Source organism: Heloderma suspectum, chromosome 7, assembly GCF_057233095.1.
Source record: "Heloderma suspectum isolate Gila_16-S chromosome 7, 16-S_ref, whole genome shotgun sequence".
Taxonomy (NCBI): Eukaryota; Metazoa; Chordata; class Lepidosauria; order Squamata; family Helodermatidae; genus Heloderma; species Heloderma suspectum.
The window spans coordinates 68,144,316-68,216,404 of NC_139464.1; the positions used below are offsets into that span (position 1 = coordinate 68,144,316).

Below are 72,089 nucleotides of genomic sequence, written 5' to 3' on the forward strand. Positions count from 1 at the left end.
TTGTACAGGTAAGGCAAGCTATGAGAAGTTCACTCCAATCTGGTTTTGTTTCTGAGCTATAGCTCTATCACATTTTGCTCTGTGTTTGTTCAGTATAACATGTCTTTTGATGTTTGGCAATGTTTTTAGAACTCATGGAAGAAATCTGTTGAGTCAATAAGTTTCCTGGCAAGGTTTCAGGGTACTGGGAGCTGAAATAAAGATGTTGTTCCAGCAGCCTTCCCTGCCTAGGGCTGAAGGTTATAAGTTGGAGCTTCCAGAGCCCCACCCAGGACTCAGCTGCAGCACATCAAAGGCTTCTGGAAAAGTCATTCTTGTGAGGAGGACCCTACTCATGAAGAGTCCTTTACATTGCAGATGGGCACTTCTTCTCACAGGGTGGGTGGTGGTGGTTCTGGTCTGCCTCTGGTCTGCCTAGCTCACTCCCGGGAGCTAGGGGGTCATTTATCCTCTGTCTCAGAGGTGGAGTTCCCTTCTTCTTTCTGCTCATCCTTTGTCTCAGCTCATTCCTCATAAAGACAGTTGACTTAGGGCATCTCTATACCAAACTAAAATCCTGCATTTAAAATTGGGCTTTCTGCTTCTGTTTTAAATGCAGGATCACCACTGACTCCCTTTACACGCACTTCCTCCCCCCCTTCTCTCTGTATCTGAGTCTTCCATTATCTTTCATTGATCTCATGCCTCTTCTTGCCGCTTTAACTCTTTTGAAGGAGGAAACTGAAGCAGAACACAATGGGGTAATTTGATAGCTCATTATCTGCAAACTATTCAAAAATGGAGCAAAGGGCATTTAGTGCAGGAGGGTCATGGCATCATGTAAAGAACCCACAAACTTCCATGAAAGAGCAATCTCAGGGCCGATCTACATTGCGCCTGCCATCGCAGTGAATTCGGTGTCCCATCAGGGTAAACGTTCTCGCATTAAAATGTGATTATTCACACTGACCCATTTTCCCCATTGCAGTGCTTCATCAAATGCGTGAGCTCGGTTCACACTCGAGCGCTGTGCTGTTTTCCTGCTGTTTTCCTGCGTACGCTTGTCTGATCTCGAATGCTAAGCGGGATCGGCCCCAGTCAGTATTTGGATGGGCGACTGCCTGGGAATCAGGCTTCCTTCACTGAGCAGGGGGTTGTTCTATCCCTTCAAATGAGATTAATTTTTACCCCCTCCTATCCCCTGCTCTGGATGTTTTTTTTTAAATTAAGGCTTTATCCTCACAGAATCGGGGCTTCTCCGCAATGTTTTTTTTTTTCTAATTCAGGCATGATCTTCAAAGATTCAAAGTTGTGAAGCTTCTTGGAAGATCATGCCTGAATTAGAAAAAAAAAGACATTGTGGAGAAGCCCTGATTCTGCGAGGATAACACCTTAATTTTTTAAAAAAACATCTGGAGCAGGGGATAGGAGGGGTTAAAACTTAATCTTATTTGAAGGGATAGAACCACCCCCTGCTCAGTGCAGGAAGCCTGATTCCCAACTACTGACCAGGGCTGACCCTGCTTAGCTTCTGAGATCAGACAAGCTCGTGCACATCCAGCCTTTTGCTTGTTTCTGAGGAAACGGGGGCTGCTGAGGAAGCTATGCAATCAGTAGCTGGAAGAAGACATGGGGCCATTGAGAGCTATGATTGGGAAATGATTGGGAGGGAAATACAAACACTGCCATATATGGACAGGCAGGGGAGGGGACTACGACTGGATACTGTAGCGAAGGCAGAAAATCAGAGCACATTAAGGGGAAATACTGGAATATTAGGGTATTGAAAACGGGAGCACAGAAGTGGGAAATTCCGGTTCCAATTCGAGGTGGCTACTGCGTAGTGTGAAAGGCGGGCAGTGAAACCTCATTGGAAGAGAAAAAAGGCGGTAAGTGTAGATCCAGCCTCAATCGCAGAATAAAAGCTCCATGTGATGAAGCCCTTATTGTCGGTTAGGCACACATTTAGTTCCTTGCCACCTTATCAGCACATTACTATCTGCTGTTCTGCAGTCTTCTTCTCTTCCTGGTCAGTAGTTTTCCATCTCAGAACATTCAGATCTCTTAGCTTGAGCTTCAGCCACCTGAAATATTAAAACTCATACACACATACACACACTGGCTTCCCAAGTTCCATTACAACTCTAAAATATATCATTGCACACAATTCTTATATATATATTATATCACACAAGCAACAGGTTATTCATGGCATAACAGACCTATGGCCATCTCCCTTGAGGGCCCAGGATCCTCCTTGTCTTCTGGATTGGGTTGCTCCTTGTTTGTCTCTGGGAGCTATAGCTCATCCTCTGAAGAGGATTCCTCCAGTGGGGACATGACAGTCTCCAAGACAGTAGAACATCTGTTGCACTGGTCTGAAACCATAAAATGGTAGATGAAGACAGGGGATATACGTATGCACTGCAAACACCGGAAGTTTCTCCCCTTGGAATGCTTTTGCATAAGAAGAACAGAGGTGGTTTAGAGAGGAGTTGACAAAGAATGAACACTGAAACAGAAACAAGAGCAATAGATTCATGCTTATAACTTTTTTCTTCCTGAACACATCAAATATCCCATTACTGAAACTAAATGTCTGAGGCAATAGTAAATATGGCAAGAACACCAAATGGAGTGTAAGAGAGGAAGTCTCAAAGCTGTTACATGCTCTTTTAACACATTCACTAAGGTTAATGCACTAGGCCTTTGAAGTTTTGGTCTATAATATTTTTTGTTACCTTCACTTGGTTTCAGCATGTATGTTTACTTTTAGGGTGTAGGATAAAGAGCTGTAAAGCTGTAAAGAATGCTGGTTCTGTAAACTGAAACAACATGCACAGGCATAGTCGGAGATAGCCCGAGCTGGTGCTTTTTAAATGACTTGGTTAATATTTATCTACAGGATATGAATGGTTTGAATAATCATACATGTTTAGCTCAGAACTTCCCCTTCTGCTATCAAAGCACAGGACGTAGCCGATGAGCTCCCTCAACGAGTCTGCAGCAGAAATAACTCGAGGGGTATCCTTCTAAGACATCTCGCTTCAGTTACCTTGTCTCTGCTCTTGTTGGGTTAAAAAACTAAAATGGCCGGTGTGAGTAGCTGCATGAAGTACTCCATGTTCATCTTCAACTTCTTCTTTTGGGTAAGTCTGAGTTTTTGGAAATGACTATTGCCTGAAACAAAGCTAATTCACCTGACAGTGAAGCAGTAGCTGAACAATAAATTTGATATTTTGTAGGGGTGGGGTGAGATTTCAAGAGTAAGATTCCCCAACCCAGATTAAATCAGCGATTTGCATTTCAGCCACCTAATACCACTTAAACTAATGTGACCAATAATTGGCTCAAATCCCAGTAGTTCAGTATAGAACAGACATGGGTTGGGCTACACATTGAGAGGGTGTTGGTAGAGTAATGATGATATTTCAGTGACAATAACAACACACACATCCACTCTTCTGTCAACCATCAGTCACCTGTCAGGAGGACTGACATTATCGCCTCTCCTTCTGATGGGTGCACATCTTTCTATATCAGGATCGGTGCTTATATTTCTGAAGACCTAGGCCACAATTAGAAGACTAATTTTAACACTGAGTTGGGAATGGTGCGGGGAGGCCTGAGACACAGAGCCCTGACAAATGTGTGTACAGCATCCTTTTGTAATACGTCTGGTTCTCAATTCAGGTTGGGATTTGTACAGACAAGCCTGTTTCAGTATAACATTGCCTTTGCTGGATTGTAGCAATTATACACCTTATATGGGCATAAATGTTAGAAATGTGTATGGCAATGATCACCAGGGAATAATTTAGTAACAACTTAATTGAGAAATTGTTGAGATTATGTGGGGGATTATCTAAATGCTGAAAATGTATTTATTTAATTAAAAGCTTGCTCCCTAGTATATTCATGGACTCTTACCAAATTACACTGTGGTGTGTGTGTTGAATTTCCAGCGTTTACTTGGATATTTGCACTCTGACTACCTTCCTATCCTTTCCCAAGCTCCCTTTCTGCTTGGATACTATCCTTTTATTATTGTCCCCCTATACTTCACTATCATTGCCCCTTTCAACAAAAATCCAAATTTGTCATGCTGTATTGTAATGTTTGGTAAATCATTTAGGTTTTTCACTTTGCATCATTTTAAAAATGAGGATGAATGATAAGGCAGTAGAATGTGGAGGCTTTTTGTGAAGAAATGTAGGTCACCTGGTATAAATAATTGATCCTGCTGAAATGCTTGATGGAGAATTTGTGTTTGAGACAAACAGATGCTATTACAGAACCTATCTGTGGCTCCTTGTGAGTTTGAAAATAGATGAGTTAAATGTGTATTTGTAGGGGATTCTAATTCCTGAGAGCTTGCTTAGTAACTATAGCTTAAGTGGTGAGTTTGAAACAATTTGTGTGAGCATTTTCAGGACTGGTTGTACCATTACGCAAAGTGAAGCTGTCACCTCAGGTGGCAGGTACTGATAGTGTGGAGGGGGCAGTGGTGGCAGGCCCCTGGCTGTTCCCCTCTGTGGGAGGACAGAGCTGTGTGCTCCAGGTATCCTGCCCTGCACCCCTCAGCTTGCCTGCTGCCCTCATGTAAGGTAGAGGATGCTGTCCCATCACTAGTCACAAAGTAAGATTCAGCTGCCAGTCCAGTTGGCTTCTGTAGATGGAATGTGGAGGCCGGGGCACCATCTTGTCCTTTGCCTCAAGCAGAAAAATGTATTGGGCAGGCCCTAAGCATTGTGTCATAAGCCCAGGGTAGCCTGGATACAGTCAATCTAAGTCCCAAACATACAGTTCGAATTACATTTGAACTCAGGGCCTGCAAAAGTAAAACCAGATTTGCCACTAAGACTACAGTGTACAAGGGGGTTGGACTCCAAGGTCTTATAGGACCCTTCCAGTCCTACTATTCTATGGCTGAATCTACACATAGCAGTTATAGCAGTTATACTGTTATCATACCGTTATCATAACTCTTGGTATACATGACACCAATGGGCACCGATAGTTATGATAACAGTATGATAACAGTATAACTGCTATGTGTAGATTCAGCCTATGATTCTATGACAAGCAGCGGAAGCTAACTCTGGCTCTCCAATTGATGTAACTGTATGATGCACATGTTTCCAAACAGTGTTTGTCTTCCTTATATGTTACCTTCTTAGGTGTACCCTTTACACACACACACACACACACACACACAAGCATAATGTGTGAAGTGGCCCTCATGATCAGTGCTTGATTTCTGGGGTGTCTTCCTCATCTTTTAAAGTAATTTTACTGAGAAAATGCAAATGGATTGTGTGATTGGCTTATTCATGTAATCTGTTGTTCCCGGGAGACCATGTGAGTGGAAGCCCTCTGAATAGTGCTGTGCTGCAAATTTCTTCCATGTTTTTCCAACCATTCTCATTCATTCAGAGATGCTCATTTGTAGAGTCTGAGGTTCTTGTGCTTAGTCTATGTGTGAAGTGGCCAAAGACTGAGTGAGAGTGTCCTGCCTTTCATTGTACTATCATCCCTCCCCAGCTTTGTACTATCTGCAGCCTCCCCAGCTTCCTGCACCTCAACTGAAGCCTAGGGGAAGACGTCATGAGGTAACTCCTCCCCCACAGGGCTTTTTCAGATCAGGAAGCACAGGCAGTCCGGGAGGCTGCAGAGTGATGGGAAGAGGCATAACTGGAAGAAAGAAAAAGCACAGAACCCTCGGGTGCTTCACAATGATAAGGAAAGCTGTCCTTCACACCTGCCACAGGGCTTACAGGGAAGGAACAGTATTATAAGCATCTGCATTAGAGATGAGATGTATCCACTATCATTCCTCAGAAATTTAATGATTGGGAGCAGTAGTGTAGCGGCAAATTCAGAAGTGCAGGGTCCTTTCATGATAGTCACAGCTACGTTCCCTCACAGCCACACCCCCTTCTAAGATATACAACCTTGTAAGAGTATACAATAAAAATGACCTTTCAGTCACTTGCTTTCTTTGGAGTTCTGTTGAGCGATGAATGCAGGATGAGGGTATGCCTTTTTGAGGTTCAGCAAGACGAAGACAATGATAGCTTCCAGCTGATCCCACACAGTGCCAGTAACACATCTTGTTATATTCCCCCTAGAACAGCAGTCTGGTGTCAAGGGCTCCTTGGAGGGCTCTCTCAGTCTAATTCAGTAGCCAAGTCCAGACACAGACAAAGGGATTCTTTTCAAAGCTTTATTCTTCTTTTACAACTTAACAACTCTACAGGTAGCAACTAGATCTGAGCAGCAGCATCCCTATGCCCTAAATTGGAACAGTTGGTCCCCGTTTGAAAGGCAATTACTGGCAGACCCCTGAATATAAGGACTAGGGAGAGTCTCTCCCCTTTTCCCTTGGATCCTCTGGGCACAACCGTTCTTTGAGCGCCAACCGGGCGCTACCCCTCCTTTCCGCGCCCTCCATTTGGCACCGCTTTCTGCGTCTGCGCCGCGCATCCACCCACTCTGCTATCTGTGCTGGGTCACTCCCTGGACTGCTTTCTAATCTAGGAATGTTGGTGGGAGGAATCTCTGTCAGCTGCGGGCCCTGGGAAAAAGGGGCGTGCTCCTCTCCCAGGAGCGACTGCTCTTCCTCCGAATCAGAACTACTCTGGGATTCTATGGGCTCAGTGTCCACCCTGACATCTGGATTGTTGATCACTGTTTTGGTTTCTTTCAACATTCGTGGCCTCTGCACCATTTGACTTCATAGGGTTTTTTCTTTTTATGAGTGCAGAGTCCATAGATCAGTGGTTCCAGTGGTTACTCAAAATATTCAGTCATCTCTTATGGTGTTTTAGTTGGATCCAGACTTGCATAGAGTAGACTTACTGAACTTAAGGTAGTCGTAGCCCACTATCAAGCCTACTCTGTGGCAGTGAGGGCGGAAAAGAGACAGTTCTTTTCCACCAGCATTGCATCTTCTCAGTGTCATCCAGTGGAGATTTTCTGAGTGGTTCACGGCCTGTTACATTCTGGGCCAGGGAGAGAGACGGTGGAACTCTAGGTAGCACACTGTGATGAGTTTGCACGGCACTTTGAAGATAAAGTCACTCAGATTCGTCATGAATTGGACACCACCATTAATGCAGTTCCATTGGTAGAGGTGTTCAGAGCACCGTGTGGTCCAGTTTTGTTGGATGAGTTTCAGTTACTGAGGCCTGAGGATGCGGACAAGGTGCTTGGCCAAGTCCGATCGACCACTTGTGTGCTTGACCCTTGTCCTTCATGGCTTATTAAATCAAACAAGGAGGGGATGTCTGGCTGCATCCAGGAGGTTGTAAATTCTTCCTTGAGAGAGGGAGTGGTGCCAGCCTCTTTAAAAGAGGTGGTAATTAGACCACTCCTGAAAAAGCCTAACCTGGACCCAGAGGATGTTAACAATTATAGGCCAGTGGCCAACATCCCCTTCCTGGGCAAGGTGCTTGAGCGGGTGGTTGTAGGACAGCTCCAGGCACTCTTGAATGAAACGGATTATCTAGATCCAGTTCAACTGGGCTTCAGGCCTGGTTTTGGAACTGAAACTGCCTTGGTCGCCCTGTGGTCTGCCGGGAGAGAGACAGGGGGAGTGCGACCCTGTTGATTCTCCTGGACCTCTCAGCGGCTTTCGATACTATCAACCATGCTATCCTTCTGGATAGGTTGTCTGGGTTGGGAGTTGGAGGCACTGCACTACAGTGGTTCTGCTCCTACTTGGATGGCCGATTCCAGAAGGTGGTGCTGGGGGATTATTGCTCTGTGCCATGGCAATTGTGACATGGGGTTCCACAGGGCTCTATTTTATCCCCCATGCTGTTTAACATCTACATGAAACCGCTGGGGGAGGTTATCCGGAGGTGTGGGCTGAGGTGCCATCAATATGCAGATGACACCCAGCTCTACCTCTCTTTCTCATCAAAACCAGGTGAGGCAGTGGCTGTTCTGAATCAGTGCCTGGGCACGGTAATGGACTGGATGAGGGCCAATAAACTGAAACTCAGTCCAGACAAGACGGAGGTACTATTAGTGGGTGGTTTGTCTGCCCGGCTAGGTGATATTCAACCTGTTCTGGAGGGGGTTCCACTCCCCCTAAAGGATGAGGTTCGTAGTTTGGGGGTGCTCTTGGATCCAGAACTGTCACTTGAGGCACAGGTGAACTCAGTGGCACGGAGCACTTTTTATCAGCTCAGGCTGGTATACCAACTACGCCTTTATCTGGATAGAGATAGCCTAGCTACAGTTATCCATACTCTGATAACTTCTCATCTGGATTACTGCAATGCGTTATACGTGGGGCTGCCTTTGAAAAAGATCCGGAAACTTCAGCTGGTCCAAAATAGGGCAGCAAGATTGTTAACAGGGACTGGCCTGCGAGCTCATATTACGCCAGTACTCTTCCAGCTGCACTGGCTGCCAGTCCATTTCCGGGCCCGATTCAAAGTGCTGGTGTTAACATTCAAACCCCTTAACAGCTTGGGGCCAGGTTACCTGAAGGATCGCCTCCTCCCATATGTGCCTGCCCGGACCTTAAGTTCATCGTCAGCGGCCCTTCTCTGTGAGCCCCTGCCAAAGGAAGTGAGGCAGGTGGCTACTAGGAGGAGGGCTTTTTCTGCTGTGGCACCCCAGCTCTGGAATGAGCTCCCTAGTGAGGTTTGCCTGGCACCTACATTGTATTCCTTTCGGCGTCAGGTGAAAACCTTTTTATTTTCCCAGGCATTTTAGCATTTTAGCTTTCTAAATTTTTAGCTTTGCTGTTTTAAATCTGTATTTTAAACTCTTGCTGCTAGGTTTTATTGTGGTTGTATTGTTATATTGTGGTTTTAATGTTCTATATATTTTAAATTGTTTTATTGTGTGCTGTTTGGTTTTAATTTTTGTGAACCGCCCAGAGAGCTTCGGCTATTGGGCAGTATAGAAAGAAAATAAATAAATAAAATAAAATAAAATAAGTCATGGCTAACTTTTCCCATTGAATTTTAGTAAGTATACTCGAAGCATGACTAAGTCTAGATCCAGCCCTTTAAGAGATCTTGGGAAGGCAGTTAAGGTTGCAGTCCTATGCACACTTACCTGGGAGAAAGCCCAATTGAAAACTGAATATAGTGTGACTGACTTCTGAATAAACATACATAGGACTATGTGATAAATCCTAAAAACTGGCACAAATCAAGTCTTACAATGAATATTAATAATTCAGTAACTGAACAAGACATCATCTTGCTTCTCATTTGTGCCACTCATCTACCTCTATGTTTTTCATGTTCATCAAGATGTGAAAGAAACTTTTCCATAACATTTCTCCAGCCCCTCCCTCCCCCACGCTGTAAAGCACAAAAAGGCACCAGTCCTAAACACACTTCCTGAGGGACCTGGTGTATTGCTGTGGCCCCGTTCTCCTTTCCTGCCCTGGAATTGTGGGAGTGGGATAAGATGGTGCTCTAGCTGGCTCTGGCTGCTGGTACTACTGGGGTATAGTTTGGAGAACTGCCAAGAACAAGTTTAAGCATCAGGAGTTTTAGGGGTGATGTAGTAATAACGCCCCCCACCATAAACAAACCTCAGTTAAGGGTATGTAAATCAGCTTTATGTGTGTCTTTTAATAAAAGGTACAAAACACTGGGAGCATATTTTCAAGAGGAGGACAAGGGTCTAGGCCATTCACATCTCGCAGCCTTACTTCCTAAAGGCACATTACATCTAAAAGGTGTGAGGAAAAAGGAGAACATAATGATGATGATTATGATAGCTTGTATAATGAAAAATTAAGTTTCAAACAGCTATGTAACTTTAAATTACAATTTACATTTAGATTTAGATTGTAAGCTTCTAGGGGCAGAGACTTGACTTCTTTGCTTATGATTCTCTGTAAAGTACCACATATATTGTAAACACCAAAGTCTGTGCACCTTCTGGAAGCAGATGAAGACATGTTTTATTCAAACTGTCTTTTGGTGACCAGCATCAGGGAAAGATAAAGTAGATTGATTAGCATATTGTTACCAGCCCTGAGCCTTTGGGATGAAGTAGACTATACATCCAATCAATCAATTAAATAAATAATACAGCATATATGCCAGCAAATACAACAATAACGATGTATTTTTTTCTACCGCAGATAAAATAGTGACCCTGTCATATGGATAGAATAAAGCCTCATGGCCATAGGACTTACTCTCAAGTAAGCGCAAAGCAGATATATGCAGGAAATGTGTGTGTGTGTTTGTGTGTGTGTGTAGAGCGAGAACAAGAGAAAAGTTGCTTTACTTAACACATTTATTTCAAGGCCATCAGGGTTGCTGGTAATGCGCACTTTGGTTCCTCACCCTTTGAGGGAACAACCAAGAAGAAACGCAGTAGGCTGCAGCCTTCCCCAAACTTGTTGCCCCCCAGATTTGTTGGTCAGCAACAATATTGGCTATGCTGGCTGGGAGTGGGGGAGGGATAATAGAATTTGCAGTCCAATACATCTGGGGGGCACAAGGTTGGGAAAGGCTGCGTGAAAGATGTGATGGAGAAGTTCTGCCTCCTCTGCCCAGAGCTGCCTGTGCAGGCTGTGCAGAGGCAGGTGAGGCAGCCGCTGCGTCGAGGCTCCCAAGATCCACGTGCATGTCTTCTCGGAAGTAAAGCATATAGATTTCAATGGGGTTTATTCCCAGGTATTTCTTATCATGTTAATTTAATTTTTAAAATTGCTTTTCATTTATTTTTCAGTCATATGAACTTCCTCCTTCTTCTTTCTGCCTTCCCCATGCCCCCACCCCGCTGCTTTTTTTGGCTGCTGCCACAGCAGCCAAACTGACTGAGCTGACCTATCTGAGTCTGATGCGTGTTCTCGGGCACCTCGTGTCTGCTGCTGCAGTGGCCGCTACATGCAGGGTTGCCTCTCTACAACCATCTGGGCTAGCTGAGGGGGCACGGGATTGACGATCCAGCTCAGGATCAGCGTCTCCTCTCCAGCAAGCAACTTAGCCTGGCCCACGTGCTCCTGTCCTTCCCTGGAACTGGATGCCTACAGCGCAGGCGTAGCATTAACAGCAGTGCCAAAGGCAGACTGCAAGAGAGGGTAAATTAACCCTTTGCTGGGCAAGGCTGCCTTGCCCAGGCGGGCTTTCGAGATGGGGGGGATTTGCCACTCTTCCTGCTCCATGCCTGGCGCTTCGGGGAGAGTAGCTGCAATGGCTTCTCTAGGGCCCACCACAGCCTCTCAGGATCTTCCAGCCACCTGCTCCACAGCAATGGGCTGGGAGTGGGAGGGACCCGGCTGGGACCTGGTTCCAGAAAAAGTGCCGGGTTTTCAACCTGGTGAGATCCCCCATGATTACACCTCTGTTTGGGAGATCCTGGGGGAGGTGCTGAACCCTGACAAATGACAACTACAGATGAGACAAAATGTATGAAAGGACATTTTTTTTCTGAGATTAGTTCTGAGATGTTACTTTTTCTCACCTTCCTAGAAATAGAAGGCTACTTTACATAATTTTCTTCACCTTTTCTACCCCATTTTGGGGGTAGTAGCTACATTTCCCCACCCCCACCCCCAGGCCCTGGAATGAAGCTAGGAATTGGGCATTGTGGAGGATGCAAAATGGTGACCTGGTTGCCAACGCAGTTGTTGCTGTTGCAGCCTGCAGTGGTAGAGAAAAAAACAAAAATCCGGGGGGGGGGGGAGAAAGAAGCTATGTTGCGACTAGGGATGTATGGATTTTGTAAAATCCATTCCTTCTGTGTACTGCAGATTGTCAGGCACCTTTTGTTCCATTCTCTGCTCATTGATGAAATCAGATTTTGGGGGGGCAACATCATTCTTCAGTCTTTTCAACAAGTTAAGAGTTTGGGGCATTATTATTGATCCTTCTTTCTTTTTTAAGCTCATGCCAAACGTTCTCCCTACTCCTTCCATAAACATTCAAAATTCAACCTTCAGCCTGTATGAGAACTCTCCCAGATCCTTATTCTAGCCCACAGAATGTTTTGTTCATCAGTCTCAGTGTGAGCTTACTATCTATGTTCTCTTCTGCTTGTTGAATTTTTGTTTTGTCACAGTTATGATCATGTTTCTCCTAAGGGTGAGCCAAACGCCTTTGGCCAAACCTTGTTGGCATGGCAACAATGACACTCCCTGGAGCCTCAGTGGTGCACAGATGCCATTATGTCCTCCAGCATGCTGTAGAGCAGGGGTGGTCCACTTGTTGCTCTCCAGATGTTTTGGCTTACAACTCCTGCCATCCCCCACCACTGACTATGCTGGCTCATGGGACTTTTAGGCCAAAACATCTGGAGAGGCACAAGTTGTCTGTTCCTGCTCTAGAGTGAAGGCAGGAAGCATTGGCTTCTCTTTGATAGGCTTTGCAGTGCCACAGGATGACAGCGCACAATCATGACGTTTATTAGAGAGAGGACAACCCTTCAGTTTAAGTATTCTGGGGAGAGGGGAAAATAGCAGACACCAGCCACTGATTCCAAACGAGCAGTGTTGCTGCTGGTGGGTAATGTGCCACTAACTTTCCTCCCCTTTTGTGTTCCCTCCCACTGTCTGCATATGGGGTGATGAAATTGTGGACCAGTTTGGTTCAGCCCTAGGTGGTGTCTTCTGTAGTTTTGTATCCAGCTTAAACTTCTCCTGTTTACTTTTAAATCTGTTCAGAATATCATCCTTTCTTCTCTATCTTCATTGTTCTCTTTCTATTCTTTTCTTTGGTCCCTCCATTAATCTAACGCTAATCTTTTTATTAAACTTCTACTTCCTTGTGCTGTTTCTTGTCACCATGCTTTCTCTCTTATGGCCCCATATGTGCGGAACTCTCTTCCTATAAATAGTCGGCTGGTCACTTCTTGAACTCACTTTAAGACATTATTTTAAAAGCTCATCTCTTCTCTCTTGCCTTTCCTTCTTGATGTAATATCTGGCTTGCATGTGTGTGCATGTGTTTCTTTCCCATTACTAGGTTAATTATTGTATTCTTAAACTCTCATTTCTCCTTTCATTCTCTCTCTCAGCTTGTGCAAAGTTTCCCTTTTACCTGCTGCTTCTCCCTGCATTTGTCCTGTTAAAAAAAGAAAGAAAGAAAGAAAGAAAGAAAGAAAGAAAGGCTGAAAGCATGCAGGCTGAGACTTGTGGGTTTTTTTAAAAAAAGATTCTGAATGGTACCTAACATGTATTATGCACTTTACAATTGCAAATAATAAATGACAGTGGTGAAGAAGATAATGAGTAGGAACAAAAGAAGCTTTGTTCTTCAAGTTTTCTAGGAAAATGCTCACTGCCCTCCGTACTAGCCTCCTGTGTCTGCTCCCCAGAGGGAGCCAGAAGCATAAACAAGTTTTGTGTGTGTGTGTGTGTGTGTGTGTGTGTGTGGCAAATATATGTTTGTGTGAAGAGTAAGGGGGCTCACTGCAGACCACTTAGCCAGGGCCCACCAAAACCTGGAGCCGCACTGAATTGCTCTGACACACTAATACAGTCACATAAAGAGAGCGCAGTCCCTCCTCCTTGCCTTATCCTCCTAATCTGTCTCAGAATCTGCCATGCAAAAGAGAACACAGTCATTCTATTCTGCTGCTGGGCAGGTTACCAATACTTTAAATCAAGGCAGCCACTGCTGTCCTGCCATGTGATGAGGAAATAAGCACTGTGTTCTTGATTATAATGGAACATAGTCAAAGGTATGACTCTATCACTCAAATAATTGCACTGATCAGGGCTTCTGGCTGGCCTCATTTTAGCGTGATGATTAATAGGGCTCTGCACCACTTCGGCCCGAATCCTGAAGCGAAGCGGGCTGCTTCGGAGGTGATCCAAAGCAGATCAGAACAGCACCGAGGTGCTCCAAAGTGAAGCAGCTTGTTGCTGAGGTGCCTCAGTCTGCCTCAGAGTTTTGGAGCTACTGAAGCCATTCCCAGACAGCCTGTCTCCCATTGTATCAACTTGTGAAAGAGCTGGGAGGAGGAGAATGGAGGGGGGAAGCGGGGAGGAGGAGAGGAGGGAGGGGGGAATGGAGAGCCTTGGCTAATGGCAACTCCAGCTGGATGTAACCCAGCAGTCTCCAATCAGTCAATCAGTGACAGCGGTGGAGGAGTTGGGGGGATACTGGATATATTGGAGAGGTCAGCCGGCTTTCGTTTCATTGTGAGAGAGAGCGCACTGGTTAGAGCTGGAGATGGTGGTTTACTTGTTAGAGAGAGTTAGCTAGATCCATGTGGTATGTGTGTGTTTGTACTGCAGTTTTGTGTTTCTTCTTCCATCCCAATTCAACTATTCCCTTACTTTCTTTTGTAGAGTCTTTCTTTAAAAAAAAAACATTTAAAAAGTACTTAGTCGGAGTTTCCTCCTTCCCTTCCCTGGTTCTTTGTCTCCTCCCCTGGCCCCCTTCTCTAACAGGTTTTACCTTTCATTCTTTTCTTGATTGTTTATTTAAAAAAACATTTTTTAAAAAGTACTTTAGTTTTCTTTGCCTTGTTCCTGTTCTTTAGCTTCACCCCTTCTCAATTTTTAACCATTTCCCTATCTATCTATCTATCTATCTATCTCTATATCTATATCTGTCTTTCCTTTCCTTGTTCTTGGCTCCCCTTCACACACCCCTGCCCTTCTCAATTCCTGTATTCCTTCCCTTCCCATTTTTGATTTCTTTTCCCTAAAAGAAAATAAAAAAACCCTTTTCTCTTCTGTTAGGATTATAGATAGTCCCCCCTCCCCTTGCTTGAAGGTAGGTCAGTGTTTGCTTTTCTTTTGGTCATGTGTGCATGTCTGCGCGTGTGTGTACACATGCTTGTGTTGTGAACAAACAGTGTGCAGCAAAGCACTACACAGTCCACATTTCAAAGAACAGTGAGCAAAGCACTACACAACATATATTATTTAAATTGTATACTACGCTGTGTGGCAAAGCAAGCCCAATATGAGGCATCTTCAGGGCCTTGGCAGGGGCAGAGGTGGGTGAGGTGCTGGTGGGATCAGCAGCACTGGTAGCCAAGCTGGGTCGCCCCTGGTCCGGATAGTGAGTCCTGGTGTAGGATAGTAGAGTGCGGAGGTCAATTGCAGTGCCTGGAGGTTACTGTTTGGGGAGGCTGGTGCAGGCAGCAGCAAGCACTCTTACAAAAGGAGCAGCATCTCCTTCGGTAGTGGAAGGGGGGAGCCGCTGATGGGCGTTACGTCATGGACATTACATCAGAGGTGTCTCATGTTCTAAGCATGAGAGTAGTGCACATTCTCCAGTTTCAAGTCCTGATGAGTAAGGCAGGGCATAGTCTTACTCCCTTCCCCCTACCCTTTTGCATGTGGGGATTTTTCTTTCTGTTCTGCTTTTAATTTGCTCTTGCTCTTTGCCTCAGTCTGGCCCAGTCTGGACAACTATGACACACCCTGCTGCACCCACGGGTTCTCCACCAGCCTCTGTTCTCAATTCAACCTCTTTCTTTCTTTCTTTCTTTCTTTCTTTCGTCAGGAGTGCTCTGGCGGCTTCTCCCAGTAGATTCCAATAGCCAACTCAAGACACAGACGAAAGGATTTCTTTTCAAAGCTTTAATCCTTTTACAACTTAATGATTCCTTCAGATGCTATCACCAGCGACTAAAGCAAGGAACAGCAGGGTAGCCTAAGCTTCAAGTAGTCAGTTGATCCCCATTTGAAAGAGCCACTTGAAGACCCAGAACTTATGGGCTAGGGAGAGATCCTCCCTCTTTCCCTTGGGTCCATGGGAGGCAGCCGTTGCTTGTGCGCCAAATGGGCGCTACGCCTCCTTTCCGCGTCCTCTATCGCTCGTCGCTCTTTGCATCTGCGTTGAGCGTCTAAGAAGCCCCCTCCCACATTCCCTCACTACCCGGCTCACTATCTATCTCTGGAATGCTGGCAGGAGGAATCTCTGCCAGGTGCTGAGCCTGTGAGGGATGAGCTGGCCCCTCTCCCATGGATAGCTGTTCCTCCTCAGAATCTGAACTGCTCTGAGGCTCTCTGGGCTCAGTTTCCACCCTGACACTTTCTTTCTTTCTAGATCCTTTATTAAATACACGCACGCGTATTCCCAAGATCCAGCTATGAATGTTTTAACTGAAGCAACTTTAATATACGCTATTGGAGCTGGCATTACCATGGCTCCTGGCACCAGACTTGCCTTCAGATGGATCCTCATTAAAGGATTTAAAGTATACTCATTCTTAGGGATGTTGGAGAAATCCTCCACGGACCCCAATGAGGCCAGATTCTATTGAATCTGCCCCCCCGAAGTCTGTGGAGGATCAGATCTCCTACCTGCGCCTTCAGGAGGAATCCTAACCGGAGGGATCCTCCCCGGCGGCTGCCTCCGGAGTGCCAGCGATATGGCCACCATTGCCATATTGCTAACTGGGCGGATTGACTGAGGATGCAAATGGTGTCTGGGACACCATTTGCGGCCATAAAGGCCTTAGTTTAAGGCCATTTACAGCTGCATTTACCTTAAACTAAGGCTTTCACAGCTGCAAATGGCATCCCGGATGCCATTTGCATCTGCAGGCAGTAGGCCCCTTCAGTCAGCGATACGGCATGGCAGCCGTATCGCTGGCACTTGGGAGCCGGCCGGCGGCTCTGTGGAATCACTGTGGAGCAGATCCAGCCAAAGAGGGTTCCAGGGGGGAGGAACAGATCACTTCCCCCCTCTGCAGACCCCCCATAATGGCAGGTAAGCGTTTTGCCCATCCCTACTCATTCTAGAGTCACTAAAATGTTATCTAGAGTCATCAAAGCGGCCTGGCGAGCCTGGGTTTGGTCTGATAAATTCATGCATCCCCAGAGGTCAGAGCTCATTGGCATGTATTAGCTCTGTAATTACCACAGTTCTCACCTGGCAGGGTTGCTGTGTTGCTTCCTGCCTCTGTCTAAGGATGGCAGAGAATTCCCCCCAAACTCCGTGGTGGAACAGCCTGCCACCCCCCTGACGAGACTTACCTGGGGAGGATCTAGGGGTGCACGAAAGTCACTTACCTGGTCTCGCAGCTTTTCGCGGTGGGGGGGAGGCACTTCGCTGCTCCCCCCGCGAAGTTCAGGCCGGGGGGGGGAGGCTTCCCGCCTCGCCCGGCCGAAATTCAGGCCGGGGGGGAGGCTTCCCGCCTCGCCCGGCCGAAATTCAGGCCGGGGAGGAGGCGCCTCGCCCGGCCGCGAAATTAAAAGTAAAAAAAACCACGCCCCCGTGATAGGCTACGTGACGATTAACGTAGCCTATCACGGCTAGATCTGCAAAGTCAGCCGTGATAGTCTATGTAAATCTTTACGTAGACTACGGCAAAAATAAGGGCAACGCAAATAGCGTTGCCCTTATTTTCGCCATAGTCTACGTAATCTTTATGTAGACTACAGCGACCAAATAAGGAACGCAAATGGCGGCTCCCTATGGGGGCCACCATTATCCGTACGCGCTTTTTTTTTTTTTTTAAGTCACCCGTGATAGGCTACGTGACGATTAACGTAGCCTATCACGGCTGACTTTGCAGATCTAGCCATGATAGGCTACGTTAATCGTCATGTAGCCTATCACGGGGGCATTTTTTTTTTCTTTTATTGGAATGGCAGCGGCGGCAGCCGGTTGAAAGACCGGCTGCCGCTCCCACCCCGGACGAAGACCCGACGAACCGCCGGCCGGACCCGCCGCCGGGAGGGATATTCGCCAAAGGTAAGTCCCGTCCCGGGGGTGGGTGCGGGGGGTGGGGGGGTGCGGAGAATTTCTCCCCGAAATTTGTTCGGGGGGCCGAACACGTTGGCGCTCGGCCCCCCGAAGTTTCAGGGAGAAATTCTCCGCCATCCCTAGGCGGATCTTCCGGGCGGCAGCAGCTCTGACGGCGGCTGTGGTGGCTGCGGCTGTGGCTGCGGCGGCTGGACTTCCAACCAACTGCCACTGCCGCCATTTCTAGTTATGTAAAAAAAAAAAAAAAAAAAGATGTGATAGGCTACGTAAATATTTACGTAGACTATGACGGTGAAAATAAAGGGGAACGCAAATAGCGTAGCGGGCGCTATTTGCGTCCCTTTTTGATTCGCCGTTTTAGCCTACATAAAGATTCATGTATGCTAAAATGGTGAATCAAAAAGGACGCAAATAGCACCCACTACGCTATTTGCATTCCCCTCTATTTTCACTGTCATAGTCTATGTAAATATTTACATAGATTAAGATGGCAAAAATAAGGAACTTAAATGGTGGCTGCTGTAGTCGCCGCCATTTGTGTACGCGGTTTTTTGGGGTTTTTTTACCCAGAGCCCTCCGTGGCTGGAAATCCGGCTGCAGACGGCTCTGGCCTGGCTGGGCCTGGCCGGCTGCTCCGCAGAGCTGCCGCGGAGCACAGCCGGCCGCGGAGGATTCCGGGGAGGGAGGAACGGAACGTCTCCCCCTCCACCATCAACATAATCCGCAAAAGGTAAGTGAATTTCGTACATCCCTACCTCTGTCAGACAAGACAACTGAGAGCCTGAGTTCATTGACTGTGATTCTGAATAGGAAATTACTAGGGGAAAGAGGTTTCTTTGAAGTGGAAATAACCCACGTAGAGATTAGGGATAGTGACCTCCTCCTAATCACTGCTTAAACACCAAACTTCTCTGATTATCCCTTTATGCCTTTGGTTTGAGTTTCTGAGAACATCACATTTTATCTGTGTCTGGCACAAACCTACTGGGCCAAACTGTCTGAAATTTGTGAGGTGAGATCCCCATTATGCAGGCTGACAGGTCCCCAAATTTCATGCACTTCTGTCAAAAGAGTAGAAAGTTATAGCTCTTTGCTTTGAGAGTTTTTGTTGAAAAAAATCAAATTTCACCTGCACCTAATACAAAAACTAGAATCCCTTCCATGAGGGCTGACAGGTCCCCAAATTTCATGTGTTTATCATGAAAACTGAAAAAGGTATGGCCGTTTCTGTTTTCCAATGCAAGTCAATGGGCAAATGTCAAAACCGAATGGTTTGGATATCCAAATCTTGCTTCAGATCTGAATCTGAAGCGAGGCAGGTTGGGTCTGAATCAGCCCAAGGTGAAGCGGGGCTGCTTCGGAAGGTCCAAATCTCCATCCGAAGCAAAGAGGGGGGTCTGTGCACATCCGTAATGATTAATCCAGCCCAGAAATCACAGAAATGCATCCTTGACCTCCCTGTCTCTTGTGCCATGAAAGGAACGAGGTCAACTCTCCAGATGTTCTACTCTCAGAGTACAATAATTCTCCTAGAAATACAGAATGCATCAATTATATGTACATTTTGGACACGTATTTCATATTGCAGCATTTGTGCTTTAGAGGAGGGGTGGAGAAACCTTTTTTTCTGAGGAGGGCCGTAGTCTGTCGGAGGTAAGCTGTTAGGGACTGCATGCTGGCAGAGGGCGGGGCCAACCCAGCATTCGGCAGGGTCAGAGCCTAAGGTGGATGGGACTGCCCCTTCTCTTCCTGCCCCCCCTTCATCTCAGTCTCTCTGACACCCTGTCCTCTTCCTTTTCCTCCCCACCAAGTGGGCTGCCAGGGGAGGGCCAGATCGCTCTTGTAAGAGGTCTGATGTTGATTGCTTGTAGAGGGGTTTTGAAATTAGGCCAAGGACTAATACAAAGCATGACCATATTATTATCACTCTGTTGCAGGTGGCTAGCAAAGGCTGGGAGAGAGGGAGAGAGAGCTAAGAGCGGCTTGCCTTAAGTCAGCTATTGAGTACATGGCTGAGGCAAGGTTTGGACCAGGGGCTTCAAATGCCTCCTTCACAGCAGAGTGTCTTAGTCACTAGCAGTGACGGTTCATCACTGGAAGGCTACCAGCTGAGTGCCATTGCATGGGAGATGGCGGCCGGGCAACCTTACTGAAAGGCATCACAAGATGGAGGCATGGAGGCAGTGGAGGTGGGTGGCTCCGATTTTGGTGGGGCCATGAATCCATTCTGGGTTTCAGTCAGAACCAGCCAAAGCTATCCATGTACTGAACCCTGTCCCCCAAATTATTTAATTTCTTGTTTTATTTATTTCACTATTATTCCGTCCAATCGCCAAAGCTCTCTGGGCGGCTCACAAAATTAAAGCCACAAAAATACAACAGAAAACGCAATATAAAGTAAAAACTACAGGCTAAAACTGCAACCAGAGTAAATTCTTGGAGCAGGGCAGATATTTAAAATGCAATAGCAGATTTAAGACAGCAGAACTAAAAAACTGGAATGCTAAAATGCCAAAAATGCCTGGTAAAATAAAAAGGTCAACCTGGGACCAGAACCAGTACAACGTCGGCGTCAGGCAGCCCTCTCTAGGGAGTTTGTTCCACGCCCAGGGTGCCACAACAACAGCAGCAACAACAAAGGTAACAGGTTACCTTTTTTCTGGTAACCACCTGCCTTTCCTCTTTTGGCAGGGGCTCCTGGAGAAGGACCTCTGAAGATGATCTTAGGGTCTGGGCAGGTACATATGGGAGGAGGCGATCTTTCAGCTCACCTGGCCCCAAGCCATTTAGGGCTCTGAATGTTAACACCACCACTTTGAATCAGGCCTGGAAAGGGACTGGCAGCCAGTGCAGCTGGGAAAGCACTGGCATAATATGCTCTTGTTGGCCAGTCCCCATTAACAATCTCAAATTAGGTTGGATAGCACCTCAGACAGCTCTTTTAGAGTTCTGGCTGGTTCTGACTGAAACCCAGAGTGGATTCACAGCCCCACTGAAATCGAAGCCACCAGCCTCTATTGCATGGAGTCTGCCACCTCAGGACTATGGGGGCGTGTCGTTGCAGAGTCAACAGAAGTGCCTGATGGGGGCTGCTGCCATGGCCCTTGCCTGTGTCGGGAGCTCCAGGCCTTTTGGAAGAGACAGGCCTGTACAGTGTGGAGGCTGCAGCCCCTGTGCCTCCGTTCCCACCTTGCGATGCGAGGGCATTGGGTCCCTCTTGTCCACACAGCCATGCTCGGTGCCTGAAATGGCCACTCCCCCAGCAAGCCAGCATGTGAGCTGCCCCTCTGCGACATTCCACGCCACCAGCTTGCCAAGTAGCTTCTGCAGTTGCAAGGCTGCGTTCGGAAAGACATCTTTTCCTCCTCATGCAAGGCAGAACGCGCTTGCATGCCTAGCATGCTGTTCTCTCTCCAAATACTGTACTTCAGCATAAGACCTGTAGTGGGTTAAAGCATCACAGAAATGTAGGCACTTATGTGGCAGGAAGCAGAAGGCAACTGGAGCACTGCAGGCTGGTGGAGCAATGCAGGGGGATGGGAAGGGAACATTTGGCATGACGTTTCCTGGCCAGCAATCATCTGTATTATCTACTCTAGGAAACGCTTGTGCTCTTGCAGCACTTCCATTCTCATGCTAAGGACCATCGCCTGAGCACTCATTACAAATGGCTGAGGGCTTCTGTTCACTTCCCTCCTGTATGTTGAATAGTGTGTAGGTCATCTGTTATTGGTGGTGGTGGTAGGGAGGCTGGCCAATGAAGTGGAAGGGAAGCAGTGCACTGGCAATTTGCACCCATGCATGTGCTCTAAGTCCGCTTTTCCTAACCTATGTCCCCAGATGTTGTTGGACTACAACTCCAGTTGTCCCCAAACATTGGCTGTGCTGGCTGGGGGATGGGAGTTGTAGTCCAACAACATCTGGGGAACCCATGTTTGGGAAAGGCTGCGTCTGAGAGCTTTTCTCCATGAGGCATTTATTGTGCATTTGTCATTCCTTACTCATGGTTGATTATAGATTGTTTGTGACCCTCAAGTTTCACTTCTGTTTTTAAACAATACTTTCCATGAGGTTTTTTTAGAGCAGGGAAAATGTGCTATTATTTGTGAAAGTGAAAAAAAGCCTTTTCTGCTTGGGTATTTGTGCTATTCCGCTATACCACAGTGCCACCTAGAGGTTATGTAGTGAGAATGTAGGAAAAGAAACATTCTACATGTAGTCCTTGGATCTCAATTCTATGATGAAACCAAAAGTAGATACAACAGATTAACAGCCTCATGTAGAAAAGCTCAGTGTTTTGCTAGGGACAGATACTGGCAAATAGGAATGTCCCTGGTAAATGGGGGCAGTTGGAGCATATGGTATTACAGTGTCAACTGTGTGCAAGTGAAGGAAGCCTTAAAATAATTGTAATAAACTTGCAGGCACCTCTTGCAAAGTGTTTGTTTCGCAATTCTTTTTAGGCTGCTGATCAATGTCTTTTCCTTACCAGGTGTGTGGATGCATTATTCTTGGAGTCTCCATATGGCTGCGTGTAAGCAAATCTTCTCCAGCCGTAAGTGTGCTTTCCCCATATTATGATTATTGATCTAAAAATATACAACACATCTATCATCCCAAGGTTAGCTACATTTCCCAAGAAACAGATTTTCTCATTTTAAGTTTGGAAATCTAATTTTAGATAGCGTAATTTGCCCCCCCCCCAAAAAAAAGTCTGGATCAAGGCATAGCAAAGCTTGATCCCATGTGTTGGGCTTCCGTGTGCTTTTAAAGTGGTGATAAAACCTCCATTTTATAGCATGAGCTTTCTCTTGGCTAACTCCCAAGATCAATTTCATCTAAAATAAATGTGCTGAATATCTAAGCACAATCAAATATATGAGCTTATTTGGAAGTAAGTGCCACCATGTTCATCAGGGCTTACTCCCATATGCGTATGCACAGGGTTGCAGGTTGAAGCCCTTAAAGTGAAATCATCTAGGTATGCACTTAAATTGTATTATTTGAATGCAGTTTTGAGGGGAACAAAATTGTGCAGAAGACATTCTACTCTTGTGGACAGGAACAATATACAATCTGATTCCCACTTAAAAGATTATGGATGACTATTATACAGTAGGAATGCTGGATGTACACACACATTTTCAGCCAAATCCTGGACTGCTGTAGCAGGAGAGTGGAACCTCAGGCTCCTGGTCCCAATCCAGTCCTCCTGGGTTTCCCAGGTGGCTATGCCCCCTTCCCCTGGCTCCATCCCCTTTTCCCCAACCACTAATCATTTGGTGGTTTCCTGCCTTTTGTGCAGGTTTTCCAGTAGGGGCTGGTAGCTCCAATGTCAGTGGGGCAGTGAATTCACTCTGGGGTTTAGTCCAAACCAGTCAGAACTCTAAAGGAGCTATCCAAGGTGCTTCACACATAGGCTCTCTCCTTCTGGTTGCAGGGTCCCCGATCCCCCACCCAGTTGTACATATACGCTGTGTTCAGATGATCACGGGGGTAAAAGAAGCCATTGTGGCTTCTCCCTCCCTCCCCCCCCCCGACACACACTTGCTATATGCGCAAATCCAATTTACATAATTATCTGCGATGCAGTGCAGGTTACCATGTTGAACCCTGCATGGTGCATGGTGGGGGAGGCTTCTTACCAACGCCACAACCCCTATTACAAGCCGTGGGTTGTGACATGGGTAAGAAGCCACCCCCACTGCGCACTGTGCTGGGTTTGGATGACATGGTGACCTGTGCTGCATCGCAAGTAATTGTGCAAATTGCAGTTGTGCACACAGCACCCACAGGGATGGGGGAGAAGCCACAATGGCTTCTTTACCCTTTGTGATCATCTGAACCCAGTCATAGAGGGCCAGTTTGCACAATTGCAGGGTGGTTAATAAACCATGGTGGCTTGTTAACCACTCTGGGCATGCCAGCCAGATTTACATAATTACCCTTGCTCGTATGGCTTGTTGTGACATCCAAACCTGTGAGGGTGGGTGGTTGAGGTGTTTAACAAACCACCCAGCAGCCCTAAAACAGGCCATGTGATTGGTTTTGCCATCACGACAAGCCATGCCAATGAGGGGTAATTATGTGAATCTAGCTGGCATGTGACAGGCATGTGCAGCATGGTGAATGAGCCACCGTGGCTTCTTAACCACCCTCATGTTGTGTGAACCAGGTCAATGTGTGGAGGTCAGGGACATGGTCAGCAGCAGCAAGCACATTTCTGCTCTCCACTCTCCATGTGTTCATATCTGTGGAGATGTCATGTGAACAGGGCCTCAATGTGGATAGAATTGTACATTGCATTGTCATACCCCTGTCCATGCTCCTTCTTCACCTGCATCTGAGCAATATATTGTAGTGCACAATTTCCCTGTCCTCAGTTGCTACAATCATGCAATGTCCTTGGGTATTGTGCAAGCAAATGCAGTGCCACAGCTCATGACATTGCACTGGTACAAAAGCTCTTGTCACTGATCCCATCCACGACAGACTAGTGGACTGAGGTGTTGGTTACCTTTCAGTGTTGTTGTTGTTGTTGTTACAGAATATCCCTATCTCTATTGACTGTTTTGTTGTCTGTATTTGAGTTCTTGTATCTCTGTCTTCACAGAATCTCAGCACTGACAGCAGCTTGCTTTCCGGTGTTAACGTCCTCATTGCTGTGGGCGCCATCATAATGGTGCTTGGTTTTCTGGGTTGCTGTGGTGCCATGAAGGAAAGCCAATGCATGCTCCTCCTGGTAGAGTTTCAGTATTAAAACTTTGTATACTATAATGTCATGAAGTAAGGTCACATGCAAAGCTGAGTTTATATCCAGTAATGCTAAAGTAAATGCCTGCTTCTTTTAAAGTTTCCGTATCGCAAATTGCCTCATTGAGCACAGATTTATGATTCAAATATTTTGAACACCATTCTGTGCACAAACTCAAAGAGTTTAAGAAAAGAAGAGAAATGGGGCATTTTCCCCATTCTGTTTATAAATGTTAATATGTAGAGACAAGGGGTTGGATCCAGCCATCACATGAGTGGAAGGCTGCTCCTGCAATGGAACTTTCCCATTCTCCCCCCATCCCCAGTCTTCCTCATGCACCCCAGATCTGTCCCAGAGGGTTCCCTCTGGGGGCACAGAGGTGGGGCTGGAAGAGGGGAAATTCAACCCACCAGTGGTTTCTGTTCTGCTAGCAGATGACCAGTGTTGGATCCAACCCAAGGTTCTATTTCTTGCTAGTGTTAGAAAATAATTGTCTGCACAGCCTTCATAGGCCCACAGACAAATACAAATAGATCGGTTAAGAACAAAAGATGTAACCAGAGGGAGCAGCTGACAACCCAAAACTAGAGTCAGGCAGATGTCAAAATCCAAAGCAGCAACCCCAGTCCTGCCCCAGAATGGTGGCATTTGCTGTTGTACTAGGACAGAGTAACAGGAAAGTCCACAAAGCAAACAAACTTGTTTACTAGCCATTCAGCAGTAGCTTCTTGCTACGCCCTCCTAGTCTGCTGGGAGACTGAGAGTTAGACAGAGTGCAGTTGGGTCTAATTGTAGTTATGACCCTTCTAGAGCTCTCTGTAGAAATGAACATGTAACGGGGAACTGGGTCATACCCACTGGCTCCACCCCTGAGATCTACTTGTTTAAGGTCCCCCTTTGGACACAGCGTATGCATGTGCACCCAAATGTGCACAGGTTCCCATATGTGCAATCCATACCTTTCATTTATCCAAGTCATGGATCACATACATGAGAGCCTACGCATGTAGGGGCCCTTGAATGCATGTAAGTTAGGGCCAGGGCCAACTGGTATAACCTTATTCCCCTCTCCATGCATTTATTTCTACACATCTGAACACATGAGCAGGGCTAAGCACAGCATCATAGCGCAAGGCTGGAAATGAGTTCAAAATTGGCAGTTGTATTTATTCTGGAAGGTGTGTTCTGATAACAACTGAAATTGTACACGTAGAGCTATACATGGATCAGAACTGGAAACTCAATATAGCTGAGCCAACTGTTATGTGGAATCTTTCCTTTCTTTATCATGTGACTTGTTTGCATCACAGGCCCTATATATTGTTTCCTTCCAACATCTCATTCATTATCCATTGTCCCCACAATTGTCCATACTCCCCAGAGAATAGCCTCACTGAAATCAATTGGACTTAAGTTAGTCAAGATGGAGTCAAGTACCATTGATTTTGGTGGATCCACCCTATGTGTGGATCCACTAAGTGTGGATCCAACCCATTAAGTGCTGTAGTACTTCATAAAATGTGCATGGTCTAGCTCCACCAATAACACAACGGTGCCATAGCTGTTGATGCGCACAGCCACATGTCATTGGAAGGAAGCAGTTTATCATCCTAATGGATGGAAAGTCATATGTATTTCCCATGAGCCCTGGGAGACAGAGAGTGTCCACTGCCGTGTAATACGATTGCTGTGAGAGAAGGCAGCGGTCTTGCAGAACACCCTACTGCAAGTGTGGTGAACGTGTGGTGCTCAAGAACTCCAACTCCCATCAGCCTCAGCCAACATGGCCAATGGTTATGGATAATTGGAGTTGGAGTCCAATAATGTCTGGATGGCCACAGATTCTCCACACCTGCATTACAGAGTTATGACACTTACATACAGAAAGAGTTCATTTTTAGCCAATGCTTTTTTCTTACCTTGCATGGGAAGTTGCATCTTCCAAAATTCCCCCTTTTACACAACTGCCAAAGATTTACAAAAAGAACATCCTTGTCCTCCTTTGAATGTAGTAACTATGGAATGAAAAAAATGTTGCTTTCCAAATGTAAATCTGCATTCCAGTCATAAAAACATCTGTTGATGACCATATTAATAGTAATATATTTTACCCCCCTACTCAGAGGATTAATTTATCTCTCTTTTACCCCCATCAGTTTTTCATTGGACTACTAGCGATCCTGCTTCTTCAAATTGTAGCAGGTATTTTGGGAGCAGTGTATAAATCTCAGGTACTACATTCTTCAAGTCATATTTGCCAAGTTCTGTGGAAGTTACATCAAATGTGCTGATTTATCTTACATTGTTTTCCAGATGGAAGATACCCTGAACAAGGCTCTGACTGAGGAAATCAAATTGTTACAAAGTACTGCAAGCAGCAACAAACAGTATCTGGAGGAATTTCACAAATTTGAGATTAAGGCAAATGAACATTTTACTGACATTTAAAATTATGTTTGTTTCAAAAGCTCAGAATGAACAACCATGTTTGGAAACACCCACCCCCCATTTCTTCATTTTAGAAAAGGAAATGTTGGTGGGGTATTCTGTGCCAAAAATGCTGAATTGGACAACCTCAGTAAGTTTATAGAAATGAAGCACAGGTTTGTTATCAAGTCCACCACCCCTCCTCACCCCTGCTTGCCCAACAGGCTTTTCTGGACTTCAGACCCAACAGGACTTGCCCATATCCTTTCAGGTCTGTCTTTGCAGTGTCAGAAAACAGATCTGATAGAATCCTGTGTGGTTTTTTTAAAAAAGGGTGATAGAAAGCTGAAGCTGTTAGGTGTTGACGGGTGCTTTTCCCAACCTGGGCAGATCTCCCCAACCCGGTGCCCTCCAGAAGTGTTGGATTACAACTCCTAACATCCCCAGTCAGCATGGATACTTTCCCCTTTTTTTAACCTTCCCCCCCCCTTGGGGGAAGGTTTAACCCTCCCCCCCCCCAGAATGCAGTGGCCTTGATCCAAATCAGGATTGTGCATGCTGACACTAGAGTAAAAAAAAGAAAGAAAGAAAAAGACAAGCCTCAGCTACATGCGATGTGATGAGAGCAATGTGTAGTTTGGCCCTAAGTAAATGTGTGTGCATTGGGGCTTCAGAAACCCCACACTGTCCCATTGTCAACCAAGCCCAGTCAAAAACATGGAGTTGGGGAGTCTCCATCTTGAGTGTCTGGTATGTTGGTGGGGGGAGCCTTGTCGTTCCTGGCCAAACTACTACCTCAAGGTGCCTGACATAAGAGATAAGGTGCCTTATCATATTAGAAACCTGCATGTAGCAAATACTAGCCCCAATGCACAGTCCTAAGACACTGGCTAGACCTACATGAGTGCTTTCTATCTGTACTGAAGTGGACTGATAACTGTTGGGGCACATTACGCATTCTGTATACTGCTTTTCTAGTGATATTTCCTTCTTTTTATTCCATATTATCCAAAATATGGATAATATGCAACAGATGTCATTGTGTGCTCTATGAGGTAAAAATGCACAAGAGGGATACAGCTTCACCACGATGGGATTGTAGCGATATGACATGAGGTGTAGATCTGTCTACTGTCTTCATCTGTGGTGAATTACAAGCAAGGTTTGGACTGGTGCTGTGTTGAAAATTTCAATACTTCCATTTTCAGGATTTGGTGGAGGGGAAATGAAAACTCTGGTGAAATTGGCTGGGAGAAGTGAGAATTTTGGAGAATTTTCTCCTTAGGGATGGGGACAGGGTTTCCACATACCTTTTGAAGTATAGGCATTCTTGAGGGGTCTTCTTTCTATTTCTTAAAAAAAAAAACACACCCTCTCCCCCGCACTTACAGGAGCCCAGGACTCTTCTCCAGCTGGGAGTTCTTTCTGAACTCCCAGGAGACCATGTGACCTCGCCCTCTCCAATAGGCATTCAGGAAGAACTCCTGGCTGGAGAAGAGTCCTGGGCTCCTGCAAGTGCAGGGGGTGTTTTTAAAATAGAAGACTGCCTCAAGAATCATCTACACTTAAGAAAGGTATGTGGAAACCCTGTCACCCTCCCCAATGAGAAAATTCTCCGAGATTCTCCCCCTCCCTGCAAAAGAGGCAGAAAAAGCAATGCATCTTTCACAGGGAGACAAAAAGTTCCCAAAAATAGGGGGCAGGATTCAGCACAGCACTAGTTTGGACACCCAGCCAAACTAGCTAGTATTACACTTCTGACTGCAGGTAACTCTGTGGAATCCCATATTATAATGATCAGAATTTGTGTATATAAGAATTTTAGACAAGCCCTTCACTCAGTCATAGGAACAAAAGGTAATTTGTGTTTGTCTTCTTAATAAGAACCTTAAAGAAATTCCTAGATTAACAAGCACCTGCTGAAATGGCTTTGATACACTCACAAACACAGCCTCTGCAAGAGCTTACGTCAAGCATCTGCTTTAGCTTATGGCGAGGGTGGTTGTTCAGCCTCTTGTTTATGTGGCGCCTGAAACATCTCAATCCTGCTTTTTGTCGAAGGCAAGCGATGGACTTTCTGTCCAATGGAAATGTGAAACAGCGGGCCCAGAACGTTGAATTCTAACTTTAACCGAACACACTGTTTGCATCAGTGCTAGTCCCTTTTGCTTGAAAGGAAACTGTATCCCACAGTGGATAGGAATACACTAAACTTGTGAGAAAAGCAGGGCCCTAACTACACATTACTCTCATGATGTAATGAGCAATGATGTTGTGTAGAGTGGCCACTTATTAAATGCCAAAACAGAGAAAATGCATCACCAAAAAACAGGACAAAAGAGGACAGTGATTTCAAATAAATAAATAAATAAATAATTGAATGTGCTAATTTATATTTATGGATACAAATTTAGAAATAATTGTTCTAATTTAAATAGAAATACAGTACATCTCACCATAGTGTGGAATACTGTGACTGGGTGAGCTGTGTGCCTGCCCGTTCAGTCCGCTGTCCAGTTGCTAACTGGCAACAGGCAACCCTTCTTTTGGTCCTTTATATGGAATTGTACCACACAGCTCTTCAACTAGAGGACTGTCACCTGGTAGCCCTTGAAACAGAGGGCTGTCCTCTGTAAAAGAGGACACATGGCTACCCTAAACTGGGTGTTAAAAAATGAAATGCCAGGTGCAAAATCCTCCCAAGCTACAATTTTGGTAAACATTGCCTCTCCCCACTCCACCCCTCATGCTGCAGTCAAGCGTAGGAAACACACCCCCATTGCTGTCAATGGGAGATTTTTTTTCTAAGTCTGACTGCAGCATTGGTGCTGGTGGAAGAAGCTATTTTTTCATCGGTGGCCAGCGACTCCAGTTTCTGGAGGGGCGGTGATTCCATTCTGGGTTTTAGTTACCACCAGTCAAAACTCTAAAGGTGCTATCCAAGGTGCTGAGCTTTATCCCCAAATTGGGTTCAGCATCTTGGATAGCACCTTTAGACCATTGGCTGGTGTAACTAAAACCCAATGGAATAACCATGTCTCCAGAACTGGAGTCACCTGTCTCCACTGCCAAGATCTCGATTTAAATTTCCCCTCCCTGTGCATTTCAGTGGCTACGACAATCTGCCCCCCCCCCCACACACCTGGAATGATATTTAAAAAAACCCATGATATGACCACTAATCACATCATTAACATAATGTGCAGTTAAGCCCTTAGTAACATCTGTAGTAACATTTCGTAACATCTGTATTACAGTCTATTGAGAAGTTGCAATATTCAACTAGAGCTAAAACAAGTAGCACTATTATAATATGTGAATACAGTCTTAATGTTTCCAAGAGGGAAAACCAGAATACATACCATCAAATTCTTTACAGATATTTTGTTTATACCTTCTGTTTCTGTTCTATGTACTTGATACATAAAATTCATGTTTACAAATCAGTTAAAGTCACTTATTGTCATGTTCCTTCATCCTCTCCCTTTGCAATCAGCACACTCCAAGATACCAGGCTTCAGGCTCACTATTTTATTAGTTAACAACCAGGTTCCTTACAAATGCAAATTCTAGGAAACTCTCAGGCTACAAAGGAAACAGCTACTCCACACAATTACAAATACCAATAGAGGAGCCAAAGTTGAAGTTAGAGAAGTTGCCGGCAGTTTGAAACAAGAACTTCCTGGCCAGACTAGCTTAGGGGGGATGCCCCTCGCTTACAGTGGCTCCCGCCTATCACGCATAGCCAAACTGGAGGAGTGTCTGAGCTCTGCCTCTAACTTTTCCTGCTTCGCTCTGTGACGGACCCTAGCATCCCTCAAGTCACGCCCCTCACTCTACTCCTCCCCTGAGACCTGGGTTCTCATGGAGGAGGGGAGGGGGGGCCCTTCAGGTTGAACCATCTGTGTGCCAAGATCTTGAGAAGAAGGCCATATCTGAGCTCACTAGGGAGGGAGCCTCCCCCGGTCCTGGCTGTTCCCATTCTGAGTCTGAGCTGCTATCTCCACATGCTCAGATTCATTTCTGACACTTACATTCATACACAAAATATAGAATGCACAAGGCAGAAAACTTAGGAAATGATTGCATTTAAATCATCTGATGTAGTGATTGCTTTTTTCTGAAGTATTTTAAGGACTCAATCCTATGCATGTATAAACAGAAAAAAGTTCTACAACACCCATATGCCCCAGCCAGCCTCCTGTATCCAAGCAGTCTCTCCGTGCGATTGAGAAGCTTCTCAATCATGTGGCGAGTGTCCATGGATCAGGAGCCTCTCCTCTTCGGAAAATCACCCTTCATGAGTACAGGACAATGGAAATGGGTGAGAAGGAGACACGCAAGAGAGCTCTCCTCCTCACACATTTAGTGTAAACAGAATGCCTGAATAGGGCCTTTCTCTCCCATTCTTCCTCCTCCTAGAAATTCAGCCCTTTGGGTAAAATGGGACCAGACAATCTAAAACAAATCTGCTTTATGTTGGTAACCTAAATCAAAACATAATCTCCTTGGATCGCACAAACCTCATAAAGGGATACTTAATATTCCAAGGCAATTGCTTTTCTAGGGCATACCTGTTTATATGTTGAATTTAGTTTCTATACTGAAAAAGAATTTAGTTCTTTTTCCCACTGGACTTTCTTCTTGTGAATATCATTTAACTGCAACAGTGTAAGGAATACTCATTCAAGTTGGGTGCTGTTTTTATCAGGGTGTGTGGTGGAACTGCCCCATGGTTTTATTTGTTTAAGCACAATGTTAAGGGTTTATAGCTTCTCCATACGTTGTAGTTTGCCCAGTGGGTGGGTGAGAATGTATGGAACTGTGTGAGTGGCTGAGTGCCTGGGGTGGTATGATTGGTCAGTGAGAATGCTGATGGGAGGAGGAGTTAGAAGTGAGTTAAAAGAGATGGTTGGAGGACTGAAGAGAGATTAAGGGGTGGGGGGATTTGATCTCTTAGATAAAACATCTCCTGGGGATAGGGAGAAGTGATTAGTGGTTTTAGGCCTCAGTTTAGCATAGGTTAGGTTAAGAGAAATCTCTTAATGTTCAATCTGTATAATAATCTAAATAAATTATTTTGATTCTTTTACATCGAGTCTGTACTGAAGTCTTCATCATGCTACCTATACTTAACCTAGGTAGAAGTTAAAAAAGGGCACAACTCTCACACACAATTATACTCTAGGGAAAAAGGAGTATGAGAAAGGTAGTTAAAGGCAGAAACCTGAGGTGGGTGAGAATAACCTGCCTAGGTGGAAGCAAAGACAAACCCCCCATCTTGAAGGACCATAGGCTGGGTGAAGAGAGGAGGGCTTTCATCACAGGGAGTTTTCTGGTTTCCCTTTTTTATATATGCATCTTTCTTCACAATGTTTGCTTTTTTAAAAATTAAATCCTCTAAGGGTGCAATCCTATGCATGTTTAGACAGAAAAAAGTCCTACAACTCCTAGCATGCCCCAGACAGCATGACTGTCTGGGGCATACTGGGAGTTGTAGGACTTTTTTTTTTGTCTAAACATGCATAGAATTGTGCCCTAAGATGTTCAATATCTTGGCAAACTCAATTTTTCTCTTCAGTAAACTGTCACGTTTTTGATTTTGTCCTCTCTTGCAGAACAAATGTTGTGGTTTATTTAATGGACAATCAGACTGGGGAACAAATCATTATACATATTTTGGCTGTAAATGTGAAAAGGAAGACCAAGGGACAAGTTTCTGCATAAAAGATTTGTATAAGAAGGTAGGTAAGAAGAATTTCTTCTTATAACCACATAACTACACAGAGAGGTTATTGAACAAGGCATTGCTTGAATAGTCCAGGTGTGATGACAAATGACATATGGCTACAGGTTTGCTCTATTTCCTTTCCCAAACTCTTGTCATTTTCTCTCACCCAAATGGTGAGGGCTCATATTAACTCTGAGGTGTGGAGAAAGAGTGTATTCTGAAATAAAGTTATATAAATGTGGTATACATTAATAAACAAGAATGTCATTATGTTAGAAAAAAAGTATTTGGTTAGTGATTTAACTGTGAAAAGGTCGATAGTTTGCCTCTGATGCTTAAACAGCTACGTTGTATGTGAAGCCTACAGTTGGCAACCTGCCAAGAGTCAGCAAAAGCTGTTGCTGTTTCCAAGAAGGCAGCTATAGGCCTTAGTACATTTACAGTTAGGTCCAGTTGCTTTTATACTGGACAATAGAATAAACAAGGACAGGCTGTGGTAGCCCATTATAGAATATTCTGTTTACTCTTATTGGCTCTTAATTATAGGCCAATGGTTTGGCATGTAGCCAGGTGCTAAAATGTTATTGGTCATACAGTATGCTTGCTGAAAAGTATAAAAGGGCAGACACAACACTGTCCAGGGTCAGTTTGGGTAGTCACACAGAGAAGATGACACTAGAGTCTAGATGATGAAGTCAAATGGAAGACAAGAAGAAGAAGAAGAAATCACAGAGAAGAATCTGTGAAGATTTGCTGGGAGAGGAAGACTCGAGTAAGTATACAACAAGGAAGCTGCTGGCCAGATTGTCAACTGAAGGAAGCTGGTCTCAAGAAGCAGTGAGACTTTGAGAGGAGGTGACTGAGACACTTCTGTGCTGCATGCATCCCTGTCAGCAAGTCTCTGTCCAGATATAAGATTTCAGAAAAAGTTTAATGTATCTTGCCAGGCGAAGAACATTCATCTCAGGAAGCTGGGAGTCTATTGGGAGAAAGAGCTGAAAGAAACTTCTTCAATCTTATATCCTTACCAGTGAGCTCCTGATCAGAAGGAAGACTTCATATGCACAGTACTGAGTTATTCTGTCAGGGCTAACCAGGATGAAGGTAGAAAATTGGAAATTAGCATCTTTTTTTAATTACAGAAATGAGCTAAGACAATAGCTGTTTCCCTAAAGTAACGATACTATTTTAAGCAAGAAACAAGTAAAGTATATTGGTCAAATATAATCTGCTATATAATTAAAACATCTTAACATGCAAATAATTTTTAAATAAATAATATTTGTTTTAACTTTGAAGTAAATCTCCTTGGGTTGTATCCATTGTTAGTCCTACTTAGACTGGACCCATTGAAATGAATGGCAAATAAGTTAGACCAGCATTAGATACAACTCAGTGTCTGTTCATCCTATGCCTATGGTCTAAAACCCCATTACTGAATGAGTCTGTTATAAGGGGATTAAAGGTTTGTTGAGAATTAAACTGTGGCAGTGGCAATGAAAGGATAAAGAAAGCAGGTAAATTTAATAGTGTTATTTTGGGGATCATAATGGTCCCCATTCCTTCACATTTTGGTGATTTTGGTGGGATGGTAACAACCCATCTCTTCATAGAAACCAAATGACAATGATGAAGAAAAGCCCAGAATTCTTGTTCTAAAAATATGTATCAGTCACTTGAGAAGGCTTAACTTCTATCATTGGATGCTTATGTTTGATTCCTGAATACATTTTCTATAAATCAAGTTGCTATATCAATTGTTATCAATGATTGATAATCAGTGCAGACCTTTCAATATTGGAGTAGTATGATCTTGATACCATGCACCAGTTAGTAGTCTAGCTACTGTATTTTAGTGTAGCAGCCATATCGAGGGTCAGACTAAGTAGCCTCATGCAGTCTCATGCTTCATGTTCTTGCTGAGCTCTTTCTCCCTTGAATATATTGTTGTAAGCTGACGAGACACAGGAATTCCTTATCTTGTCAAAGGTCATACAATTGTATATCTTGTTCTCTGCTGTTCTCTTCTGTTCTCTGCTTATCACGGCTACCCTGTAACCCAGTTCTTGTATTATAAACAATGGTGCTAGGAGAAGAAATGTTGAGGACTGCAACCCCATATGGGAGGGAAAGGAGGAGCCATTTCCTATGTGTCACAATATCTATAAAAACAATGTGCTAATGTAAATCGGGGCTTCTGGCTCTTTGGAAATGATTCCAGCCTTAAGCCCGTGCGTTAAATAAAGAATCTCTTTTTCCTTCACTCCATGGTCTCTCTGACTCTGGGTTCTGCAACATAAATGGTGCCGTGACTCGGATGTGGCAGGCTCTGAGACAGAGAGGTGGCAGTTGCCTGCTCTTAATCGCCGCACCGGGAGGACGAGCTCGGCGCATGCCTCCCTTTCTTGGTGCCACCGACCTTTTTGTTGGGTGAATGGGAGAAAGCCTGCGCCGGGATCGCCCAAACAGCAGTGAGCAGCAAGAGAACCTTGGGAAGCGGAGGAAGGAACTTGAGCCCTGCCTGTATCGCAGCTGCAATTGAGTTGAAACCCACATTGGAAGCCTTCAGGAGAAAGGCAAGTATATGGGAAAAAGAGGGCCCCGCCTTTAGGAAGAAAGGCCACTGGGCAGAAAAAAAGAGGGCCCCGCCTTATGAAGAAGGTCAGTGTTGGTATACGTATACAAAAAGAACCTACTCCTTGCGGGTAGAAGGGGGGCCTGATCACACCTCCGAGCGGGCGCCAGTACTCAGCTGGCCAGTACTCAGTAGGAAGCTGAGGAAGCTGGGGAAGCTGCTTTCCGCTCTGGTAAAAAAAGTGGGAAAAGTGGGTGGCAGGGATATATGGATGCAGTGGAGAGATTGATGATTGTGTGAGTGGCTACTGTGGTTTCTGACGCATACCGTTGACCGTCCGGGTGCCCAGGCCAGTAGCAAAGTGCATGGTGTGTAAAATCCTCTTGTGTCGGCCAGTGAGACCCCTTACTCACTGACCAATTCCCATTCCCTAATTGTGTCTGTCTTCAATTTAGGAGGGAGGCTATGGGTGGTGGGGGAAGCAAACCTTGCACCCCCTTGGGATGTATGCTAGCAAATTTTAAGAAAGGTTTTAGTAGAGATTATGGGGACCCCCCCATGAATCCTCAATGGTTGCAGACTTTGTGTGAAATAGAGTGGCCATCTTTTGGTGTAAGATGGCCTACTGAAGGCTCTTTAGAGCCCAGCAAAATCAGCCGTGTATATGCCATTGTGGTTGGGAGACCTGGGCACCCCGACCAATTTCCCTACATAAACTCGTGGGATTCCATAGTCCGTGCTTCTCCTCCATGGCTAAAGAAATGCCTAGAATCCCAGGCAAAAGTTTTGGTGCTCAGAAAAAAAAAAAATGGCCAAAAAATTACAACCAGTGTTAGAAGCCCCGTGGCAGAGCTAACGGCGTTTCCACCTGCTTATGCCCTGCTTCCACCACGGGCCCATGTTACTGCAAGACCGCCCCATCGAGATCCAGATCCGGTGGCTCCTGAGCCCCTGCCATCCCCCCTGCAGAGACATTGCCCCTTGCTTTGACTTAGAACTGTCGCCATCAGTTTCAAGCCCCACCAGCAGTAATTTGCCGATTTCAGCTACGGTCCACAACTCCCAAATATTGCCTGCCGAGACTTTCATCTCTACGGGATTGGGCGGTTCCCCTCTTACACCTCAATCAGCATTAATAAAAGAAACTGAAGAATTGAAGTATTGGGCAGAAGATTTAATAAAATCGGCAGTGACCCTTAAAAAGATGTGTTCTCACAAAAAAGAGGAGGCGAGCTCGTCTACTGCTCATCAGTCATCTTCTACTGCTCAAGACTTGCACCCCCTTAAGATGTATGTCCAAAAAAAAAAAGGAAAAAGGTTTTTTTTTTAAAAAAAGATTCAGAATAGAGAGAGAAAACAGCAAAAAGCTCAAGGTCGAGCTGAGAGAAAAAAAGAACAAGATCTGAGGCTGTTAATTAGAGAAATGTTGTTGCAGGACAGCCTGGCTTTTAACAAAGCATGGGAGCGTGAGAGTGCAAGGCTGAAGAAGTAGCCTAGCACGCCGAGGGGGGGGGGACAGGAAAATTGCCCACAACGTTCTGAGTTGTGCAACATCATCACCTCGCCTAATTGAGATGAAATCCCTAAGAAATGGAAACTGAAAATGAAGACCCAGAAGATGAAAGCGCAAAATAGAGAATAAAGGTGAAGAGTCAGCCCCCAGGGCACAGGCTAGACCCCTCTTCGAGTGAAAAGTGTGCCATAAGACAGTCCCAAGGCAGAATGAAGCGGAAAGACCACGTTGAAGATCTCTGTCAAGGTAACCGTGTTTAGCTTTGAACTGTCCTAGAATTGCATAGAGCCTGTAGCTACTGACCATCAGCTATATGATTTCTGAAGAGCGTAACTATTAAGCTTTTGCCGTGGGATTCCCTGCAATGAAGAAATCTCACTGATTTAAGTGTCCAGTGTTACACTGCCTGAGTGTGTGTGCTGAAGAGACCGAGAAACCAGACAGCATGTTCCTGGCCAAGCCAAAATCACACTACTACCATGCTCCTGGAAGCTGCAATAAACTGTGTAAGCTGGAAGACCCAACCTGATTGAGAAAAAAAGAAGATATTGGAGTAACTGTCTTAAAAAAAGTGAGATTTGTGTAGCTGGCTGGCTGACGCTGTCAGTGATGTTACAACTTTAAATTAAGACTGTTTTCCTGTTTGAGACCCCAGCGAAGAAAGCTGACCTGAGTTATTTGTTGCCCATGCCAAAGCAAAGATTTAGCTGCCCTGTACCACATCATGTCCTGTTTTAAGCTTGGGATTTACAAATACAAACAAACTGAGAAGCTTGCCTTTGAAGTCCTGCAAATCACCCCACCGCCTCCCCGAAGATTAATGGCTGCCTGAAAAATGCAAGTATAAGGCGATGCCCATCACCCCCCAGCGTCCTGAGTTTTGGCACTTTGCTTTCGTGTACCAGGTTAGAAGAGAAAAAAAAGAGTAAGTTTTTAAAATGTCTGTGAGAACCTGACAGAAGTAGAATAAAATTTACAGAGGAGTTGCCCAGGTTAAAGCATCACGGCTAGAGAGCTGAGCTGTGCCGTTCTGTTTAGACAGAGGCCTTGCTAAAAAGTTAAAGGCCCTTGTCTGTCAGAAGGGGTGTAGGGCCACACTTCCCCTTTTTAAACTGATGCAAAAGTGGGGAGCCTTTGCTGGAAACATCTCATCTTCATTGCCCAGAGCCTTCTCTGTTTGCCTCCATCATTGTCTGGGCTTTTTAGAGACACTCTGCACATGGACTAAAATTTTAAATTGTCAAAGACTTGCCGTAGACAGTGCTGTGAAGCTTTTGATAAACTTGAACTGTCATCGCTGTAGACCGTGTGTCTGTGTTTGTAGTCAGCTCAGTGTACAGCAGGCTGAGTTTGATCTATGACTTTTAGATTTTCTTCTGCTAAAACTCATGCAGCATAGAGTTGCCGATGCAAAAATGGTGACCTAGAACTCTTTGCGTGTGTAAGTATGCCCGTCCCTTAATTTTGATGGGCCCTGAGCTTTCAGCCAGAAGAGCAGTATGATTGCTGGATCTGCTCCATCATGCCTTACCATGCAAAAAGTGTTCCATTCATTGTGTTAAATTGCAGAAAAAGTTTGTGTATATTTTATGATTTCTTAGATATCATAAAATATATGTGATATTTGCAGATTAGTGTAAGTTGCAACTCCAAATAATACTGAGTGTGGTTCCCAATGAAAAGGAAGAAAAGACAAAAGGCAAGTCGAGAAAGACAGAGGCAAGTAGAAAAGAGGGAATAGAGAAAGTGGCAGACAGATAGAGAAGGGAGAAAAAAGAAGAAAGAAGAGGCAAAAAGCAAAGAGAAAGAACATTTGTAGAAAAGAAGCGTGGCCATAGTTGCCCCCAGGGTGAATTAGAAGCAGCTGATTGTGCCTGGAGCTTATTACCTGGGGTAAAGTAGTCACAATAATGTAATAGTTCTTTAAGATGAAAAAATGTAACTAGAAGGAGAAGAAGAGCCTATCCCAAATGTGTGTCATTGGGACTGGTGTAAGGCAGAAAGGTTTAAGTAAGTGAGTTTAACTTGAAAAAGACAAATAAAGAGACAAGGCTGGTGCATAGAGAAGAAAGTTTTATGTAAAAAGTTTGAAACATGATCTGCAATACAGGCAGATCAGCAAGAAAAAGAAAGCAAAAGAAAGAGAGAGAGATTTGTCTTCCCATACTGAAAATAAAAGTGTTATCAAGCACTTTGGGAAGCGAAGTCTGTTTACAGGAAGGTGTGCCTGAGAACCAAACACTTCTAGCCTATGCTAAAAATGCTTGCTAGTGTTGTGTTGCCTCATGGGTAACATGTATGGTATAAAACCCATTTAGCCCAACAGCTCGTGGTTCAGAAAAGCTGTCTGATCCAACCATTAGGTATGCCTGTGTGCTCTAAGTTACCCAATAAAGTCTCCTTGTAAGTACCCCCCCCCCCTTGCTGGAATCCCAAAACACAAGCGGGGCTAGAGCGCCTCACCCAGTATCAAACCCTGCTGTTAGAAGCCATGAAAGCAGGTATGAAGAAGTCAGTTAATATGACTAAAGTGTCTGAAGTGCTGCAAGGTGCCACCAAAGCTCCCAGAGCGTACTTGGAGCATCTTTTAAATGCCTATCACCAGTATACACTCGACCCAGAGGTCCAAGAAGACGTGGGCGAGGAAAAGAAGACATGGCAGAGGCAAAAGATTCTTAAGAAAGAACCAGTGTGCCCAGTGTGGACAAGATAGACATTGGTGGCATGAATGCCCAAATAAAATGAATCAAATACACAAAAGAGAAAACCAAAGGAGCCAGAACAGGCGAAAGAGAAGACAGCTTGTGAGGAGCCGTGACATTGACTTCATGATTGACACTGGAGTGGCATCAAGAGCAAGCAAACATTAGCCTTAAACAAGAAGTCCAAACACTGAGCAAAATTCTTCAAGCCCAGCATTGCTTTGTCTTAGAAAATAAGCCATTCCCATCACAGAAGTTCATCCTTTCCAACCAAGAGTTAAAGTATGAGTTAAAGAGGGAAAAATAACCCTTTGACTCCCAGATAGAGAGGACTGAAAACTGTTATACTTTCCACCCCAGCAGCTATAAAAGCAGCTGGAGTTAAACCCTGGATACATGGGACACGAGTCAAGAGAACGAGAGGGGGGGAGTGGACTGTAGCTGAAAATCCTTTAAAAATCATTCTGAAAAAGCAGTAAGAAGACTCAGGCTAGACCTTACTGTGGGCACCCCAGGAAACTGTCCATCCTGCGTACGGTCAGACCTGCAACTGGGGAGAATTGAAGAAGGGGACTAGACCCTACTGTAGCTAGCCAGGTGAATAGCTGCCCAGCGTACGGTCAGATCCCAAAAAAGATCAAACATGCGTGTTGTAGTGTTAGTAATGTTGCATTGTGGTTCCTTAATAAGGTGCGAACAAGGGGGGCCTGCCCCTAGAGAGGGGAAGTCTGTCCCAGCAATTCGCTGATAATTACTGGCTTCACCTAGCTAACATCACTAGAGTAAAACATTTTTGTTTGCCAAGAGATATACCTGCAAACAGGTTTTTTTAAATCTTTTTCTCCCCCATCATTTAATTTGACTAATAATAATAATGCTGTAGATGTTCAAATCAATAATCTGCATGCATAATATAGTGGCTGACATAACAATAAGAAAACAATTGGCTAAATTGGTTAACCCCTTGGCTTCCAGATCTTAGCTAGCTTAAAAGCATTGTTCATCCTAATTCTACCAGTGTTGTTCATAGAAATACTGTTATGCCTTTGCATTCCTTATCTTATGCACTGTTTAACCAATCTGTTTTATGTCTTGGCTAGTAAAACTGCCACCCTCTACACTCTAATAGCTCAACAAGATATTAAGTAAGAAGGTTGCTATAAGAGTCCTGTGTTATGCTTCGCAAACCAGAATGTCTATTTGTGTAATGAAATGCTATAATTGTAATGAAATTATGCATTTAAGGGGGAATGTAGCAGCCATATCGGGGGTCAGACTAAGTAGCCTCATGCAGTCTCATGGTTCATGTTCTTGCTGAGCTCTTTCTCCCTTGAATATATTGTTGTAAGCTGACGAGACACAGGAATTCCTTATCTTGTCAAAGGTCATACAATTGTATATCTTGTTCTCTGCTGTTCTCTTCTGTTCTCTGCTTATCACGGCTACCCTGTAACCCAGTTCTTGTATTATAAACAATGGTGCTAGGAGAAGAAATGTTGAGGACTGCAACCCCATATGGGAGGGAAAGGAGGAGCCATTTCCTATGTGTCACAATATCTATAAAAACAATGTGCTAATGTAAATCGGGGCTTCTGGCTCTTTGGAAATGATTCCAGCCTTAAGCCCGTGCGTTAAATAAAGAATCTCTTTTTCCTTCACTCCGTGGTCTCTCTGACTCTGGGTTCTGCAACATTAGTAGTCTAGCTACTGTAGACTTACTGTATGTAAGTCTAGCTTCCATGCCAGTGGAAGCTTCCAGATGATCTTCAATGAGGTCCTACCATAGAGCTCATTCCAATAGTCTAGATGTGATGTTACCAAGGCATGGATAACTGTTCCCAAATCAGACAGACTCAGGAAAGTTAGCAGGTGGTACTTTTTGCCACTGATGTCACCTGAAGATCCAGAGAAAGCACAGGATCAAGGAACATTCCCAAGCTATGGATCTGAACTTTCAGGGGCAGTGCAACTCCTTCCAGAACAAGTTAAATCCCAATCTCCAAACCTGACTTTCTCTTGACCAACAGCACCTCCACTTTGTCTAGTTTTAATCTCAGCTTGTTCACCCTCAGCCAACCAATTATCATCCCTAGGGAATGTTCAAGGTGTTAGGTGATAAAGAGCAGTAAAGCTAGGTGTCACCCGCGTATTGGTGGCAACTCACTCCAAAGCTCCAAGTGACCTCTTCCAATGGTTTTGTGTAGATATTGGATAATACTGGGGACAAATTAGGCCAATCTCTGGTCAAAGGAATAAATTACTACTAGTAGTACTACTATTTACTACATTTGCACACTGCCTTTCACCCCAGAATGGTTTCAAGGTAGTTTACCATAAAATACATAAAAAGAATAACAAATCAATTAAAAACAATCCAAATGAAACCAGGGCCCAGGCAGGGCATGGTCTGAAGGCACTTGCTGCCACTTTGCTGAAGCTAAAGAGGCTTCGGTCTGGGACACTGCCTGGGAACCCCTTGTATACTGCCTCAGACTCCATGATGAAAGAAAAGTAGGATATAAAATATTAAATAAACAGACAAAAAAGCAGAAAGATTAGCAAAAGAAAGGAGTAACAGTGGAATTTAAACTAGCAAGCAAAAGTGCACAGAAACAGAGATGTTCTAGCTTGCTTGAAGAATGCCAGAAGGGAGGGAGACAATGGAAGAGCATGGAGATCAAGAAGACCCTGCCTCATTCATATATCTGTTGTTGTTGTTGTTGTTGTTGAGTCGCTCAGTCGTGTCCGACTCTTCGTGACCCCATGGACCATAGCATGCCAGGCCTTCCTGTCCTGCGCTCTCTCCCGGAGCGTGCTCAAGTCCATATTCATTGCATCGGTGATGCTATCTAGCCGTCTCATCCTCTGCTGTCCCCTCCTCCTTTTGCCTTCAGTCTTTCCCAGCATCAGGGTCTTTTCCAGGGAGTTTTCTCTTCGCATTAGGTGGCCAAAATATTTGAGCTTCAGCTTCAGTATCTGTCCTTCCAATGAGCAGTCAGGGTTGATTTCCTTTAGGATGGACTGATTGGACCTCCTTGCAGTCCAGGGGACTCGTAAGATTCTTCCCCACCACCACCGTTCAAAAGCATCAATTCTTCGGCGCTCAGCCTTTCATTTAGTCCAGCTCTCACAGCCATACATTACTATTGGGAAAACCATAGCTTTGATTAGACGGACCTTTGTCGGCAAGGTGATGCCTCTGCTTCTTACTATGCTGTCTAGGTTTGCCATAGCTTTCCACCCAAGGAGCAAGCATCTTTTAATTTCATGGCTACAGTCACCGTCTGCGGTGATCTTGGAGCCCAAGAAAGTAAAATCTGTCACTGCTTCCATTTCTTCCCCTTCTATATGCCAGGAAGTGATGGGGCCAGATGCCATGATCTTCATTTTTTTCATGTTGAGTTTCAAACCAGCTTTTGCACGCTCCACTTTCACCCTCAACACAAGGCTCTTTAGATCCTTTTCGCTTTCTGCCATTAGGGTGGTATCGTCTGCATATCTGAGGTTGTTGATAATTCTCCCGGCAATCTTAATTCCGACCTGTGATTTATCCAACCCGGCAGCGTTTCTCATGATGTACTCTGCATATATAAGTTAAATAAGCAGGGCGGCAATATGCAGCCTTGTCGTACTCCTTTCCCAATTTTGAACCTATCGGTTGTTCCATGTCCAGTTGTTACAGTTGCTTCTTGACCCTCGTACAGGTTTCTCAGGAGACAGGTAAGGTGGTCTGGTACTCCCATCTCTTTAAGAATTTGCCACAGTTTGTTGTGATCCACACAATCAAAGGCTTTAGCGTAGTCAATGAAGCAGAAACAGACGCTTTTCTGGAATTCTCTTGCTTTCTCCATGATCCAGCGAATGCCTTTTCAGTGTTCATGTTAGAAGACTATGAATTACTAATAATGATTGGCTAACCAATTTATTACTCACATTAATGTTGTCTTTTTCTGTTTGTTGTTGTTGTTGTTGTCTTTCAGCCTTGTGGTGAAGTAATAATTGAATTCTTCAAGAAAAATATGATCATAGTTATGGGAATAGCATTTGGATTGGCATTCATCGAGGTACATGTAAATTTGTCTGTCACGCTTTCTCCAAGGAGCTTAAGGTAGAAGTCCCATTGTACTCTCTGTGCAGCATATTTGGCTGAGCGATAGTGACTGGCCAAAGTCATGCAGTAAGGACAAATGCACAAGCATCTCTTTGCTTGGCCCAAAGGGGCTTGATCTAATTGAATGTGTGTAACGTGTTCGTGGGTGTTTGAGCATCCATTGCTTTCTCCCTTTTCCCCTGCCCTCAGTGGCCATCCCAACCTCCCTGGGGCAGAAGAGGGGAAACATAAAAGAGGCAGGTCCTGCTTCTTCCTGTGAAACTGAGAACTGGGACTAAACATCCCAGTGTGATGGGAAAGAAAGCTCCACTGAAGAACTGGAGCCATCTCTGTTGCATCTCTGTTCAACTGTCCTGGGTAAGCTGGGTAGATTGTGGAAGGAGAAAGTGACTGCTGCAGAGTTGGTGCAAATCACTCGAGGTCAAGATGAGTGGAGACCGGCTTGTCGCCTGCTCAGAAGAGGCTGTGAGTGGGACCCTGCTTAACCTGCACCTCCTCATGAGAAATCAAACAAGAGAGCTTGCTTGTAGGAACTCTTCTCTCTCTCTCTCTCTCTCTCTCTCTCTCTCTGTCTTTCTCTCATGATTATTCATAATGTCTCTGCCAGCAAGCTTGATGGCTGAACAAGGATTCTTACTTGGGTCTCACTCATCCATCCTGTCTACTACACCATTTCCATTTTTCAGTTGTTACCTGATAAGCAGGCCACTATTAGATTACATCATATTTATTGAATTTACATTCCATCTATTCCAAGAAATGAGTGGGACTTTGGGAAATATATTACACTGTGATCTGCACAGGGAAGAGGAGATGGTCAAGTATACTAAGCCAGTGGAGGCTGGTGGCTCTGATTTCAGTGGGCCTGTGAATCCATTGTGGGTTTCAGTCAGAACCAGCCAGAACTCTATGGGAGCTATCCAAGGCGCCAAACCTCTTGGGGGGTTAGGGTTCAGCACTGGAAAAGAAAAGGAGTTTCCTTCCATTTCAGTGGAGTCAGACAAACACGTCCTGCCTGCTTGGTGCTGTAAAATTGCTCCATACTGAGGCTGCTTCTGTAGGGCTGGATGTTCCTCTGAAGTAGACTGTACAAAGCTTGTGGGACCAGTCAAGCTGAAGTGAAGGCTTCCCACCAGCCATGTACCGTGGCTACCTAGATCTTGGCAATCCTGTTTTGCTGCCATCTTGGGCCTCGGAAATAGGAGGATTGTGAAGCAGCTGGAAGGCCATCACACATGGCTGGCAGCCTTTGATCCACTTGGAGGGTCACATGTTTTGTGAGCCTGACATATAGAGAAGCCAACATTCAGCGCAGTACCACACAATTGGGTGGATTTGTGTAGTGGTGTGGTAACACTGACTTTCTCCATGTGGTATGTGGCTTCAGATTGCCACTCATGTGGGACATGGTTTGATGATGATAAGGATAATGATAATAGCAGCAGCAGCAGCAGCAGCAGCATCGCAGGCCCTGCCTGCCGGCTTACAATCTAACAGACATAGTACAAACGGAAAATGGGATGGGGAGTGAACAGAACACAGGCAAATGCAGGCACTAATTTTCCATAAAATTACATTAAGGTTTAACAACAGCATTGAATGGTCACTGAGGAAGACTGTTCTGTGGGAGAAAGAGCCAAGTAGCAGTTAGTTAGTTAGTTAGTTAGTGTCTCACCTTTCTCTCTGATGCTGCCGGGTAGGACTGGTGACAAAGAGATGGCAGCCACAGAAGTTATTTGAACTGGGTACCATACAATAGACAACGTCTATCAGTATCCACCATTAGACTGTCCCCAAAATGAGGTCCTCTGTATGTTTAAGACCCATTCCAGTTTCCCCCTTTGTCAGTACCCAAACACTGCAGTGAAACCAGCCGTACTGTGACTTAAATAATTGTTAATAAATTTCATCTGAAACTGGAAGAGGCTGTAAAAGACTGTTAATAAGAAAGAATAACAAATGTTGAGTAAATGATCCAACAACAAATCATGCATTAACTGTGTGATAATTAACGATGTGGGAAACTGACAGGCTGTGAGATGAGGAATTGCAAGAGTGGCCAACAGCCCCTCCTAGGATTGTGTTAATCAGTTTGTAATTAAGGCTGATCTTGAGTTGACCTTTTATCCCTATCAGAGCTAAATTAAAACATGTTCTCATGTGTGTTTGTGTGTTTAAAGGAAAGCAGTGGAGGGTGGTGGTTCTGATTTTGGTGGGGCTGTAAATCCATTCTGGGTTTCAGTCAGAACCACCCAGAACTCTAAAACAGCTATCCAAGGTGCTAAAGCCATTCTGGGGATAGGTTTCAGCACCATGGATAGCTCCTTTAGAGTTTTGGCTGGTTCTGACTGAAACCCAGAGTGGATTTACCGCCCCACCAAAGTTGGAACCACCAGCCTCCACTGAAGGAAAGTGTGAATGTTACAGCTTTTAAAACTTTCAGTTTTATACATTTATTTATTATTTATTTAGGGCAAAACCCTATGCATGTTTAGACAGAAAAAAGTCCTACAACTCCCAGCATTCCCCAGATAGCATGGGGAGTTGCGGGGAGTTGCAGGATATTTTTCTGTCTGCACATGCATAGGGTTTCACCCTCAGTGGATTTTTAAACTGTCTTTCATGATTGATTATCCTCTCCAGGTGGTTTACAGCAGTCAATAAAACATTACAATGTTGTTGTTCAGTCGTTCAGTCGTGTCCGACTCTTCGTGACCCCATGGACCATAGCACGCCAGGCCTTCCTGTCCTGCGCTCTCTCCCGGAGCGTGCTCAAGTTCATATTCATTGCATCCGTGATGCTATCTAGCCATCTCATCCTCTGCCGTCCCCTTCTCCTTTTGCCTTCAGTCTTTCCCAGCATCAGGGTCTTTTCCAGGGAGTTTTCTCTTCGCATTAGGTGGCCAAAATATTGGAGCTTCAGCTTCATTATCTGTCCTTCCAATGAGCACTCAGGGTTGATTTCCTTGAGGATGGACTGATTTGACCTCCTTGCAGTCCAGGGGACTCGTAAGAGTCTTCTCCAGCACCACAGTTCGAAAGCATCAATTCTTCGGCGCTCAGCCTTCCTTATAGTCCAGCTCTCACAGCCATACATTACTACTGGGAAAACCATAGCTTTGATTAGACGGACCTTTGTTGGCAAGGTGATGTCTCTGCTTCTTACTATGCTGTCTAGGTTTGCCATAGCTTTCCTCCCAAGGAGCAAGCGTCTTTGAATTTCATGGCTACAGTCACCGTCTGCGGTGATCTTGGAGCCCAAGAAAGTAAAATCTGTCACTGCTTCCATTTCTTCCCCTTCTATATGCCAGGAAGTGATAGGGCCAGATGCCATGATCTTAGTTTTTTTAATGTTGAGTTTCAAACCAGCTTTTGCACTCTCCTCTTTCACCCTCAGCAAGAGGCTCTTGAGATCCTCTTCGCTTTCTGCCATTAGGGTGGTATCGTCTGCATATCGGAGGTTGTTGATAATTCTCCCGGCAATCTTAATTCCGACCTCTGATTCATCCAACCCGGCATTTCTCATGATGTACTCTGCATATAAGTTAAATAAGCAGGGTGACAATATGCAGCCTTGTCGTACTCCTTTCCCAATTTTGAACCAATCGGTTGTTCCATGTCTGGTTCTTACTGTTGCTTCTTGACCCTCGTACAGGTTTCTCAGGAGACAGGTAAGGTGGTCTGGTACTCCCATCACTTTAAGAATTTGCCACAGTTTGTTGTGATCCACACAATCAAAGGCTTTAGCGTAGTCAATGAAGCAGAAATAGACATTTTTCTGGAATTCTCTTGCTTTCTCCATGATGCAGCGAATGTTGGTGATTTGATCTCTAGTTCCTCTGCCTCTTCGAAACCCAGCTTGTACTTCCGGTAGTTCTCGGTTCGCATACTGCTGAAGCCTAGCTTGTAGGATTTTGAGCATCACCTTGCTGGCATGTGAAATGAGCGCAATTGTGCGGTAGTTTGAACACTCTTTGGCGTTGCCCTTCTTTGGAATTGGAATGTAAACTGACCTTTTCCAGTCTTGTGGCCACTGTTGAGTGTTCCAGATTTGTTGGCATATTGAATGCAGCACTTTAACAGCATCATCTTTTAGGATTTTAAATAGCTCAGCTGGAATACTGTCATCTCCGCTAGCTTTGTTGTTACTAATGCTTCCTAAGGCCCACTTGACTTCACTCTCGAGGATGTCCGGCTCAAGTTCAGTGACCGCACTATCATGGCTATCAGGGACATTCAGATCTTTCCTGTATAGTTCTTCTGTGTATTCTTGCCACCTCTTCTTAATCTCATCTGCTTCTGTTAGGTCCCTGCCTTCTTTGTCCTTTATCATGCCCGTCTTTGCACAAAACGTTCCCTTGAGATCTCCAATTTTCTTGAAGAGATCTCTAGTCTTTCCCATTCTGTTGTTTTCCTCGATTTCTTTGCATTGTTCATTTAAGAAGGCCTTCTTGTCTCTCCTTGCTATTCTCTGGAACTCTGCATTCAGTTGGGTATATCTTCCCCTTTCTCCCTTGCTTTTCGCTTCCCTTCTTTCCTCAGCTACTTGTAAAGCCTCATCAGACAGCCACTTGGCTTTCTTGCATTTCTTTTTCTTTGGGACGGATTTCGTTGCTGCCTCCTGAACAATGTTACGGACCTCCGTCCATAGTTCCTCAGGCACTCTGTCTATCAGGTCTAATCCCTGAAATCTATTCCTCACCTCCACTGTATATTCATCAGGGATATGATTTAGGTCATACCTGAATGGTTTAGTGGTTTTCCCCACGTTCTTCAATTTAAGCCGAAATTTTGCAAGAAGCAGCTCATGATCTGAGCCACAGTCAGCTCCAGGTCTTGTTTTGACTGACTGTATGGAGCTTCTCCATCTTTGGCTGCAAAGGACATAATCAGTCTGATTTCGATATTGACCATCTGGTGACGTCCATGTGTAGAGTCGCCTCTTGTGCTGTTGGAAAAGAGTGTTTGCTATGATCAGCATGTTCTCTTGGCAAAACTCTATTAGCTTTTGTCCTGCTTCATTTTGTACACCAAGGCCATGCCTGCCTGTTATCCCGGTGATTTCTTGACTTCCTACTTTAGCATTCCAATCCCCTATGATGAAGAGGACATCTTTTTTGGTGTTAGTTCTAGAAGGTGTTGTAGGTCTTCATAGAACCGATCAACCTCAGCTTCTTCGGCCTCAGTGGTTGGGGCATAGACTTGAATTACTGTGATGTTGAATGGTTTGCCTTGGATTCGTACTGAGATCATTCTATCATTTTTAAGATTGTACCCCAGTACTGCTTTTCCCACCCTTTTGTTGACTATGAGCGCTACTCCATTTCTTCTAAGGGATTCTTGCCCACAATAGTAGATACGATGGTCACCTGAATTAAATTCGCCCATGCCTGTCCATTTTAGTTCGCTGATTCCCAAGATGTCGATGTTCAATCTTGCCATCTCCTGTTTGACCACCTCCAGCTTACCTTGATTCATTGATCTGACATTCCAGGTTCCTAAACAATATTGTTCTTTACAGCATCGGATTTTCTTTTCACCACCAGACACATCCACAGCTGAGTGTCCTTTCGGCTTTGGCCCAGCCGCTTCACTCTTTCTGGCGCTACTTGGAAATACCCTCTGCTCTTCCCCAGTAGCATATTGGACACCTTCCGACCTGAGGGGCTCATCTTCCGGCGTCATCTCTTTTAGCCTTGTGATACGTTCCATGGGGTTTTCTTGGCAAGAATACTGGAGTGGGTTGCCATTTCCTTCTCCAGTGGACCACATTTTGTCAGAACTCTCTGCCATGACCTGTCCGTCTTGGGTGGCCCTGCACGGCATAGCTTATGGCTTCACTGAGTTACGCAAGCCCCTTCGCCACAACAAGGCAGTGATCCATGAAGGGGAAAACATTACAATAAGATCACACAAAACCAACATGAAAATATTAAACATAATATCACACACAGAAAACACACACAAAGGCACATAAATCTATAAATCAAAATTTAAAATTAGATAAACATAACAGCAGCAAATAAAAAGTACATTAAAATAGTGGCAGCAGATAAAACAGTTACAGCACCACAACCCTCAGGCTGAAAGAGGTTCTGCACCCCTGGTTTAAATGGACCACTGTTCTGACTCAATGTAAAGCTGCTTCATAGGTTCATATCAAACCAATGCATCTAAGTATGCACTGCCTCCACCCCCTTTGGGTCACTAGTCAATGCCAGTCATTGTATCCGTTCGATCCTGAGCATCACACAAACTCCCATCCTTCAAGTCTTCCACAAAGCAATTTTTAGAAGAACACATCCCATTCCATATCCTGTCTGTACTGATTTTCAGGCAGTCTCTCTCAGCATTTCCCAAGCATCTGATAATTATCATGTACGCATCTTTCTTACATGTGGAAGGATTTATTTTTAGAGTGTATCTGCCCTCAGAGCAGCTCATCCAACATGTCTCTGTATGAGTTACTCTTCTGCAGGTGACTCATGATTAGAAGGATGCAAGTCCCAGACAATAGGCAGTATCCAATGGTTACTGCCATTAGATTAGGCCCATTCATAGAATCATAGAACCATAGGGTTGGAAGGGGCCTACAAGACCATCGAGTCCAACCCCCTGCTCAATGCAGGAAGCCTGATTCCCAGGTGGTCTCCCATCCAAGTACTACCCAGGGCTGACCCCGCTTAGCTTCCGAGATCAGATGAGGTCGGGCGCATCCAGTCCCTTCACTTCAAGGGGTCTACTCTATGTAGTAGAGCCAGTGTAGTGTAGTGGTGAGAGTGATGGACTGGGAGCCGGGAGATCCGGGTTCTAGTCCCCACTTGGCCATGGAAGCTCACTGGGTGACTTTGGGCCAGTCACAGACTCTCAGCCCAACCTACCTCACAGGGTTGTTGTTGTGAGGATATAACGGTGAGGAGGAGGATAATGTAAGCCGCCTTGAGTTCCTTGCGAGAGGGAGAAAGGCGGGGTATAAATGCAATAAATAAATAAATAAATGTAGAAGTACCATTGGATTATTTTGGCCACCTAATGCGAAGAGAAAACTCCCTGGAAAAGACCCTGATGCTGGGAAAGACTGAAGGCAAAAGGAGAAGGGGACGGCAGAGGATGAGATGGCTAGATAGCATCACGGATGCAATGAATATGAACTTGAGCACGCTCCGGGAGAGAGCGCAGGACAGGAAGGCCTGGCGTGCTATGGTCCATGGGGTCACGAAGAGTCGGACACGACTGAACGACTGAACAACAACAACAACCATTGGATACTGCCCAGTGATTCAAGCGTAGATGTACTGTGGCTACTTATGAATGGTCAAAAAAGAGGAAATGCATCTCCAAAAAAGAGGACAGTGAGTTGCATAGAAGTTGAATATACTAATTCATATGTATGGATGCAAATTTAGAAATTATTTTAATTTAAATAGAAATACAGTACATCTCACTATATTGTGGAAGACTGTGACCAGGTGATCTGTGTTCCTGCCTGTTCAGCCTGCTGGTCAGGTGCTAACTTTAATCCAGAATTGGACAGAACAGCCCTTCTGATGAGGATGCCTTTGAATAGAGGACTGCCCTCTGGCAACCCTTGAAACAGAGAACTGTCCTCTGCAAAAGAGGACACATGGTCACCCCACATGATATAATAGGCAACTAGCCTCCTCCAAGGACAGGTAGTGGATGGATTGACTGATCCATTCCTACTTGATGAGACACACATCTTGGATCAGGGATTACTTTACCACTGGAGCACGAATGATATTGGCAGCCCAAGAAGCCATTTGGATGATTACTTCTGCAATGTGGCCTGCTCTGTCTTAGTACACATCATTCCACAATAATTTTCATTAGCCACAATAATTTTCATTCAGGAGGTGACACTGTTAAAATGCGGTAAAAATCAAAGCTTAGGGCCAAAACAGATATTACTTTAAATGTGTATCTAGCATCTATGCCTCCTTTTCTTTACTCTAGAGTAGGTGAAGGGGGCCTGATCCAGATCTTAAAAGCCCCCTAGCCCCCATGCTAAGTCCTGATCCAGTTTGGGGGGCCTGTGCCTACTCTAGAATTAAATTGAAAAAAGATGTATGCTGCTAGATCCACATATAAATGTCTGGTTGGCCCTCAGAGGACTATTTGTTTGGGCTAACTCTAATGAGATGTTATTTATTTATTTATTTATTAATTACATTTCTAATCTGCCTAGTCACCAATGTTCTCTAGGCCGATTACAAACACTTAAAGAACTAAAATGCCATAGAAGCAGTTAAAAATATAAAATACAATACAAATATTTAAAAGATGCAAAGCAGCAAACATGATATGCATGTGAGAAGTCCATGATCATGAGTGGACCCATGCTGCCATGGTTTTTGGATGGTAAGTCTAGGGACCTGGGTGGTTCTGTAATATAAGCAGTTCAGCAAAGCCAGTTCAGTAACAAGGATTATCATACAGGGTTTACCCCTACCCCAAATATGAATATACTCCAGAGTTTGAGTGATTTGACTTGCTGGATTAAATAGGAAAAACATGAGGTGGATTCCAAGGAGGAACAAAGCAGTGGGGTCAGAACTGAGAAACAGCAGCTGACCAACATAGTTTCTGGTGGCCAATTACCTGGACTGGGAAGCAGAAATTTTACGCAGCTCCAGATACCCCAGTTTACAACAAGGAGTATCATCTGCTACACATAGGGTGGCCATGTGTCCTGCTTTACTGAGGGGCTGCCAGAGGACAATCCTCTGTTGAAGGCATACTTTGTTTGAAGGGGTGACCACTCCAGGTCTGGTTTAAAGATAAAGAACCATCAGAAGCGAGAGCCCACGGGCCTTCAAGTTGCCCATCAGGTGATAGCACTTGGATAGAAGACTGAGTAGGCACACATGTCACTTGGCCACAGTCTCCCCCACTCTGGTGAGATGTATTGTATTTTTATTTAAATTATAGTAATTGTTTCTAATTTTGCACATTTCTAATTAGCATATGCAAAATTTATGCAAATCTCATTGCTCTTTTGCCCTTTTTTTCTGGTGATGTATTTCCTGTCTTTGGGTGATGCATATGTGGCCACCCTAACTATACAGCTAATTGGCTGTGAGATAACAGAGCTAGATCCATGGACAGCTCTATAGCGGCTAGGCATGCCATGCTTCAGTCTGTAGTGTATTTGGTACCTTAATACTACAGCTGATGTATGCTAAGGAGTTTTTTCACTTTGAGCCTATAAATATTAATTTAGAAGCACATTTCAGTTAAACAAGGCTTTACAAGTGCTTAGGACTGCAGCCTTAGCTTAACAAATGCCTCTTTTTCTATCTGTGCTCTTTCTTAATTTAGGTAGATTCACCTACCTTTGGCTTTAACATTTTGTTACAAGCTGGTAGACATTCATCCAGATATATGCCGCTAATACAGCTATTAAGAGATCATGTCTTTCATACTCGTTCTAGCTCTTCATCTACCATTGGTAGCTTAAAAATTAATTCTTTCCAGTTTTCACAGAAAAGTGCCAATTAGCACTCAGTTCAAATACATGCTTGAGTGAACTATTTCTAGCTTGGTTTGGTGACTACTGAATTGAAAATAGCAGTGATGTGACCAGTTAAAATGCAGAGCTACAATTCTCCATGTTCATAATGGTTATACAAAGGTTTAAGAAACTCATATTATTGTTTTCTAAGCAGTTATAAGTCCATGACTCATTTTTGCTGAACAGTTTCAGTCTGAGACAGTTCTAGCTTTGACGGAAAAGTATGAAAAACTTTTCTCAGCTGCTGAGAAAGTACACAGCAGATAGCGACAATAAGAACCCCTTAGAAGGAGATGTCTTCACCCGTTAAAGCAATCCATCTTTTAGAATAAATTTTAGTTTCCCATCGAGTGGTATATATGGGTTTAATTAAAATCCCACTTTTTGAGAGTCATGCTTCTAAAAATTACTTTGGAAATGGTCTTCAGCATAGCAGATTTCATCTGTATGTAAATCCAAGGAGTTTGCAAACAAAATGTTCTTGCTGTGCATCGATTGTATGTGGGGGATTTCTCAAGCTGCCAGATAATACCATAAACATCTTTCTCTTCCAGATTCTTGGTATGGTCTTTTCAATGATCCTTTACTGCCAAATCCAGGGAAAATGAAACCATGGAAGTGTCAGAACTATGTCACCAGCCAAATGAGAAACCTTTGTAGATGGAGAGATTGATGTTTGGTTTGGCACCCTAAAATAAATGCCAGAAGCAGCTGTGATGATAACAGCCGAAGCACTGATGGATACAGATTCTTCATGAGTTATGAAATAAAAAAATCTGTTTAAAATTAGGGAAACTAATGATCTGTAGCTGGATTTTGTTTTAACGTAACACATACCTTTTGTGTATTCTTTTTGTCACCTTCTTTATTTGAAGATTATGTCTCAGCAAAACAAAGCATTTAACTTGCCACATATTGAGCTGATACCGTGCAGTGTTTTCCAGACTTCTGCAAACTGCAGTATATCCTTTCCCCCCTATGAATTAAAATTGGATGCACAACCCAGCGTTACAACTGGAAAAGTTTACTGTACATATTTTAAAAGTATAATTACCCATCCACAGCAGAGCATGCTTGTTCGTTCGTTCTCTCTCTCTCTCTCTCTCTCTCTCACACACACACTCACACACACACACACATACACACACACGTCTGTATTTCACAGACTTGGGCTGCACCTTCTGAAGCATGTCTCCTCTGAGGGTATATAATTCCAATAGAGGCTGGTGGCTCCTATTTCAGTGGGGCAATAAATCCACTCTGGGTTTCAATCAGAACCAGTCAGAACTCTGAAAGGCTATCCAAAGTGCTGAACTGTATCCCCAAAATGGGTTCAATACCTTGGATAGCTCTTTTAGAGTTCTGACTGGTTCTGGCAGAAACCCAGAGCAGATAAAAGATACAGCATAATTGTCCTATATCTTTTTAACACCACGGATGACTGACAGATCCATTCAAGCCTGATTAAGCCAAATTATCTGTCCCACTAGAGGCTGGCTTGGAAGGATACATGGCTAGACCATGAATTGTGTAAAGCAGCCTTCCCCAACCTGGTCCCCTCCAGATATGTTGGACTACAATGCCCATCACCCCTGGCTTGTATGGTCTGGCTAGAGATGACAGGAATTGCAGTCCAAAACATCTGAAAGGTACTGGGTTGGGGAAGGCTGGTGTAAAGAAACAATGGGTACTCTATGAATGGGTACTTTGGGCTCATGGGAGCTTTACATTATTGACAGCTCAGTCTTACACATGTCCACTCAGAAGTAAGCCCCGTCGAGTTAACTGGGAGCTTTCCCTCTGGTAAGAAGGTATGGGACTGCAGCCTTACTTCATTTTCTCAAAGGACGCTTGCACTTCTTACCTAGCACACAGTTTGGGAATGAATGGCATGGTGAGTAAATCAGGGTGGCCATTTATCAAGTGGTAGCTTAGCCTGATGTTCATGAGCCAGTAGAACCTGGGGTCACCCCATGGAGCTGAGTAGTGGGAGATTCAGGACCAATAAAAGGAAGTACTTCTTCACACAGCACATAATGCAAGTATGGAATTTGCTAGCACAAGGTGTAGTGGTGGCCACCAGCTTGGATGGCTTTAAAAGGGGATTAGACACATTTATGGAGAAGTCTATCAATGGCTACCAGTCATGATGGCTATATATTATCTCCAGTATCAGAGGCGGTATGACTCTCAATACCAGTTTGCTAGGGAACATGAGTGGGAGGGTGCTATTGCACTCATCCCCTGCTTACGGGCTTCCCACAGGCAGCTGGTTGGCCACTGTGTGAACAGAACTTTGGACTAGATGGACTTGGTCTGATGCAGCATAGCTCTTACGCCGGTCCTCTCTTGCCAACCATTTGTCAGTGACTAGACAATAGATAATCATGCTGTGCCCAAGCTGGTCCTTGAAAGGGGGCATTTCCTGGCCTGCATACTTTTCTGAAACAAACTAAAGGCTTCCACTCTGTCTAGGGCACACTATTTCACAGCTGCATGTTTAGAATCCAAAGGAAGCGGCAAGTTCCACAAGGAGATGCTAGAAATAAGATATATTGCCCACAATGCACATCATCTGCAAATCAGCTGACAGTGGAAGCCCATACTTGTCTACTCAGAATTAAGTCACTTGAGTTCACTTGGACATAGGGCTTTTCTACATGAGGCTTTTAACCTGTCACTTTGCCAAGGGTTCTGCTTCTGGATTCTGTGTGGGATTACAATCGGCTCCTTTACACTTGTTTTTTCCAGGGGTTTTTCTTTCTCACCCTTTCTATGTATTCCATTACACAACCACTAGGTGGCATTATGGTACAGTGGAATTGCACAAATACACTAGGGTTTCATGCAACCATTCAAAGAAATACCAGACTTTCCTCATTAGGAAACCTACCCACACCCCACTAAAATGGTTCCAAAGAATGAGATAGGCCCTGGAGGATGACAACTTCATGTAAAGCACCCACAAACTACCATGAGTGAGAAATCATGAGTACACAATAAATGCCTTGTATAGAAAGCTCTATCTCTCAGGTATCCCTAAAATTGTGGTCACATGCACATTTAACTGGGACTAAGCCCCATTGAACTTAGTGGGACACATGTCTGAGTAAACATGCAAAGGATTGTGCTGCTAATGTGTTGCCTGTGGCTGCTATGGTCAAGTTTACCAGGAAAAAAGAACTAATGACTGGAGTCTTGTTATACTGCAGTATTACAGAAGCACACAGAGGAGGCAAAACGTCAAAATGTTACTGGAAAATAGAATTAATAAATGCCCTTATAAAATGGCCAACATGTATTGGTAGGATCTTCAGGGGCATCACAATGCTGTTTTCCCATTAAGACAAGGTTTCTTTGCTTCCTTGCCTTTGGTGTTGCCCCCACCCCACCAGCAGCACTATACTTGAGCACTACAATGGAAATTTCATAACGAGGTCTGTATTTCAGGAGTGTCAATGACTAATTTTTAAACTCAGAACTGTTTGGGTTTGTTCTTAAAAGCCTCAAGTTAGAAACTTCAAAATTAAATGTCTTAGTAACTCAAAGCACTTTGGAAGATTTGGTCAAAGCTTTCAGTTGATGTCTGATTCTCTGTCTGTCTCTGTCTGTCTGTCTGTCTGTCTCTCTTTCTCTCTCTATCTACTCTGTCTGTCTGTCTGTCTGGTTAGTAATTCCATTTGGGGGGGGAAATAGATTGTGCAGATGGCTGCCTTCTCAGAACTGGGTTGCGAAAAGTGTGTTTGAGGTTATCAAGGGATCCAGGAAAAGGGAGAGGCAAGAGTTCAAATTTGGGAGGGGAGGCAAGTGTTCCACCTGCTCATGTGAGAGCTCAAATTTGGGAGGGGAGGCAGTTGCATACATAAGCCCCACCCCATCCCTGCCTACTCAGCCCCCAACCTTCCCATGTGGAGTGGGAAGGTCTATAAGAAAGATTCTCCTTGCATTCATTTGAACTGGATTTGGAATTGAATTGGCAACTGAGGACCCTGCCTAGGGCTATGAGCTAAGAAGAGTGTGGTTTTATTTTATTACAACACATTCACTATCAAACAAGTGCTTAGATCAAGGCCTAGCAGAATTTTCATGGCTGCCTGACCCAGGTCTAGCTTATGTAGAAAGAGAACTTAAGTGCCAAGTAAAAAACTGGGTTGGAACTACTCCAGATTTTGGTAGGCCAGAAATGCTAGAAAAAACATGGAGTAGACTTCTAAATATTACCGTGTCCACCTACACCAGGGTTAGGCAATCTTTTGGGGCCTTGGGCACATTTGGTAATTTGAGAAACTGTCCTGGGCACCCCCACAAATGGTTGCCATAGGTGGCACACCAAAGGACAGTTAACCTGCCCAAAAGACTGGATACAAGACAGAAGTGGGGTCTAAGCCCCAACACACTAAACAACGCCTTTGAACCCACAGTTTTCAGCAGCAGTGGAAAACCATTTTACAATAAAATGTGTTGTTTTTTTTTAAGGGGGAGGGGTATGGCACCTTTGTAAGTGTCAAGAAAGATGTCCAGGAGTGCACTGGTACCTATAGGCAGCACATGGTCTACACCTGACCTAGACCATTCTTCATGGCCAACTTCCCTGTGGATGCCTGCTACCAAACTGGGCTCTATCATTTATACTATGGGGTAAAATTCAACATCAGTCCTACTTAAGAGTAGTCCCATTGAAATGAATCAGACTTAAGTTAGTCATGACTAACTTGTCACCTTCATTTCAATGGGTCTACTCTAAGTAGGACATATGTTGGAGTTTGCCCATGGACTGTCAGGGATGTGGTCTTTTTATGAGCAAGGAGTTTGTCTAAAATGTATCCAGCCCCACCCCTTGAAGGTGAGAGACCCAAACATTGGGTCAATCAATTACTGAGGAGCCATATTTTTACAGCCATATCTGAGAAAGACCTGGTTCTTCCTGGGCAGGGAAGAGGGTGACTCATTCTCTGTTGTAGAATGGCACCATTAAAATCCCTGGCTATAGTTGGGATTTAACCAAAGCTAACGACTGAACTGAATGTTCCCCAGCAGAGACAGAACTGGAATTTTTTTTTTTTTTTGACACAACCCTGATATTACAATGGTATGAAGAGGTAAGGTAAGTATCTTCAGTTTTGAATTCATGGTCGTTGTTTGCCAAAACTTCCCTTGCGCTGTGTTGAATATATAGCCATGAAGCTGCTCTGTTTTGATTATGTTGCTATGATATTTAATTGGCATGAATCCAAGAAAACATTCAATTGGTTATTCATCTGTCAAAGAAATGGACTGTGGTTACCCTTAGAGCCTTGCCAATAGCATACTGACTGACATCAATGGTATTGTGCTATTCCCTATAGAAAATATTGGAGCCTCTTGCATACATTGAGAAGAAGTTGCTGATGTGGGTGCTAAGTATTATCAGATTCTGCCTCAAAGCAGCTTAGCCACCTGCTGCAGAAAGAAACAGAATCACAGCACAAGCCATTTATAGATCCTTCTATGGAGGGTGGGGGGCCCTTGTAAATTCAAAGTCTGAGACATTTATAGTGCATGTTTACTTTACTCGGAAGTAAGGCCCACTGCTTTCAATAGGCTATATAGCCATGTAAGTGTGCTTTGCAACCCTATTCAGCTTCTTGACACATTAATAAAAAACACCAGCTCTATGCATCTCTTGGTCATTCTGGCCTCCCAGTGTGGGGAAAGAGGAAACAGCATCCACCAGGCCTCTTTGCCTCTCTGCTGCCCTCCTTCTCCTCAGCTGGGAAGCTCAGAATTCTCACTTACCCTTGCTTGTCAGGAGTAGGGTCTTGTCTGGGAATAAAGCAATGCTTGATGGGAAGTATGGTGGGAGAATAGATGAATTAGGGGCAGGAGATAATTTCATTTGGAGGCCTTTTTAAAAATAGGAACTTATTAAAATTTGCAAGTTTCTTCATAAACTGGACAAACAGAACTGGAGATTTTAAAAAACTGAATGTGGGACTAAACTAAAACTAGTAGTGTGTCCATCTAGCCTAGGAGGGGGCAACAGCCAGTGCTGCAAGAGATGCATTGGCTCCCATGGGACCCTGCAGGGGCACACCTCTCCCCCACCACTTATGGAAGTGGCCACTGCCAAAATCCTGGCGATTCTGCTGGGAAACGGGGCACATGCCTTGTTTCCTAGCAGTGCCGGTGGAAGCTCTCCCACTGCCCAAGGCGGGAGAGCACATTTGTGCTGTGGTAGCCATGTCACACCCCATTGCCACTGTTTCTCCCCACCAGTATTGCTCCTGCAGTAGGCTCTGAACTCTTAATTTAGAGGTGCCAAGATAGTGATAAATCAGATCCAGGTTTATTGATAAAGGAGTACTTTATTGAGTAACTTACAGCACACAGGCGTACCCAATGGTTGGATCAGACAGCTTCTCTGAACCCAGAGCCATGGGGTACAATGGGTTTTATATAATACATGTTAGCAATAAGGCAGCATAACAGCAGAAAGCACCCCCTAGTGTTCATTCCCAACACTTGGTTCTCAGCACAGCCACCTGGAGCTTTAAGGTAAACAAACTTTGCTTCCCTGGCAGAGTGCTTGATAACACTCTTACTCATTAGTATGGAATGTAGGGATGGCAGAGAATTCCACCACGGATTTCAGTGAGGCCAAATGCACTGGCATTCAGCCCCCCAAAACCCATGGCGGAACGGCCTCCCACCCCCCACAGAATCCTCCCGGGATGAAGCTTACCTGGGGTGGAGGCGGAGGCGGTGGCAGCAGCTGGTCTCTCGGCCGGCTGCTGCAGCCGCAAATGGTAACTGTCATAGCGGCCGCCATTTGTGTCCTGCCAGGCTGCTGTGATAGGCTACGTAAGTATTTATGTAGCCTATCACAGCAAAGAGCAGGGATGCAAACCACAGCCACTACATAGTGGCCACTGTTTGAGTGGCTGCCTTTACCATGATAGGCTACGTAAATACTTACATAACCTATCACGGTAAAGGCAACCATGCAAACAGCAGCCGCTATGCCGTTTGCGCCCCTGCTCTTTCCGTGATAGGTTACGTAAATACTTATGTAACCTATTACGGCAGCCTGGAAGGACGCAAATGGCGGCTACTACGATGGCCACCATTTCCGGCCGCAGCAGCTTGGCCGCGGCCGGAACTCCAGCTGCAGATGGCCCTAGCCAGCAGCTCTGTAGAACTGCCATGGAGTGCAGCCAGCCAGGGCGGATTTCGGGGGGAGGGACAGAGCACCCCCCCCATCGCGGACTAGCAAGGGAATTGCACTAATAATGAATTTAAGCAAGCATTATGGATCTCTAGGCCCCTCTAACACTGCAGGTGACTTGGTTACACTCCTGGGGCCAATACACCCCCCCATCCCACTCCATTGCCACTGCGTCACAGGACAGGCAATCTCCTGGGACACCCATCCCACAAGGTCTGGCTCTGTGGAAGGGCCCCCTCAGAGATTTGGGTTTGGCCAGCTGCACCGGCCGCTTTCTCCAGCCAATGGAGCTTTTCAGAGAGCCTCCCCATCCTCCGGCTCACCCTGAGAGGATCCTCAGAGTGAGCCAGAGGGTGGGTGGCTGCTCTGGCAAGCCCTCCTGGCTCGCCATGGGGGGGAGCACACAATTCATAGTCCCTCCTGCTCCACCTGCTCCTCGTGGGCAGGCCAGCCTTGTTTCCCAACAGAAACACATTCTGGACAGCCCACCAACTGCCTTTTGTCAGGCTGTTGGAAGCCCCATTCTGCACAGAGACAGAGCACGCAAGGGGAGCCATCCCCACACACCATTTCTCTGCAGAAGCAGTGATTCTAGGCACAGGGCTAGGAGCGTTTAGCTCTTAAAAGTCTGGGTTTGAATCCTGTGTGTCCAATGGTGTAGTGTTGACTTAGGGTTGTCGCCTCTTTTTCCTGACAGGCTCCTTCTCTTTAAGAACTATATGGCAGGCAGGTGCAACATGGTCCATTCCATCCTGCAAATAGTTTTATGGATTAAATTTGGCTGGTGCATATGGGTGAGTACTTTGATTTGGCTTGTTTTCGTAAGAATTGACCAAACTTTGCAAGCGTCTTCAAGGCTTGCCCTGTTTACTTTTCAGTAGACATGTAGAGGCTTGTCCTGGTTATTTGGGAATAGACATGCTGCTCTTACTTCCTTCTGAATAGATATGCTTTCCAGTCGCAGTTGGTAACAATGCATTTATGTGTGGGGGCGGCGGGGGTGGGGTGTTGGTTTTTAGCCCTGCCCACTTTTGTCTGTGACCCTGCCCACCACTGGAATGCGGCCCTGAAGATCTTCTCCAAAATGGAATTTGACCCTCAGGCTGAAAAAGGTTCAGCACCCCTGGTTTGGAGGGTGCTGTGCCACAGGGCTGGAAACACATCTTTTCATAGTAACAGGAACTTTGCTAAGAGAGGGCTGGTGGAGAGTGTGCACCCAGTGTCACCTCAAGTGGCATCTATTTTTTATTATTATTATTAAATTTATTAATCACCCATCTGGCTGGTCACCCAGCCACTCTGGGCGATGTACAACATACAATAAAATGGTTTAAAACAATAAAATTCTACAATAAAAACATTTTCTAAAATACCCTAACCCACCCCAAATGCCTGCCTGAACAACCACGTTTTTAATGCACGATGGAAGCTCATTAAAGAGGGGGCATGACGGAGTTCCCTAAGGAGGGAGTTCCACAGAGTGGGGGCCACCACAGAAAAGGCCCTCTCCCTCGTCCCCACCAGTCTAGCTGTCCTGGCTGATGGGACAGAGAGAAGGCCATCCGAGGCTGATCTTGTTAAGCCGCCTGTCTGGTGCTGCTGAAGGTGCTCCTTGAGATAGGCTGGGCCGCAACCATATAGGGTTTTGAAGGTCAAAACCAACACCTTGAATTTGGCCTGGAAAACAACTGGTAACCAGTGCAACTCCTTCAGCACTGGAGTGATGTGATCTCGCCGGCGGCTGCCTGTAATCAGGCGAGCCGCCGCGTTCTGTACCAGCTGCAGCTTCCGAACCGTCTTCAAGCGTAACCCCACGTAGAGCGCATTACAGTAGTCTAAATGAGAGGAGACCAGGGCATGTACTACCGATGGGAGCAGATGGTCGGGAAGGAAGGGGCGCAGCCACCGTATCAGATGGAGTTGATACAGCGCTGTCCGGCTCACAGCTGACACCTGAGCCTCCTCATATTCATATTCATATGCTTTTATATGCCTCTTGTATACCACCCTGATATTGTAGGATGGGGGGCAGGCTAAAAATACCATAAATAAATAAATAAACAAACAAACAAATAAATATTAGATGTATTGTGGCATAAGCCTCAATAAAGCTTATGCCATAATAAATGTATTAGTCTTTAAGGTGCCATTACTTTTGGGTGTGTAGTAGACACTTTGCTAGTAGTCCAGCATTTCAGCAGCTATAGTACCACCCTGAGCAATGGGAAGGAGGCAGAGTATCTGAACACCTCTAACTACAGCTGTTTTTTTTTTAACTGGACATGATGTACCAGGACTCTTGGCTGCTTTGGCCCCCTTCTCCACTTCTAAACATGCTCACTAGTGCCCTTGTGCTGCATGTCATAGTCTTTTTATTGGTTTATTGATTTACTATTGTATTTGTTTTGCATAGTGTATCTATGGCTATACATATATCTCTATGTCTGTCTGTCTGTCTGTCTGTCTGTCTGTTTCTCTCAATCATCTTGTACCCCCCTTGAGCACATTCTACTCTTAAAGGCAGTCTAAAAACAGTTAAAATGTAGTAGAATAAATACACTGGGAAATTTCCTCCAGCAACGGTAAAGGAATTGCTGCTAACCTAAACCAGAGGAAGGAACCTCCACCACGTGCTAGAAGAAAGGAGTGAGGTACCCTGTGCAACAATCTCTTGGGAATACAGAATAGGTCTCGTTATTACATTTTCCATGTCTGCACATCATTAACAATAACAACAAAACAGACATAAAATGGTCAGTTAAAAGAGTTTAACTGTAGCAAATGTTGAAATTTGATCACATCCTTACCAGCTTTAGCCAGGTCAAATGTAAAATCAAAGTTACCCCAAAATGCCTTTAGCTGTGGTGACATTCCAGGAAAAGAGAGCTCCACTGTGATGCTGCAGCCACCAGGGACACTTCTTTAGATGTGATTCGTGGTACACTGATGATACTGTTGGCTTATAGATGCATTTCCAGAGACAACATGCCATCATCCCTTCCCCCTTGCTTTCCTTCTCTCCTTTTTTCTCTGCTGGTCTAGTTTAGTTATCATTTGTTATATTCAGTCATTTCATTTTATTGTTGCTTGCCATGAGGGGAGGGAGACGTATCAGGTGGCTGATGGGAAATCAGAATTGGGTTGTTATTGTAAGGAAATCCAATAAAGTTTAAATATTAATATTTTTTACAAAGAGCATTCTGTGCCAATGTGAGAAATCATGATGGGCTAAAGGGGAGGGGATGTTGAAACCTTTTATAATTAATGTATAGATAATTAGAAGCCAGACAGTTCTGCCACTCTTTGAGGCAGAATACTGGGCTAAATGGATCATTTGATGCAATATCGGCTCCCAGCTCTCATGATCAAGGGTACAAGGCAGTACATGTCACAGAAAATCAAATCCATAGAGATCACCCAGAGGAACAAGATCAATGAATGGCATTAATTATGCTATGGTGCCTATGAGAAAGGCAGTCTGTCAAAATGGAGATGTCGGCACGTTATTAGAACAAATGCACCGAAGTAACTTTAAAAAGAAGTTTCAGTATACATATCAAAGAAGAACCATTGCATTACCAATTAGCTTGCTTTTAAAATGCCAAATGGCCAATTTCTGCAACCACGTTTCCTGCTTAATGTTAATGTCTGGAACAGCTAAAAATGGAATTTGACAGTAAATCTTCAATGGAATGATAAATCTATGTACTAGTTTTTTACACCACTACATTACAGCCAAGGTCATGTTGAGCTCTTATGCAAGGCAGTTGAATCAAACAGATGGGAATGATGTAAAGCCAAGAAATTAGTTATTTACAATAGCAGAAAACATAGATACAAATTGTTACAATATTAGACCATCAGGAAAAGAAGGGTCATGCTGACAACCTGTGTTTGTCTTTGCCAGAATCGGTGAGACCAAAATGAAAATCATTCCTGCTTTTATTTTTTTTTGCAAGCTGGTGAGCTTTATGTGCCAGCATCTAATTCCAGCCAACATGACACTATCCCCAGGTCAGACTCTCCCCAAAGAACAATTTGTAACATCAGTTAAAAGGGATCCAGTCACGGAAGGTTGATCTCTAAGGGATTAATATTTGGAGGCGTAACAAAGCTGACGGCCGAGTCCAAGGTGGAAAATCAAAGTCAGGAAATTTACAACAAGGCAGAGAATTATGAATAGGGTTGCAGCTGAGAAGCAGAACTGGAAAGTCTGAACCGCCGTGCCATGGAAAGACAGCGGAGAGTGCATGAATGATGATAGGGCTGGATCACGCTTGCAAGAGTGCCACTAGGTGGCTACAGCAACAAGTGATGACTTGTATGTGAATGAGGCAGCCCAGAACCAATACCAGAGATGTAACGTTCATATCAATCGGTGTCACCTCACATATTTATTTATTTATTTATTTATTCCATTTATATCCTGCCTTTTTTCCTCCAAGTAACCCAAAGCGGCATACCTAATCCTCCTCTCCATTTTATCCTCACAACAACAACCCAGAGAGCTTCAGCTATGGGGTGGTATAGAAATGCAATAAATACATACATAAATAAAATAGGTTGGTCTGAGAGTCTGTGACTGGCCCAAAGCCACCCACTGAGCTTCATGGCTGAGTGAATGGGGACAAGAACCTGGGTCTCCCAAGTCCCAGACCAACACACGAACCATTACACCACACTGGATCTCTTTTTATTTATTTACAATATTTATATACCGCTCCACATCAAAGATGTCGGAGTGGTGAACAACAAACAGATAATGAATAAAGCATGAGATTAAAACAATTAAAACATTTTAAAAGAAACAGAGTCCAAACTTAATAAACCCCGTCTGGTCACTCAAGGAAGGCCTCTTGAAATAACAATGTCTCCAGGAGGCAATAGGGAAAGTTTTTAATAGGTAACGTTTGCACATGCTGTTGTGATTCAGCAGGGACAGGCTAATATTAAAGCTATGAGAGGGATTGGTGCATGTGTGAGCCAGTGCTAAAAGATAATGGTGTATCAAATTCAGAACAGTGTAGAGAGAATGAAGAGAGGACGGCTGTTCTCAGTCATTATGCTGCAGGAGTGTCGAACTTGGGGTCCCTCTGGGGCCTGCCAGATGGGCATACTCCCTTCCCTTGGCCACACACCTTTCCCCTGACTGCCAGTCATTTGGTGGCTTCCTGGCTTGGGGGGAGGTATTCCCCCCCCCTTCGCCACCATTCTGAAATGTTGAAATGTCTCTCTTAAGGTAATTGGTAATTTTTGCCCTGCCTTGTTTGCTCTCAGAGCTGCCCACCACTCCCGAGAGCATCTCTGAAATTGAATTTGGCCCTCTGGCTGAAAGAGGTTCAACACCTCTGCTATACAAGAACTCTAGGTTATCTGATTAAACTGATTGGCAGTAGGTTCAGACAAAAGAAAGGCACTACTTCTTCATGCAATATATATGGGAATGAATGAGTCAGTCATGGTTTCTTCTAGTGATGTGAGTTTTCCAGAAAAAATTGAACTGGAAAAGGTTCCTATGCAAATTAGGGTAATTTGCATAGGGTGATTTGCATAGGAAAATTTCCTGATGCCCTAGAGAGATGGAATTTAGTATGTTTATTTTACTTGTATTTAGTAAGGAACAAAACTAAAAAAAAAAAAGCACTCCATGTGTTTTTTTGTCCCAGTACACCACAAGTATTTGGCCTGAAATATTTGAAGGCAAAACAATTAAAGCACACCAAGAGAGAAGTCCTATGGTCCCTGGGAGGGCATCCCAGGGACCATACGGTGGTGAAGATTTCCCTCTCCAAGGCTGTAGACCCTCACAGCTACCGCAGAAAGCTCTCTTCTGAGGCCACTGCAGAAACCTTGGAAGAAAGTTGGAGAGGGGGGAAAGGGGGCAGAAAAGGGGGGAGGGAGGGGAGGGAGAAGGAGAAGCCACGGGCCCACTGTATTCATGAGCCTCTCCTTTGCCCATGGAGAGGTAGGTCAACTAGACGGTCATCTCCCCACCACCACTATTCTTGCTTTTTAACTTTTTAGTTAGATGGTCTTTCAGCCCAATTGAACTACAAATTATTATTATTATTATCATCATCATCATCATCTTAGAGGACCAATTTTGAAATTCAGATTAAATTAGCCCGTAGGATTTTGGATCTTGGGAACCTGGCAGGTACCAAATCAAGTACAACAAATACCCCAGTACTGAAAGATGGAATCACCTACACATCCAGTCCCTCAGAAATCAGTTTGCAGTCCAAAACAGAAAGTAGGTCTGCTCCCTGCAAGAAAGCCCCTAGAAAGCCAAGAAAGAAACAACAAACCCCAAACGACATCACTAGCAAGAACAGACATCTGAAGGGGTAGCTGTGTTGCAGTAAAAAGATTCTTGTAGCACCTTAAAGGCTAACAAAATAATTATTGCTTAATGTTTTGTGGGCTAGAAACCACTTTATCAGAAGAATCAAGTGAAGTCTTGTCATGAAGTGGCCTCTAGCCCACAAAACCTTACGCCATAATTAATTTGTTAGCCTTTCAAGGTGTTACAAGGCTCTTGGGGCAGTATCTTATACTGCTACTGTGCCTCCACTAGTTCTGTTGTGCTAGTGAAATGAACCGCTAGTGCAACAGGAACCAGCCTTTCCTAAAATAAACATGGAAACAAGAGGCAACACTAAATTTCAGAATGGCAGCAGGTCAGCCGAGTTCCCTTCTGCGAGTTCCGCTGACCTGCCCCATTCCAGAAATGAGCCTTGTTGCTTGTTTCTATTTTTTTTTTAGGACCCACTAGTTCCTGTTGCTCCAGCAGTCTGTTCTACTAGCATGGGGGCAGTTCCTGCAATCTGCCTACCCCTGTACATTAAATCCTTCCCAATGTAAGTAGTTTGTGGCTTGCACAGAATATTTTGAATGACACCCTTGTCATATAAATTATATGGCTGGGCTGGGTGCGTGTGTGTGGTAGAATGAAGAATCAACAGTTGTATCCTGAAATTGACAAATCATATTATTGGATACATCTTTCCCCAGCTTTGGAACATCAGAATCCTTCACAACCTGAGCAAATCAAATATTAGTCATCGTTGTGACACATTTGTTTGTTTGTTTACTTATTACATTTTGATACCACCCAATAGCCAAAGCTCTCTGGGCAGTTCACAACTATAATATAGAAGTCTACTTTGTCTTGTTATAACAATGCCCATTTTTTGTCATTATCTGCTCGGTAGTTGGCCAGTAGTAAAGCAGACAGACTAGATGCTTTATGTAAGTTGTGGATTCAAGCAATAGAGTCCTGTGGGGATAGCAGGACACTTCTGAACACAGAGGCGGCTGGCTATCCAATGCTGGCAATGAGGGGATCTTCTCCTCTGTGCTCCGCCCACCCTGCATTTGCAGCTAGACAGCTGATTTTGGCTGCCTGGCTGGGGATGTTGGAGCGGGGGGCGGGGAGGCTGGATGGTGCATAGGAAGCATCTCAATGATGGTCTACTCCCATCCCCGCCCCCGGAAACACCCCCATTTCACCTGCTCCGCATTGTGGTTACGAGTGTGGAGACAGGGAAGAACCGTGCTACCTACAAGGCAGCGGGGGAGGGAACAGGGAATCGGGTTTCTGGAAAGTGAGCTTAGAGCCCTGGCTCTGAGGTCGGTTCCCAGAAACGGAAAAATCCTGTGGCCATCTAGACACTGTCTAGTGGCCATAGGACTGCTCTCCCCATGTTCTTTCTGTTGATGGTTAACATCATCAACCTCGAGGAGTGAAAGATGAATTCCAAAGGTTTCACGTTCTGTAGGAAACAGATCATATGTGTTATTCCTTTGCACAAAACCTTAGCGAAGGGATTAATCTTTGGAGCTCTGTTGTGAAATGAAGGAAGTTTTGGGTATCTAGAAGTGGATTTTTTCTTGGGAGGACCGTGAGCTCTGTACAAGTTTTGGTATTCAAAACTAATTTCTGGGCTCAGAATTCTTTACTTATTTATTATTATTATTATTATTATTATTATGTATTAAATTTATCAATCGTCCATCTGGCTGGTCACCCAGCCACTCTGGGCAATGTACAGCATATAATAAAACAGTTTAAAACAATAAAATTCTAGAATAAAAACATTTTCTAAAATACCCTAACCCACCCCAAATGCCTGCCTGAACAACCACGTTTTTAATGCATGGCGGAAGCTCATACTTAGACATACTTCTAAGTGTATGTCCTGTACCAGGCTACAACTGGTGGATCTCAGGGTTCTAGACAAAAACAAAATAGATCCTGTATTTGCCTCTCACTGTTTCAAGATATATTAAAATGAAGTCAATATTTTGAATGACACCCTGTTCAAATAAATTATGTGTTTTTAAATATATATCTAAAATGAAAGGCAGAAATGGCTCTTTAATCCTTGGCTTTGGTTCAGCCTATTCACCACAGAAGGCCTGGAAAGGAAAACTATGGACTGAAAATGTTCAAAGGCAGTTTCTCTGAGCTCAAGTTGGCTTTGCTTCAAGGGTTCCCCAAAGACTAGCTTTTGGATGGAAGTAACTGCAAGTTGATTTTAATAAACTTATTTTCTAGTTGTAATAACACTGAGGTGGGGGTGGGGAAACATAGTCATCACAGATTTCATGCTGGTAGAGAGAACTTTGTGATGAGGGAGAATGCATTTTAAATCATCTGAGAGAGACAGTTGGCATGTTTTTTGTTATATTGCAAACAGTCTTGTGTTTTGAAACCATAGGTGGTATTCATTTTTATGGTTACAAATCGTCCTGAGTTTGCTTATTTATGTACCCTGGGATGGATATTGCTGAGACTTATTCTGGAATATAATTGTGCATAAATGCCAATGGCCATATATGTTGTAAGTAACTAAGAATAGTGAAAGAAGTTCTGTTTTAAGATATTTCACAGCTTTCGCAAATAATTCTGGCTGCTAGCATGTGAGTTTACAAAATTCGTCTAGAAAAAAAATGATTCATATATGATAAGACAGCCTTCCCCAACCTGGTGCCCTCCATGTGTTTTGGACTACAAACCTGAGCATTCCTCACTATTGGCCATACTGGCTGGGGATGATGGGAGTTGACATCCAGCACATAAGGAGGGCCAGACTAAAGACTTTGTAGACCCAAGGCAGTCTCATAACTGTACACTCCCAAGTTAGATGTATAGATAAAAATTTACACTGTATAGGTCCCATAATCATAGATCTATACACAGAGATGGTGTGCACCCTAGTGGGGTGCATCTGGGAAGATTCTAGCCCCCAAAATATGTACAGGAAACTCCCAAACAATAGTCCAGAGTCCCCAGATAGCCCTCACATTCATATCTTTTCATTTAAACATACCAGGACTTTTCTGACCTTCTCCTGTCCTATGCTGTTGCCATCAATTCCTCTTACATAGCCGATCTAATCTGAAACATTGATACAGAGGCCCAGAGGTTCTTTCCCTTGCCTCTAGGAGAGGTAAAAATGCCAGATAGTTTTCCATTTTTTTTTCCTATCAATTCTGAAAAGGTTTGGAACACTGACCAATTAGGACAAGACATATGGCTGCACCCAAATTTGTCAAGGCTAAATTGTGAAAGCCTTGCCTAGCCATTAGCCAATGGGAATGCTGGCTGAGGAAAGCTGGGAGCTGTAGGACTTTCTTGCTGTCTAAACAAGCATAAGATTGCAAACTAACATTCTAGGAGCAGATTAACCCTTTCGTGAAACTTTCTGTTAGTGTGATCTCCTGCTATCTCTATTCTAACATGGGGAAGGCTGTGTACGACTTGTTTGACTGTGAGTGTATAACTTTAACAGTGCTTCAGGGTTTGGGATAACTGTGGGGATGGTTAAGAAGATATCAGAAGGAGGGACTCTAGCGATGTGGACTGCTCATGAAAATAGAACACTGTAGCTCTGGTCCCAGCAATGCCATTCACCATGGAGTTGGGAAACATACAGCCAACACAGAGTTGTCACAGTGGGTTTGCACGTGCCATTCCCCATCTATTCAGTGAACTGAAAATGGGAAGGAGGAGTTTGTGCCTCTCCTGAATACTTCAGGTACTAATGACTGTGGCATGATTTGGGTTCTGTATCTCATGGTCTTGGATTTGTCCATATGGATCAGGCTGACATAAGGGGAAAAGGTCACACACCAGAACAGCACAGCCCACAGGCCATTGTACCTCTCCAACTAGTGTACATCAGCCGCTGGGAGAGGAAGCAACAGCAACAGTCATTATTAATATAATGATTAGGAGCATTTCTGTATGAGGCTTTTATTGCATGCTTCTGATTGGTCACTCACAGAAGTTTGCGGATCCTTTACACGATGCTGTCAATCTCCAGGGCATCTCCCATGCTTTTTCACCTCTATCCTGCTTTTAGAAAGATCAGAAATAACCTGTTAAGGAATGCTAATCTGATATATCAGCTGTGTGTAATTTAGGGATGGCGGAGAATTTCTCCCCGAAACTTCGGGGGGCCAAGCGCCAACGTGTTCGGCCCCCCGAACAAGTTTTGGGGAGAAATTCTCTGCACCCCCCCGCACCCCGCACCCCCCCCCCCGGGACGGGACTTACCTTTGGCGAATGTCCCTCCCGGCGGCGGGTCCGGCCGGCGGTTCGTCGGGTCTTCGTCCGGGGCGGGAGTGGCAGCCAGTCTTTCGACCGGCTGCCGCCGCCGCCATTCCAATAAAAGAAAAAAAACCGCCCCCGTGATAGGCTACGTGACGATTAACGTAGCCTATCATGGCTAGATTTGCAAAGTCAGCCGTGATAGGCTACGTAAATCGTCATGTAGCCTATCACGGGTGACTTAAAAAAAGAAAAAAAAAGAAAAGCGCGTACGGATAATGGCGGCCCCCATAGGGAGCCGCCATTCCCATTCCTTATTTGGTCGCTGTAGTCTATGTAAAGATTACGTAGACTACGGAGAAAATAAGGGCAACGCTATTTGCGTTGCCCTTATTTTCGCCGTAGTCTACATAAAGATTTACGTAGACTACAGCGACCAAATAAGGAACGCGAATGGAGGCTCCCTATGGGGGCCGCCATTTGCGTACATGCTTTTTTTTTTTAAGTCACCCGTGATAGGCTACGTGACGATTTACATAGCCTCTCATGGCTGACTTTGCAGATCTAGCCGTGATAGGCTACGTTAATCGTCACGTAGCCTATCACGGAGGCGTTTTTTTTTTTTAACTTTTAATTTCGCGGCCGGGCGAGGCGAGGCGCCTCCTCCCCAGCCTGAATTTCGGCCGGGCGAGGCGGGAAGCCTCCCCCCCCGTCCTGAACTTCGCAGGGGGAGCAGCGAAGCGCCTCCCCCCCACCGCGAAAAGCTGCGAGACCAGGTAAGTGACTTTCGTGCACCCCTAGTGTAATTGTGCAGTTCTGCTATAACCACAGCACCATCTAGTGGCTGTAAAATGAAACATATAGAACTTGCCAGGAAAGGAATTCCCCGATTTAAAGCACGTGTCCACCCATGTAAAAGAGCCAATCTTAATACTTCAAAGAATCTGGAAGCAGAAGCCCTGGCAAGGATGCTGGATTTTAGCCTTCTGTGGGGAAGCTCTGGCATAATTACATGATATTTCTAATTAGTCTTTTATTGTATTGACTCTTATTTAGTTTTTATGTATTAAATTTATATCCTGCTTTTCCGCTAAAAATAGTGCTCAAGGTGGCTTGCTAAGTTATTGGTTCTTGCTAAGTTATTGACCAAACAATTGAACAATCAACACAACTAGAAAAGGGGGAAAAGTTCTGGGGAAAAGGGGGTGCCAAAGAAGAAGAAAAATAGAGTAGGCGGTAGGGAGTTTTAGAAAGAAAACAAGGTTGAAAGAGGAAAAGGAAGGGGAAAGAAAAGGAAAGGAAAAATAAGGGAGGAATGACCAATAAACCACAAGGATGAT

The 72,089-nt window shown here is 44.6% G+C and overlaps 1 protein-coding gene across 5 annotated transcripts; it reads left to right on the forward strand.

Annotated features, from left to right (window-relative positions):
* Window positions 1-2,928: 2,928 nt before the first annotated feature.
* On the forward strand, window positions 2,929-53,988 carry TSPAN8 (tetraspanin 8). Of its 5 annotated transcripts, XM_084810490.1 has the most exons (9): window positions 2,929-3,128; window positions 10,103-10,165; window positions 22,135-22,197; window positions 24,256-24,384; window positions 26,553-26,627; window positions 26,710-26,817; window positions 32,442-32,567; window positions 43,325-43,408; window positions 53,542-53,988. In XM_084810490.1, exons 2-9 carry the CDS (start codon window positions 10,124-10,126, stop codon window positions 53,593-53,595), a joined length of 681 nt encoding a protein of 226 aa, XP_084666616.1. In that variant the 5' UTR covers window positions 2,929-3,128; window positions 10,103-10,123; the 3' UTR covers window positions 53,596-53,988. The 5 variants fall into 5 exon arrangements, with proteins under 5 accessions (XP_084666616.1, XP_084666619.1, XP_084666615.1 ...); XM_084810493.1 differs by lacking the exon at window positions 43,325-43,408; XM_084810489.1 differs by lacking the exon at window positions 10,103-10,165.
* Window positions 53,989-72,089: the final 18,101 nt, after the last annotated feature.

Coding starts and splice junctions, on each gene's coding strand:
- TSPAN8 (XM_084810489.1), top strand. CDS start 3,069: ATGGCCGGTGTGAGTAGCTGCATGAAGTACTCCATGTTCATCTTCAAC. Junction 24,385..26,552: donor GCCAATGCATGCTCCTCCTG/GTAGAGTTTCAG, acceptor TACCCCCATCAG/TTTTTCATTGGACTACTAGC. Junction 26,628..26,709: donor GAGCAGTGTATAAATCTCAG/GTACTACATTCT, acceptor ATTGTTTTCCAG/ATGGAAGATACCCTGAACAA.